Source organism: Choloepus didactylus, chromosome X (genome assembly GCF_015220235.1).
Source record: "Choloepus didactylus isolate mChoDid1 chromosome X, mChoDid1.pri, whole genome shotgun sequence".
In the NCBI taxonomy this organism is placed as follows: Eukaryota; Metazoa; Chordata; class Mammalia; order Pilosa; family Megalonychidae; genus Choloepus; species Choloepus didactylus.
Window position 1 is genome coordinate 11670720 of NC_051334.1, and position 72089 is coordinate 11742808.

At 40.6% G+C, this 72089-nt stretch overlaps 1 pseudogene; it reads left to right on the forward strand.

The window, feature by feature from the left end:
- The first annotated feature begins 6519 nt into the window (after positions 1 to 6519).
- On the forward strand, positions 6520 to 17369 carry LOC119523316 (annotated as a pseudogene).
- Positions 17370 to 72089: the final 54720 nt, after the last annotated feature.

Consider the following 72089-nt stretch of genomic DNA (forward strand, 5'->3'; position numbering starts at 1 on the left):
TCCCAAAAAGTCTATAACAAAGCTACAGTGGTCAAAACAGCATGGTCCTGACACAAGGATAGATATTTTGACCAATGGAATCTAATTGAAAGTTTAGAAATAGACTTTCACATCTATGGCCAATTTATATTTGAAAGACACTCCCTTCATTGATTTAATCCAGCCACAGATGCAATCATTTGACTGATGATTTAATAAACCAGCCTTCTGGTTTATTAACCAGACACAAATGTCCTTGCAGCAACGGTTAGGCCAGTGCTTGCTCTATCAGACAACTGGGCACCATCACCTGGCCAAGTTGACACATGAATCCAACCATATACATCTTATACAAAAATTAACTCAAAATGGATCAAAGATCTAAATATAAGAACCAGGACTATAAAACCTCTAGAGCAAATCATAGGGAAGCATCTTCAGGACATTGTATTAGGCAATAGTTTCTTAGACTTGACACTCAAGCAATGAAACAAAAGACTCAAAACACAAGCAGCAAAAGAAAAAATAGATAAATGGGACCTCCCGAAAATTAAAAACTTTAATGCTTCAAAGGACTTTGTCAAGAAAGTGAAAAGACAACCTACACAATGGAAGAAAATATCTGGAAACCACATATCTGATAAGGGTTTAATATCCAGAATATATAAAGAAATCCTACAACTCAACAATAAAAAGACAAACAACCCAATTTAAAAATGGGCAAAAGATGTGAAGAGACATTTCTCCAAAGAGGATATACCAATGGCTAAAAAGCACATGAAGAGAAGCTCAACATCACTAGCTATTAGGGAAATGCAAATCAAAACCACAATGAGATATCATTTCACACCCACTAGAATGGCTACTATTAAAAAAAAAAAAGAAAATTAAAAGTGTTGGAGAGGATATGGAGAAATTGGAACACTCATTCCACAATGGTGCAACCATTGTGGAAGACAGTTTGGCAGTTCCTCAGGGAGCTAAATATAGAATTACCATATGATCCGGCAACCCCACAACTAGGTTTATATCTAGAAGAATTGAAAGCAGGGACTCGAACAGATATTTTCACACTAATGTTCATAGTAGCATTATTTACCACTGCCAAAACACGGAAGCAATCCAAGTGTCCATCAACTGAAAAATGGATAAGCAAAATGTGGCGTGTGTGTATGTATATATAAAATGGAATATTATCTGGCCATAAGAAGGAATGAAATCCTGATGCAGGCGACCACATGGATGAACCTTGAAGATGTTATGCTGAGTGAAATAAGCCAGACACAAAAGGACAAATATTGTATGATCTCACTGATATGAACTAATCATAATATGCAAACTCACAGAGTTAGAATCTAGAATATAGGTTACCAGGGAATGAATTAGGGGCAGAAAATGGGGAGTTGATGCTTAATTTGTACAGAATTTCTATTTAGGTTGATTGTAAAGTTTTGGAAATGGAAGATGGTGATGGTACCACATTATTGTGAGTGTAATTAACAGCACTGAATTATATAGGTGAATGTGGTTAAAGGGAAACTTTAGGTCATATGTTACTAGAATAAAAATTAAAAGATAAAACATAGGACTATATAAAACAGCAAACCCTATTCTAGACAATTGACTATAGTAAACTGTACAAATATAAGAACATTCTTTCATGGATTATAATAAATGTATGACACTAATACAAAGTGTTAATAATAGGGGGTACATGGAAAAATATACCTAAACTATGGATAATTAATAGTACAATTTTAATATTCTTTAATCAAATGTAAAAAAAAAAAAGTACCACACTAATGCAAAGTGTTAACAATGAGGAGGGGTTATACTGGAATGCTGTATTTTTCACATGAATTATATATTTTCTGTAAGCCTACAACTTCTCTAAAAAAATTTCAAAAAAAAAAAAAAAAGAACAAAGGAAAGGTGCTTGCACAGTAGTGAAGGATTGAAAGTTCATGCAATGGAGACCTCCTTTGAGTGTGTCTTCACTTTGCAGCTGGATATGGGCCCTATTTGCCAGCAAACTCATTTCTCTGAAAATGTCCATGAGAGACTTGCTCTGTCCTTACTGTTTCCTCAACCTTCTGCCGCCCTATACTTTTACCATATTAGGTTGAATTGGAACCAGGCTCTTGTTTTTGTAGGTCTTTTGAAAGAAGCATTATTTAGAATAACGGAATTTGTGTTCTCTATCCATCTTTCCTAGAATATTTCCAAGGAAAGGGATTATGTACCCCTTACTTGTTGACTCTCCGAAAGAGTGTGATCTGGGAGAAGGGTCACTGTCACTAGCTAATTGCCATTGAAATTTGTCAAAACCTGGATCAGACAGACTCCTGAATGAGTGCTATATGGACTCCCCGACTGAAATATTGGCAACTATAAATTACCATTGACCCAATGAAAAGAAGGGACTCGCCATCCCAAGGCACAGATTAATAGGAGTGAATCCCAAGAGAATCTTAAGAGAAGAGAGCATACATTCAGGAACAAGATCATACTTGCAAAAGTCAGAGGAAGAAGGAAATGTAAAAAGTATTGACCCTTACAAGAAATTGCACATGCTAAAATTCAGAACATGCCATCTGTCACAAACCTATTTCAGGTGCTTTATATGATTCTATAGTAGGTAACTGCCTCTGGCCAACTTTGGCACTGCTAAAACATATGCACTGCTCCTCCCCCTCCTTCCCTTCCACATTATACACACACCCCTTACTACAGTGGTTAGGGTGACCAACTAATCCCTACTTGCCTGGGACTTTCCAGGTTTTAGCACTGAAAGTCTTACATTCCAAGTAGGGATGATTGGTCTCCCTACTTGGCTGCAAAATAGTGACATGAAGAGCTCTGAAAATGCTTCATGGCACACTCCAGACCAATTACATCAGAAACCTTGGGGGTGGGATCCAGACAGTTTCTATGTGTAGCTAAGGAGACGATTAGGAGCCTAGAACTCATGCTAACTTTTTAGGCAAACCAAAGGTAAAGTGGCAGAGACATGTTCATCTTTCATATTCTGTTTGTGATGAACGGTGCCTGTGATTTTACTAAATTAAATTCATCAGAAGCATTTCCTCAGTCCTCAAGATTGAAAACCATTTGTATGACAATGCCAGACTTTGAAGGAACACTGTTTGACTGTAAAATTGGCAGCTCCCTAAAAGCAAGCAAAATTTGTACAAAACTTTAGAATGCCAGCCTCCTGTTCCTGGTCTCATTTTCTATAGCTCACTGAGATAGGAGACTAGAAGTCCCCATTTGGAGCTTCTCATTTCAAGTGTTGGCGGCCACTCCTAGGGATCTCAGCAGTTTGCTATCCTGTCTCCAATCTGAGGCTGTCACCAGGAGAAAATGTCACTTGCTCCATTTGGGCCACCTCATTTTTCTTAGGACCTGTTCACCTATATTTATTCTACAAAATCTCTAAAAGATAATGACATAATTTCTCTTGCATTTTAATGATGATGTGATAGGTTTTTTAGGGACGAAGTTAATCTGAAAAACTTACTCATTCTGAAGAGCAAAGACTCATGTGTTGATATCCCAATGATATTTGCATGCAGAGGGCAGTGGTTTCCATTCATTTATACAATAAATAGTTGAGTCCCTTTTCTCTGCTGGCATTGTGCCAATGACTATTAACACAACAGTGAAGAAGGCATGATATGGTCCCTAACCTCATGTAAGTGATATCCTTATGGACCTCCCATTACAAAAGGGGAGTGAATTGTCAGTGTCAGTGTTCCAGTTTGCTAATGCTGCCGTTATGAAAAACACCAGAAATGGATCAGCTTTTATAAAAGGGGTTTATTTGGTTACAAATGTACAGTTCTAAGGCCATAAAAGTGTCCAAACAAGAGGATACCTTCAATGAAGAATGGCGGATGGTGTCTGGAACACCTCTGTTAGCTGGGAAGGCATGTGGCTGGTGTCTGCTGATCCTTTGCTCCTTTTGGACTCTGGTTTCAAAACGGCTTTCTCCAAAATGTCTCTGGACTTGTCCTCCTAGCTTAGCATCTCTTGTGCATCTAAGCATCTGGGTTCCTCTCTTAGCTTCTCCGGAGCAAATTCGGGGCTAGCATCTCCAAACATCTCTAAGCTTCTCTCAGCATCTGTCTGTTCCCAAACATCTGGGGCATTTTGTCCTTTTATCTCACAGAGCTCTCTTCAAAGGAATCCAGTGATCCAAGACACACCCTGAATGGGCGGGGCAGCACCTCCATGGAAATAATCTAATCAAAGGTATCACCCACAGTTGACTGAGTCACATCTCCATGGAAACACTCAATCAAAAGATTAATGTCTGCCCTCACAAGATTGCATTAAAGAACACGGCTTTTGGGAGACATAATATATCCAAAACGGCACAGACCGAATTTCAAAAATTCTTGAGTTGAATCATATTGGAATCCTTATATCATGTATATAGGAGGCCATACACTCCACTGACAGTAAACTTAGCTCTACAGCACTCTAACAATCTGGGCTATATATATATATGTATATATATATTTGTGTGTATGTACACACACACAGCCATGTTTGAATATTATTTAATTTGTAGGTGAAATACTTACTGAAAGCCAGGCACTACTAGAATAGACATGGCAAAATTACTTTTAAGACTAAGAATATTTTATTTTTTAAATTACTACCAATAACTTTACCTCTCATTCCCTTTTTTTTTTTTTTACCACTCTGTTATTTAGTTGCTCCTGTGGGACAAAAGAATCACAGAGGCCCCTGCCTATATTTGCTTTCGTAAGAGCTTTAAGGCATTGAACCTCTGGTAAATGGCAGACTGCAGCAGTTTGACTCAAGAGATGGTTGATAAGCTTTTGAAGAAACGAATCTTAGCAGGCTACAGAAGGGGGAAAAAATGAAAGACAGCAAGCAAAGCCTCAATGGAGTGGCATGGTACATCAAGGGCTGGACATGTCCCATTGTTCCAGTGGTGCTCTAGCTGCATGGATTAATATTTCAAAGAGTCCATCATGTTGATCATTTAATAGGATTACTGCTTGGCATTTCAAGACTCTCTACTTGACAAAATTGCATAAATTGCATTTTTCCTTCTGCCCACTGTGTTGTTTGTCTTTCTTAATCTTTGAGAAGATGAAGTTTCACTAAATATGTTTTGTGTATGTTGTATTTGGTTTTACCTCTCAGAATTAATAAAATCTGAAATCATAGCACTTAGGATGGATAATATTGTATTATTTAGGAGAACATTCCCAATAAAATAGAAATCATTTGGGAGAATTAAAATAGTTTTTAGGCTGTTTTAGAACCTTAACAATGTCAACTATGTATCTATATCTATTCATTCATCTATATAGCTTATTTATTCATTTTCATACATAAACCATTATGCTTAATATAACAAAGGTATTATGTAGGAATATGAGGGTTATGAAGATGAATAACCTCCTTCCATATTCTTTGTTTTTATGTAGTCTGGTCTTTTATTCAATAATTACTAGATCTATTTTGGAAGGAAGTTCTTGAAATATGGGATGCCCAATAGCTGGTGATGGTAATTCTTTGTGCTCTTTCTCCAAATAAAGAAATACACTGGTGCCTGGGACAGCTCTATGGGTTCCTCTGGACAGGTCCGATCAATCAATCCATTATTACTGATTAGCTGCTCTGTGCAAGGCCCTTGCTAAGTGTAGTACAGGGGATGGATGAATCAAACTCCATTATAATTCTAAAAGATGCTAAGATCCAGTTGGAGACAGACAGGTAGTAGAGGGGAGAAGCACAATTCCAACCAGTTAGTAAAGACAGTTTGAATGAAACAAAGGGATGTAGACAGGGTCTTAAAAGCTGAGTAGTAGATTGATAAGTACAGAGGAGCTGGCATGGCACTCTAATGAGAGCACATAGCTGCCAGAACCAGAGCTCCCCCCTGGGCTTGGTGGCTAACACAGTAATAACTGGACCACACTGTGTTTCTATGGACACCTGCTCCTCTTTGTAATGGGTCAGCAAACATCTCCGTAAAGGGCCAGAAAGTCTGTATTTCTGGCTTTGCAGGCCTTGGGGTCTCTATTTCAACTACTCAATTCTGCTACCGCAGGGAAAGCAGCCCAGATAATATGTAAATGATTAAATGTGGCTGTGTTCCAATAAAACTTTATTTACAGGCCCCAGAGTGAGAAGCTTCAGGGTTCTGTCCTCCCACAGAAGCTTTGAACAACTAGGAAGAACTGGCAGAAACATCTTTTTCAAAGCGCCAGAGAAACAGTTTAAGAGATTAAGTAGCAGGGCAAGTGCCGAATCAAGAAAAAGGCAACTTAAAAGCAACAGGATCTCGGGGCCCCCTGGGTGACCCCTCCACCATCCACTCATTGGCTCAATGAGGAGCCAGCCTGTGCTCCAAGTGCAAGTCCCTGGTCCCAGTTCCAGAGGGAGCAGAGTAACCCTCGTACACATACTGGGAGCATATATGTCTGGCCCAACCTGTCAGTGGTGGCCTGAAGGACATACCATCCCAGAACTTGCCCTGTGTATAGAAGGTGGCTCATGGAGCTCTCCTATAGAACCGCATGGGAGAGCACACAGGTCTCGGCTACCTGGGGCAAGGGACTGCTGGCTGAAAGACGTATGGTGCAGTGCCCGGGACTGTGAGGAAACTGTTTTCCTAGGGAAGCGGGGACATTTGTATCCTTGTAAAAGGGGGGAATTCCTAGGGGTAAGAGCAGCATGCCCAAGACAAGAAAAATGGTAGAAAAGGTCAGGGAGGCCACTACACTTTGGCCTGGGGTTTTTCTCCATTGTATGGATAAGCACTGAAAGAGGGCACCAGCACAGGTCAATTTGCAAAGACTGGGAAAGGCTTTTCTTTTCTCTTTTTTTTTTTTCAGGTTAGCTCCTGGCATTCAAGGAAAGCTTTCTCATAAAGTTATCTAGATACAAGCTTAAGAAACAGATGCTTCAGAGTCTAAATTCCAGTGATAACACATTAAAATATCAAAATGTCCAGGTTTCAACAAAAGATCACAAAACACACAAAGAAACAGGAAGTGATGGCCCAGATAAAGGAGAAATTAAAACATTAGAAACAATTAATGAGAATGATCAAAATTAGGGTACTCCAGACTATTTTTTAATAAAATGGTCAAAGAGCTAAAGGAAAACATTGGCAAAGAACTAAAGGACATCAGGAAAACAATAGATGAACACAAACAGAATATCTAAGGAGAGATGGGAATTATGAAAAGGAACCAAACAGAGCTGAAGACCACAGTAACAGTAATTTAAAATTTCCTTGAGGGGTTCAAGAGCAGATTAGAGGTGGCAGAAGAATCAGTGACCTTGAAGATAAGACAAATGAAATCATCCAGTCTGAGGAGCAGAAAGGGAAAAGAATGAAGAAAAGTGAACAGAACCTAAGGAACCTGTGGGACACCATCAAGCATACCAATATTGTGAGAATCCCAGAAGGAGAAAGAGAGAGAGAAAGGGGCAGAGAGAATATTCAAAGAAATAATGGCTGAAAACTTCCAAATTTTAACAAAAGATAGGAATATACCCTCCCAAGACACTCAAAGAATTCCAAATGGGATAAACCCAAATATACTTCCAATGCAGCATATTTCCATCAAACTTTCAAATGCCAAAATGAATTCAAATGCCAGAATTCTGAAAGCTGCAAGATACAGACAATGTATCATGTACAAGGGAGCCTCAATAAGATTAAGTGCCGATTTCTCATTGAAAACCATGGAGACAAGGAGGCAGTGGGATGACATATTTAAAGTGCTGAAAGCAAAAAAAAAATTGCCAACCAAGAATTCTATATCTGGAAAAACTGTCTTTCAAAAATGAGGGAGAGATTAGGACATCCCCAGATATATAAAAGCTGAGGGAATTTGTCACATTAGACTGGCCCTACAAGAAATGAAAAGGGAGTTCTACAGGTTGAAAGGAAAGGACACTAGACAATTGACCAAAGAAATAAAGATCTCCAGTAAAGATAATGACATGGGTAAATATAAATACCAATAATATTATATTTTTGATTTGTAACTCCACTTTTTATTCCCAATGGGATCTAAAAGGCAAATGCATAAAATGTAATGATAATTCAAAGGTTTTGGACTCAATTTATAAATATGTAATTTATGACAAGAGCTACATAAAGGCAAGGGGCAGAGGAGTATAGGAACATAGTTTATGTATGCTATTAAAGTTAAGTTGGTATTAAAGCAGGTAAGACTGTTTTAGATTTAGGATGTTAACTTTAAGCCCCAGGGAAACCACAAAGAAAATATAAGAGAATATGCAAACTCATAGAGACAGTAGGCAGAGTGCAGGTTACCAGGGGTTGGGGGAAGGGATGATGGGAAGTAAAAGCAGAATGAGTATAGGGTTTCTGTTTGGGGTAAAGGGAAAGTTCTAGTAACAGATGGTGGTGAGGGTATCCCAGCATTGTGCATGTGAGTAATCCCACTGAATGATAAGCTTGGGAGGGGTTGGGATGAGAAGATTTATGTTGTATACATATTTCTACAATTAAAGAAAAAGGAGAAACTAATCTTGGATGGAATCCAGTGGAGCAGGGAAGGCTCACTATTGGGACATAAAGAAATATAATACAGAATGTAAGCTAAATTTCTTGAACCTTATAACTGCACTTAAGGTGACTACGCAAGTGAATATCCTTGCTCACCGGAAATGTGCATGGAAGTACCATGTTCAAGGAGTATGATGTGGGCCATCTGCTCTCAAATGTCCAGAAAATAGACAGATGATGGATGGATAGATAAATGTACAGATAGAATGATGCAGCAAAGGTGGCAAAATGTTAAAATTGGTGGATACGGGTATCTGGGTTTGGGATGGGGGTATGTTGGAGTTCTCTGTGTGAGGTTTGTATTATCTTTGAAACTGTCCTGCTAGTTTGAAATTTTCTTTTTTTTTTAAAAAAAGGAAAAAATTTATTTACAAAAAGAGGTGGCAGGCCAGATTTGGCCTATGTACTGTCATTTGCTGACCACTGCTCTATACTACAAATCCAATGTTTAATTGCCCCCTTTTTCTTTGTATTCAATGATGGTAAAGCAGCCACTTTCTAAAGGAAAACTTAACTAAGAAATGAAAACAAACTATACCACATAAATCAGCTTAGAAGAAGAATGTTAGAAAGCAAATCATGGCAAACAGAAGCCATTGATGGGCTTGTCTCTAGTTCATGTGTCCCTTTTCTTGGTTGTAACTCCATCTTAAAAAGTCTGGTTTTCAGCTTATTTACAAGGATGTAATGGCCTGCTACATTTCAGGTTCAGTGAATGGGGAGAAGTTATTTGAATTGTGCACGTTCTGTCTGACTCTCATCTTTTGGGGATGACTAGGCTGGGGTGGGATGTTCCTCAGAGTCACCAAATTGCATCTCTGCAGCATACATGATTATAAACATGCGGTGAATTCTTATTAATTCCCAACAAGAGTAAAAGAGGCAGTTCCTCAGAAGTCATGATCCATATTATGCACAGTGACAAAGCCGATTCTTTTATGCAGTGCATAAATAAGATATTATTAATGAATATGTAGGTAGAATTATATTAGCAAGAATATAATGTCTTTAAATTTAGCATCCCATTTCCCACACAACAGCTTGAATTCATCAATCTCTATGGGATACAAGGTACAATGATAATTTATGATTCCTAAGCCCTTTGGTAGATAATAGCTCTCTCACACACAGGAGATAGAAACCACACCAGTAATATTAACAGAGGGAATTTAATATAAATAATGTTCCTAGGTATTAGAAAACTAAAAAGGCAAAAAGAAAACATTAAGATACCATGGAGTTAGCAACCGCAGGCAACACTATTACCACTATGGCTAGGGAAAAACAAGAGAAGATGCTGGCATTATTAAAAGTTAGAAGATTGAAGGAGGGGGCCCACAGAGGGAGAACTCAAGCCTCTGCAGAGGCAGCAGTGCTTGGCTAATGCTGGTGTCCCTGAGCTCAAAGAAGGGGTCCATATGGTCGGGTCCCAGAATTTTGCCAGTGAGTAATATCTAAGGGTGCACTGTGGGGCTGATTCTGAGAGTGTCAGCAAAATTGCAAACTGGAATCAACTGTTGGTACTTGAGTGAAATGCCATTTCTAGAGTGAAGAAGCATTGCTAGGGTGATACTGACAGAAAGAAAAGCAAAGAGGAAGGCGAAAATCCCTTCCTCCTCCTCCAGGCTTGCAATCTTCCTCAAGCACCCCCTATAGGCAGAACCTAAGGGAAAGAACTCTATGGTTTGTAGAGTCCAAGCTCCAGCATCACACATCAGGGTGTAGAAGGATGGGTTTGAAGCTAAGTGTCAAGAGCTAAACAAATGACACGCCATTTAAGAGCTTGCTTCTGAAAAGTTGCACGTAAATTAAATTTTATTAAATAGAATAAAATTTTCAAACTTTCCGAATAATTTCAAGAGCTGCTTTAGCTACATTTGGGAGGGGGGATGGGCAGGAAAAGCTGCAGATAATTGATTACCGGACATTTTAAGTTCTTGTATCTCTCCTTTCTTCAGACCAGGGGTTGGCAAACTTTCTCTGTAAAGAGCCAGATGGTATATATTTTTAGCTTTGTGGGCCATATGGTCACTGTCACACTACTCAACTATGCCATAACTATTCACTCTGTAGCTGTCACAGCTACTCAAGTCTGCTATTGTGTGAAAGCAGCCATAAACAATACATATGAATGTGTCTGTAAAGGAATAAAACTTTATTTACAAAAACAAGTGGCAGGTGGAATTTGGCCCACGGGCTGCAGTTTGCCAAACCTTTCTCTAGAGCAGTGATTCTCAACCCTGGATGCACGTTTAGATTAATCCTGGAAAGCTTTAAAAATACTGATGCCCAATTGAACTTCCAGAGATTGTAATTCAAATGGTTTGAAATGGGGCCTGGGCACTAGGATGCTTTAAAGGCTCCATATGTGATTTTGAAGGTGCAGCCAGAGATGAGAATCACTTAGAGTCCCACCAATCCCTTAATCAAGTGATCAATGATCAATAACTCTTAAAAGTCTTATGGTGGAGGAACTAAGATGGCGACTAGCTGAGACAGGGCAGAAAAAATGCCTCCATGAAAAACTAGCTAAAAACCAGAAAGCGACCTAGAATACCAGTTACAGCAATGCACCAACTGGATGAGGGCTCCTAGCTCCAGAGGGGCCGTATACTTGGTGAAACCGGGAGTCGGCATTCTGAAACGAGTGAGTAAGCTGGCTGGAAGACCTGCAGCCGCACGGCGGGCTGGGGAAGCCAGGGTTCAGCGTATGGAGACCAGCTGGCTGTTTAAAAAAAAAAAAAAAAAAGGAGCGGCTCCAGTAGTAATTGTGGGAACCACGCAGAAAAACACAGCAAGAAGGGGCTGGGCTGGCCTCTTGCTGTCTGGCTGGGAAGATAGCCCGCAGCAGATACCCTTGGGTTCGGGGGAACGGAGGGGAGAGCTGGAAGCAGAAAGAAACCCCGCGGCAAGCAGCTAGCCCCCGGAGGGCTAGATAAACCCCTGCCCGGGGCCGTGCCCACAGCCCAAAGCCCCGCCAGTTGTCCCGGAGCTGGGAAGGAGGAACGGTGCGAGGAGGAGGGGGCTGAGACGCCCCGCTCGGCCATTTTTGCTTCGGGCTGGGAGTGCGCCGCCGCACGGGCCTGGCGGCCCGGGGCTTCCCTTGTGGGACGGCGTGCACTGATGACGTAGCACGGCCTTCCCTTGGCTGAGCTACTGGAGGAGCGCGGCTGGGAGGGGGGATCCGCTCGGAGAACCCAGGGACGCTACGCCAAGTCCGGTGGTTTATGGATCAGCGAGAGGCTGGGGCTGAACTGAAATGAAGGCTTAGACTTGTGCGGCGGCCTTGAATCTCCGGGATCCTGGGGGATTTGAACATTAGAACTGCCCTTCCTCCCTGGCTACCCGTACACACGCCCCACATTCAGGGCGGACAGCTCCAGCAACACACCCAAACTGAGTTCTCCAACTGAACCCACAAGAACCATTTCCCCACACAAAGCGGAAAAAAGGTTGAGAACTGACTCGAGGGATATAGGTGACTCACAGATGCCATCTGCTGGTTAGTTAGAGAAAGTGTACGTCACCAAACTGCGCTCCTGAAAAATTAGATCGATATCCCTTTTTCTTTACAACTTGAAAGAGCCCTATCAAGCAAAACAAATGCCAAGAGGCCAAAAACAACAGAAAATCTTAATGCATATGATAAAACCAGAAGATATGGAGAATCCAACTCCAAACACACAAACCAAAATATCGGAAGATACAGTATACCTCGCAAAGTTAATCAAAGATCTACAATCGAGGAACGAAAACATGGCAAAGGATTTAAAGGACATCAAGAAGACCATGGCCCAGGATATAAGCTACATAAAGAAGACCCTAGAAGAGCATAAAGAAGACATAGCAAGAGTAAATAAAAAATTAGAAGATCTTATGGAAATAAAAGAAACTGTTGGCCAAATTAAAAAGACTCTGGATATTCACAATACAAGACTAGAGGAAGCCGAACAACATTTCAGTGTCCTAGAAGCCCACAGAACAGAAAATGAAAGAACAAAAGAAAGAATGGAGGAAAAAAATCAAAAAAATCAAAATGGATCTCAGGGATATGATAGATAAAATAAAACGTCCAAACTTAAGACTCATTGGTATCCCAGAAGGGGAAGAGAAGGGTAAAGGTCTAGAAAGAGTATTCAAAGAAATTGTTGGGGAAAACTTCCCAAACCTTCTACACAATATAAATACACAAAGCATAAATGCCCAGCGAACTCCAAATAGAATAAATCCAAATAAACCCACACCGAGACATATTCTGATCAGACTCTCAAATACTGAAGAGAAGGAGCAAGTTCTGAAAGCAGCAAGAGAAAAGCAGTTCACCACATACAAAGGAAACAACATAAGATTAAGTAGTGACTACTCAGCAGCAACCATGGAGGCGAGAAGGCAGTGGCATGACATATTTAAAACTCTGAGAGAGAAAAATTTCCAACCAAGAATACTTTATCCAGCAAAACTCTCCTTCAAATTTGAGGGAGAGCTTAAATTTTTCACAAACAAATGCTGAGAGACTTTGCCGATGAAAGACCTGCCCTACTTCAGATTCTGAGGGGAGCCCTGCTGGAGGAGAGACAGGGAAAGGAGAAAGAGATATAGAGAATTTTAACAGACATATATAGTACCTTACATCCCAAATCACCAGGACACTCACTTTTCTCTAGTGATCACAGATCTTTCTCGAGAAGGGACCATAAGCTGGGTCATAAAACAAGCCTCAAGAAATTAAAAAAAAAAAAAAAAACACTGAATATACTCAAAGCACATTCTCTTACCACAATGGAATACAAATAGAAGTCAATAATTTTTGAACTGTAATTCCACTAGTTATTTCCTACATGATATAAAATACACAAACTCTAAGGACAAATCAGTGGTTTTGAACTCAATGTAAAATATGTAATTTTAGACAACTATATAAAGGTGGGGGAATGGAGGAGTATAGGAACATAGTTTATGTGTCCTATTGAAGTGAAGGTGGTATCAAAGAAAAATAAGATTGTTATGGATTTAAGAGGTTAATTTTAAGCCCCACAGTAAACACAAAGAAATTATCAGAGAACATAACCATAGAGATGAAAAGTAGAGTTTGGGTTAAGAGAAATGGGGGAAGGGGCAATGGGGAGTTAAGAAATGTGTAGGGTTGCTGTTTGAGGTGAAGGGAAATTTCTAGTAATGGATGGTGGGAAAGAGCATTACAACATTCTAAACGTGATTAATCCCACTAATGAAAGGCTAGGGAGGGAGTGGAATGGGAAGATTTAGGCTGTATATATGTTTCCACAACTGAAAAAAAAAAAAAGTCAGTCTAACTAGATGACAATTGAATACTAAGGATGAACTTGGATGGGACAGGAGGATAGAGGACAGGTGGCTCAAAGGGACACAGTTGAGACATAAGGAAAAGGAAATATAGAATGTAAGCTTTTTATCATTGTTGAATCTATTGTACTTCTTAGCTGCGCTTAATGGGATTGCATGAAAGAATGTTCTTGTTCATGGGAAGTGTATACATGAATTATAGTGAATGCTCAAGGATGTGTGCAGCTAACTCTCATATGTTCAGACGACAGAGCAATAGATGATGGATGATAGGGAGGGAGGGAAAGAAATAGCAATGTGACAGCAAGTTAAAGTTGGTGGATTGAGCTACCGGGGGAGGGGGGGGTCAGGGTATGATGGAATTCTGTGTATGGGGCTAGTATTGTTTTTGCAACTGTTCATATAACTTTGAATTTATTTCAAAATTAAAAAAAAAAAGTCTTATGGTGATTCACTATTTGAAAGAAGCCACTATGTGATATTTTATGACAGCTCTTTAGAAACTGAGAAAAATCATTTCTTCATTTATCCTTCATAAGTTTAGATTTTCATATATCAAATTTTAAGAAGTTGAATAAGTGTACACGAATAAATAAGGCCATTATGCATCTATTGGTCTGGGATAGTATGTTCTATAAAGAGACACATTCATTTTGTGCATCCAGCATCTAGTATATGCCTGACATAAAGTTATGATCAATAACTATCTGTTGAAGAAATAAACAAGAGAATGAAGAAAGGAAGGAATGAATCGCCAAAGAAATCTTAACCATCATACAACTGAGATTATACCAAAGCATTACTATAAAGTCAGCATGCCTAATTTATTGTGGATATAATAGCCTTTTTTTCTATAAAATGATTAATTTCTCTCAGGATACTGGTAAAAGCAAGTTATATGAAACCCTTAAGTCAGGGCAAGATCCAATGCTCATTTCATTTCCTTAGGCCTCACTTGGAAAATTCTCACTATTCTTATTTAGTCACAGATGTAAAGTTCTCAAAAACTCAACAGTGTTTTGAATGCTCCTATAGTTTCCATGACAACCATGTTTATGGTATTACCAGTGTTATCTGAAAGGGCAAGGGGGGAGGTATAAATACTAAAGACGGTAATGTTGTTTCCCTTCATCTTCTTGGATTGCTTCAGGCACTGAAACCAATGGCTTGGGTATAATGGGGAACAGCAGTTATCCTTGCAGTGGGGCTTACACCTGGATTTCATTTCTGAGAAGTCAAGCTCTGCCAAAGCTTTTTAATCCAAGGCTTCCCCACTGCTTTATACTGAATGTCTTAATTGCCAACAAACTCCCCTCTTCTAGAAACACTCAGCTATTTAGTCCTACCTTTGAATAACAATATTTTAAGATATTTTTAATTAGTTGTGATTTTAAAACTGAAGAGTGGAAAGAAACCATGCAATTTCCTATTGTATTTTCCCCATTAACGTGATTGGGAATTATCAGACCACAGCACAGCTACCAAATAACATTGCAGTTTCTCTGAATATTGGATATTTTACACACATGCACGTCTGCACAGTTATGTAAGGACTACTAATACCTAGAGACTTTTTCATTCCCCTGTGGGATCTCCAGACCCCCAGTCTCTAAACTAGTTCTGACATTATTTGGGAAGATCAAAGATGTGTAAGACATCACCCCAGCTGCTCACCTACTTACTGGTTCTCAGTCTTGGTTAACATTGGAAACAGCTGGGGGTGAGGGGTGGGGGTGAGGGGTGGGGGTGGGGGGCTGAACTATCACTGATGGCCTGGACCACCCCCAGATTATTTAATTGGTCTTGGAGGGCCTCTTATAAGCGCCCCAGATAATTCTAATGTGTATACAAGGTTGAGAACCTTTACTTGATGTTCTGTTCGGATAACCTGGCTTTCCAATCCAAACCCTTTTGCTTCCCACCCACCCATTTCACAGGTCTTTCTAGGACTGGTGCCTTACCTTGTCGAAAGACAGAGACCTTACCTTTGAGTGGTCTTGTGGCTGAGGTGACTTGCTTGCTGGTCAATTCACGCCATCTGCCTACACTTTGAGTTTGAGCTATTTGTGGAGTCTTTGCTGGTCCTATTTTCTGTCAAAATAGCCTCCGGGCCCCGCCTGGTGCACCTTTCCTCTCCTCCCTAGCTCCAGCCAGAGAGCCTCGCGCTCGGCCCTCATCCCCGCACCCGTGCCGCGCCTCCTCCTACCTCAAGGTGTCAGTGGGGATGGCTCTTGCTTGTCCGCGCCTCTCCAGCAGTTGCTGTTCCGCTGCAATGTCGCCTCCTCAGCCGCCTGCTTCTCGGCCTCGTCACTCGGCCTGGGCCCGAGCCTTGCCTACTGCCAGCGTCGGAAGGGCTGGACCTCAGCAAGATGGCTCCGTGCTGGTTCTCAGCGACCACTTCGCCTTGATCCTGGAGAAGGTGCACGAGCAGGAGACGCACAACTATGCGCTTGAGTGGGGCCACATTCGCAGCTTCGAACTTCGTCAAGCTCTTCCGGAGCGAGCTGCGCGCGCAGCTGGAGGAGGCGCTCTGGGCGCATGCGCATGTCCTGCAGCGCGAGGGCCGGCAGAGGAGTTACAGTGCTGCGGGTGGGAAGGTGTGGAGCGCTCCCTAAAGGCGCAGCAGTGCGACATGGGCAGCGCCCTGCTGACCCATCTGGACCTGGAGAAGAAGGTGGCTTCACTGCTGGACAAGCTGGCCTTCGTGCGCCAAGTGCACGACGAGGAGGTGGCCAAGCTGCTGGCCACTCTGCAGGCGTGGCCATTGAGTGAGATCCGCGCCCCTTAGAAGTCTTTGGACGCTAAGAACCTGCAGTCAGCCAGGGAATGGTAGAAGTCCAAGTTCACCAACCTGAACAAGCAGGCGGCGCACAGTACTAGGCCATCCGGGCCCGCCGCGAGGAGATCCATGGATACTCCATGAATCCACGAGGCTGTGCAGGACCGACGAGTCCTTGGAGAGGCAGATCCTGGCGCTGAAGGAGCGGCACAGTGCTGAGATGGCCGACTACCAGGATAGCATTGGGCAGCTAGAGAATAATTTGAGAACACCAAGAGTGAGATGGGGCACCATCTTTGAGAATACCAGGACTTGCACAGTGTCAAAATAACTCTTGACATTGAAACAGTAGTTTACAGGAAACTGCTGGAAGGTGAAGAGACACATGCAGCACCAGTGGATTAAGCATTTCAGGCCTGAATCCACTTCCCAATCCAGACTGCTCCCAACTAGAATCCTCAGTTCTACAAACTCCCAAGGCTCATCCACTTGGCCGTTGCTTAAGAAAGAGGAGGAGGAGAAGGAGGAGGAAGCTAAGAAAGCTCTAAAAATATCTCCCAGATAGAGAAAAATTTTGAAGAAATATTGGAGGAGACAGTAATATCTACTAAGAAAACTGAGAAATCAAATGTAGAAGAAAGCACCATTTCAAGCCAAAAAATACAATTCTGTTGCTTAAAGAAAGTTAATACTTAAAGAAGGAATGATACGCATTTGACTTGTGAAGCAGTCTATTCCTGAACCAAAACATCTATCACCACTATAAAATGTCTTCAAGGCTTCCGTCTCATATTTAGTATTGAATACTTTCTCTAATAAGAGAACCACCCATTATATTGGAGCAAACTGCTGTCTTGGAGAAATCACGGAGGATTTATCTGAGAATACAGCCTTCTCAGCTAAAGCTCAGGCTTCACAGCCACAGATGGTTCACGTGCAAAGGAAGTACAAACTAAGGTGCTAAATCTGTGATCATTGTCATCTGCTGTGAATTGAAATTAAAACCTATTTCACTCACTATACCCAGCTATATAATCTCATTCTAAATACTTACACATAAGATCACTGCCAAAGACAAACCAATGGTCCACACCCCTCCCCAGTTTGATAGAACTGTTTCATAAATGATAGGTGTTTGCTTAATGGACACCTTCCTTCCCATCCCCCTAAATGCCATACATCGTTTTCTCCCATCCAGGGAAAAAAAGGCTAGTGTAGTATTCCCTTTTAAACATATTTGGGTTCTTCTCTACAAAGCTTACCCCTTTGAGCTTTCCTTGCACAATGGTTAAACAGATGCATGTTGACCATTTCTATGATTCCTGTAATGACATCCCTGCTCATTTCATATCCTTCCAATTTTGTAGTTAAAAAAAATGCCATTGATGAGTTTTAAGGGTTGCCCTCAACAAATAAAATGCCAAAGAATCCCTATATTTTAGGCTTTCAGCTTATTCAAGTCCATTTAATTAGGGAAAAAAATGGACATAATTAGGAACATATAGAAGCACAGTACTAGTTATCCCATGCTGTGATTAAGCTGACCTTAGATTTAGTAGTATAAGCTAGATGAGGTGAGTATTTCTATGAATGGAAAAAGCCAAGGTCTCATCTGTGTCAGTTCATTTGTGGTGATAAAGAATTAGCTTTTTCATGCGCTCACCCTTAGACAGAATCCACATTTCCCCCTTCCCACTAGTCTAGTTCCTAAAGAGGCCTTGTTTTCACTTTCCAATGCCTTTTAAGAGTGCTAAATGGAGGATATCTTATCACCAGGACACAGTGCTACTGCTCCAAAGTAAAAGAAATGACTTCTGGTCAATTGGCACCACCAGCAGATTTTTTTTAAAAAATAAATCTTTCTCTAAGAGTCTTCTTCTGCAATATTCTCCACATTGCTGCACAGTTGTTGTGGTCTCCCTTCCCTACTAGAGAGGAAGAGACACGCACCAGAGAAAGGTATTCATGCCCCTCATTTGCTAGGCAGTAGATTCTGGAGAGTCAACTTTTCATCTGCCCAACTGTGTAGCATTTGTATTGCCCAGTCCTCCATGTGTGCCACATTTGACACAGGATGTAGTCTCTGTCAGCAGTCACCTCCACCAGAGCTAAAGAGTTTCTCATGTCTCTCTCACACATCTCCATTGAGAGCTCTGGGGTGATAAGGACAGGATGCTTTTCCTGAACTTTCTTATTCTAGCACATGCCTCAACGGTTCAAGAAACTTAAAAGATACTTTTCCCCCTCTCCCTTACCCCATCCATGTCTTTATTCTATACACTTTCTATAAGGTATTAGTAAAATAAGAATTAAAAGTCACATGAATCCCATACACACACACACACACACACACACACACACGTATATGTTACACACATCTAGCATTGCAATCTTGCCAGAGTGGCACCTGTTACTTTGCCCATTATCACACACAGGCTGTCACACTGCCTCTCAGCCCTCGCCTACCTTGTTCCCAGCTCCTTTCTCAATCCTTATGACAGTTCTAGTTCCAGGCACCTGCCTTTCTCAGCCTATCTCATTATGCTGCAGTTTCCTGGGCCATGCCTGTTTGTGTCTGAATGTATGCAAAACCGTAAATAATTTATGTATGACTAAGAATTTTATATAGAAAATTCCTTTTGCTCAAATAGCTCACGTATTTGTATATGATGTCAGACTTCTTCTTAAGTCTTTTGAAGTCATATGGTTTGAAAAGAAATAAGTTTTCCTCAAGTTCTTTTAGAAAGTAGGAAGGTGATTCACTAGATGAAATATAAGGCTCTGTTGCAAATCAAAGCAACCAGAAATCTCAAATAGAAATCCATTTTGTTATCTTTCTTTTCCTCATTTTCCACTCCTGTAGCAGAGACAAGGCTATATGTTCACCAAACTCTGTTTTGTTTTCCTCTTCCTCAGAAGTCAGGGAGACTCATTTCTCTGGCTCCTTTGCCATTCAGTTGAAACCACGTAATTGGGTTCTGACCAGTGGGATGTTAGTGGAAGCGATCTAAGCCATTCCCAAGTTAAGTCCTTAGGAGCATCCAGCCCAGTTGTCTAGTCTTCTCTTCTGCCACTATCTTGGAGGCCACGTGCTCCCTATGTGGCAGCTCCAAGATGCTGGGGACTCCACTGGCATACATCCCTGATGCATGTGTGCAGAAGAGCCTCGCTGACCATCTATGTTGCACTTGTAATGGGAGGGAGAATCACACCTTGGTTAAACCATTGTGTTTTTTGGTTACCATAGCCTAGCCTAGCCATCCAATTAATACAACTCATTTCTATTTTTTCTTTATATTTTGCTCTGAGATACAATTAAGAGAACAAAGTTTAATGTACAACAACTTGAAGACAAACACAAGTTTTTACTATAACAGGATGAAATATAATTTTATAATATTCCTATGACATAATTCTAGTTTATCATATTTATAGTGACTCTACAGGAAATGAGTAATTGACCTATTTTAAGGCATGTATGCATGTAGAAAATCCTTATAAACCCAGAACAGAGATGTAATTGATTTACATATTTTGCTATATATCCATAGCATCATAAGGCCCTGGGATGGAAGGTACCACCATATCTAGTAACTCCCTTTTAAAACCTTGTTCATTTGGTTTCCAGAATTCCACATTCTTCTTATTTTCCTCCAAGCTCACCAACTGTGCTGATTTGAATGTATTATGTCCCCCAAAACACCATTATCTTTGATGTACTCTTGTGTGGGCAGACATATCAGTGTTAATTAGATTGTAATTCTTTGAGTGTTTCCATGGATATGCGACCCACCCAACTGTGGGTGATGACTCTAATTGGATAATTTCCATGGAGGTGTGGCCCTGCCCATTTAGTGTGGGCCTTAATTAGTTTACTAGAGCACTATATAAGCTCAGATAGAAGGAACGAGCTTGCTACAGTCAAGAGGGACACTTTGAAGAAAGCACAGGAGCTGCAGATGAGAGATAGTTTGAAGACAGCCGTTGAAAGCAGACTTTAGCTCTGGAGAAGCTAAGAGAGGACAAACACCCCAAGAGCAACTAAGAGTGACATTTTTGAGGAACTGTAGCCTAGAGAGGAACGTCCTGGGAGAAAGCCATTTGGAAACCAGAACTTTGGAGCAGATGCCATCCACATGCCTTCCCAGTTCACAGAGGTTTTCTGGACACCATTGGCCATCCTCCAGTGAAGGTACATTATTGTTGATGACTTACCTTGGGCACTTTATGGCCTTAAGACTGTAACTTTGTAACCAAATAAACCCCCTATATAAAAGCCAGTCCATTTCTGGTGTTTTGCATTCCAGCAGCATTAGCAAACCAGAACACCAACAATTCATTCTAAGTCTCTTTTACTGCTTTCTTCTCATTTCCTTGAACTCTGAAGTTCTGGATGCTCCAGGGCTCAATCCTTAAACCTGTTCTGTTTTCTAATTAAACTCCTGTTCTGGTTTGCCAATGCTGCCATTATGCAAAATACCAGAAATGGATTGGCTTTTATAAAGGAGAGTTATTTACAGTTCTAAGGTCATAAAAAGTCCAAACTAAGGCATCAGTGAGAGGATACCTTCACTGAAGAAAGGCCGATGGCATTCAGAACACCTCTGTTAGCTGGGAAGGCACGTGGCTGGCATCTAGTCTGCTGGTCCTTTGCTCCCAGGTTGTGTTTCAAAATGGCTTTCTCCAAAATGTCTCTGGGCCTCTGTCTTAGTTCCTCTCTCTCAGCTCTTGTGTGTCCTTGCTGCTTTCTCCCAGGGCATTTCTCTTTAAGCATCTGGGGGTCCTCTCTTAGCTTCTCTGGGGCAAACTCTGGGCTAGCAGGTCCAAACATCTCAAAGCATCAGGGTCTGTGTCGGCTCTTAGCTTCTCTCTCAGCTTCAAAATGTCTCTCTCAGCTTCTCTTGGGTCATTTTTTTTGTCCTCCTGCTCTCTGTGTGTGCTCTCTTTAAAGGATTCCAGTGATCTAATCAAGATCCACCCTGATCTAATCAAGATCCACCCCACCATAGGAATAATTCAATCAGAGGTTCCACCCTAATCAACAGACTAATCAGTCTGCCCCCACAAGATTGCATTAAATAATTTTGCTTTTCTGCGGGACATAATATATCCAAACAAGCACACTCCTCACTTGACTTTTTAATTTATTTTCATGGAAAGAAACACCATATACACATCACCAACTCCCAAGTACCATATACAAATCACCAACTCCCAAATCTCCAGTTCTGATTTCACACTGAATTCCAGATTTGTATATCCAGCTGTCTTTTTGACATCTCCATTTGGATGTTGAACAGATATGTCAAACTTAGCATAAGCAAAACTGAATTCACCATCTTTCTCCTGGAAACCCACTCCTCTTCCAGTCTTTCTCATCTCAGTAATAGGCAATTCCTTTCTGCCAGTTGCTAAGGCTAAAATCTTTGGAGTCATCTTTGGCCCCTCTTTCTCATTTTCTGCATTCAATCAGCCAGTAAATCCAGAATCCAATACTTATTTCCCCCACTTCTTCCACACTAGTTCAAGTCACAATATTCTATGTTTTAGATTATAGCTTTCTCTCTGCCCTCCCACAACTGATTCTCAACACAGAAGCTAGAATAATCATGTTAACATTTAAGTCATGTCATGTCACTTCCCTGTTTAAAACCCTCCACGGACTTCCTATCACACTCATACTAAAACCCTAGGTCCTTATAATGGCCTACACAAGACTCAACAAGCTTGACCTTTCACTACCTCTCTAATCACCTCTCCTCCAGCTTCCCCACTTACTCCCTCAAGTCCAGCCACACTGGCCTCTTGTTGTTCCTTGAACAAAGCAGGCTTCCTCCCAAATCAAGGTCTTGAGAGGGAACATTTGTTGTTCCCTCTGCCTGGAACACTCTGTCCCCAGTTATCCACATGCCTTCTCCCTCATCACCTCCGAGAGTTTGCTTAAATGTTACCTTAGAGAGAAGCCTTTTATGAGCAGCCAATTTAAAACTGCACCTCCAAATCCAGTCCTCACTATCTCCCTTTCATGCTTTAAAATTCTCCATATCACTTATCACCATCTGACACTTATACTTACTTGCTTACTACCTCTCTCCTCCACTAGATTATAAACTCTTATAATTAAGAGTTTTGTCTATTTTGTTTGCCACCATATCACCAGCACCCATATCTGTACCTGGCACAGAGTAAATGACCAATAAATAATTACTGAATGAATGAATGGGTGAAGGAGAGAAGGAATGAAGGAATGAGTTCTCCCCCTCATCCCCGGATTTATGTGGTATTGATCTTAAAAAATTTAAGACACATGATGGAAATATTTCAGGGTGGCTACTTAACTCAGTGGATGCCTAATGAATCCTCAGTTAATGACTAGCAGGATATATGTCAAACTGTAAATGCCTTTATTGTGAGAGAGTTATTTCTCTGAGGTGTAAGGAGGTCTCTGTTCCTTGCTCAATGAAGATGGATGAAACTGGTTATAATCCTTCATATGATTTTATTGTCCAGGATTTGGTCAGAAAATCAGAAGCCATACTAGATACTTCAACTAAAATTTAATTCAGGAAACAGATCACATGGTTATGAAAAGGTAGAAAGCTCTAAAAGGGAAACGATAAGGTAATCCAAGTATTATAACTACAGGGTAGAGCTGTTACATCTGAGGTTGGGGAAAAAAAGGAAATAGCAGGGATTATCAGAATTGAGAGGCTTAGAAAATACCCAGCAGTTCTGCTCCTATATACCCAAGAAAAATGAAAACATATATCCACGCAAAACTTGTACACAAATGTTCATAGTAGAATTATTCATAATAACCAAAAAGTGGAAAAACCCAAATATCATCAACTTATGAATGGTTGAACAAAATGTGGTCTATCTGTAAAATGGAATACTATTTAGCCATAAAAAGGAATGAAGTACTGATGCATGCTATGACACGGATAAACCTTGGAAACCTTATGGTAAGTGAAAGAAACCAGTCAAAAAAGGCCACACATAGTATGATTTCACTTTTATGAAATGTCCAGAAAAGGCAAATCCACGGAGACAGGTTGCCTAGTGCTGAAGAGGGGTGGAAAATGGGAAGTGATTACTAATGGATACAAAGTTGTTTTAGCGGGTGATGAAAATGTCCTAAAATTAGATTGTGTTGATGGTTGCAAAACTTTGAATATACTTAAAACCACTGAACTCTATAGTTTAAATAGGTGAATTTAATGATGTATGAATTACATACTAATAAAGCGGTTACAAACGGAGCTTGGAAGAGGAGCTCTGTGGAGTAGGGTGCACACCACTGATGAAGGGCCCAACCTGGCAGCTTCTGGAACCCCTGAAGAAACATGATGAAGCTGATTCTGGGATGGAAAAAAAAGCTGGGGACTGAAACCAACTGCACTGCTGGGATAAAGTCCCTTGCTGTTGGGATGACACAGTAACAACAGCTTTCCAATCTCTGCCCAGCTTCCCCTATCATTGGAACATCCAAGAAGCCAGATGGCAAAAGGTAAATGTAGTTTGCAGAGTTCCAGCCCTGAAGCATAGAAGGGAAGGTATGAGTTATTAATGGCCTAATAACCAACAAGGTCCAGACCTTTAGCACCTTAGGACCCCTGCACATGCTTTTACACATATCTTAAAAAAGCAATAAATTTATTACTCCACCTAACAGTATACAACCTTCCTGTGCATAGATGAAGATGTACTAATATTATCTACAGAGGGAAAGACAAAGTTCCAATCCTCATGGTGGTCATCTCTGGTTAGCAGTCACTGTTTCTCCTTCTGGAGAATGTTTATTCTTCCTCAAGTTTGGTCACAATCATACCTGAATATTCTATAACCTAAAGACAAAATTGTGACTTCTAAGTCAGTCTAAAATTATTTCAAAGTAACCAAAAAAAAAAAAAAAAAAAGACTAAATTTTGAAAGTAACTACCACCAATAATACTTATATAAAAGAATAAGGGGGAATTTCCAAAATGCAGGCGGGGCAAGATGGCAGACTGGTGAGCTGTATATTTTAGTTACTCCTCCAGGAAAGTAGGTAGAAAGCCAGGAACTGCGTGGAATGGACACCACAGAGCAATCTGTCTTTGGGCATACTTCATACAACACTCATGAGAATGTCGAACTGCTGAGATCAGCGAAATCTGTGGGTTTTTGCGGCCAGGGGACCCGCGCCCCTCCCTGCCAGGCTCAGTCCCGTGGGAGGAGGGGCTGTCGGCTCCGGGAAGGAGAAGGGAGAACTGCAGTGGCAGCCCTTATCGGAAACTCATTCTACTGATCCAAACTCCAACCATAGATAGACTGAGACCAGACACCAGAGAATCTGAGAGCAACTAGCCCAGCAGAGAGGAGACAGGCATAGAAAAAAACAACACGAAAAACTCCAAAATAAAAGCGGAGGATTTTTGGAGTTCTGGAGAACATAGAAAGGGGAAGGGCAGAGCTCAGGCCCTGAGGCTCATATGCAAATCCCGAAGAAAAGCTGATCTCTCTGCCCTGTGGACCTTTCCTTAATGGCCCTGGTTGCCTTGTCTCTTAGCATTTCAATAACCCATTAGATCTCTGAGGAGGGCCCCCCCTTTTTTTTTTTTTTTTTAATCCTTTTTTCTTTTTCTAAAACAATTACTCTAAGAAGCCCAATACAGAAAGCTTCAAAGACTTTCAATTTGGGCACGTCAAGTCAAGAGCAGAACTAAGAGAGCTCTGAGACAAAAGGCAATAATCCAGTGGCTGAGAAAATTCACTAAACACCACAACTTCCCAAGAAAAGGGGGGTGTCCGCTCACAGCCACCATCCTGGTGGACAGGAAACACTCCTGCCCATCGCCAGCCCCATAGCCCAGAGCTGCCCCAGACAACCCAGTGTGACGGAAGTGCTTCAAATAACAGGCACACACCACAAAACTGGGCGTGGACATTAGCCTTCCCTGCAACCTCAGCTGATTGTCCCAGAGTTGGGAAGGTGGAGCAGTGTGAAGTAACAAAGCCGCATTCAGCCATCATTTCAGCAGACTGGGAGCCTCCCTACACAGCCCAGCAGCCCAGAACTGCCCTGGGGGGACGGCACTCACCTGTGACATAGCACAGTCATCCCTCAACAGAGGACCTGGGGTGCACAGCCTGGAAGAGGGGCCCACTTGCAAGTCTCAGGAGCCATACGCCAATACCAAGGACTTGTGGGTCAGTGGCAGAGACAAACTGTGGCAGGACTGAACTGAAGGATTAGACTATTGCAGCAGCTTTAAAACTCTAGGATCACCAGGGAGATTTGATTGTTAGGGCCACCCCCCCTCCCCGACTGCCCAGAAACACGCCCCACATACAGGGCAGGCAACACCAACTACACACGCAAGCTTGGTACACCAATTGGGCCCCACAAGACTCACTCCCCCACTCACCAAAAAGGCTAAGCAGGGGAGAACTGGCTTGTGGAGAACAGGTGGCTCGTGGACGCCACCTGCTGGTTAGTTAGAGAAAGTGTACTCCACGAAGCTGTAGATCTGATAAATTAGAGATAAGGACTTCAATAGGTCTACAAACCCTAAAAGTACCCTAGCAAGTTCAGCAAATGCCACGAGGCCAAAAACAACAGAAAATTATAAAGCATATGAAAAAACCAGACGATATGGATAACCCAAGCCCAAGCACCCAAATCAAAAGACCAGAAGAGACACAGCACCTAGAGTAGCTACTCAAAGAACTAAAGATGAACAATGAGACCATAGTACGGGATATAAAGGAAATCAAGAAGACTCTAGAAGAGCATAAAGAAGACATTGCAAGACTAAATAAAAAAATGGATGATCTTATGGAAACTAAAGAAACTGTTGACCAAATTAAAAAGATTCTGGACACTCATAGTACAAGACTAGAGGAAGTTGAACAACGAATCAGTGACCTCGAAGATGACAGAATGGAAAATGAAAGCATAAAAGAAAGAATGGGGAAAAAAATTGAAAAAAATCGAAATGGACCTCAGGGATATGATAGATAATATGAAATGTCCAAATATAAGACTCATTGGTGTCCCAGAAGGGGAAGAAAAGGGTAAAGGTCTAGGAAGAGTATTCAAAGAAATTGTTGGGGAAAACTTCCCAAATCTTCTAAACAACATAAATACACAAATCATAAATGCTCAGCGAACTCCAAATAGAATAAATCCAAAAAAACCCACTCTGAGACATATACTGATCACACTGTCAAACACAGAAGAGAAGGAGCAAGTTCTGAAAGCAGCAAGAGAAAAGCAATTCACCACATACAAAGGAAACAGCATAAGACTAAGTAGTGACTACTCAGCAGCCACCATGGAGGCAAGAAGGCAGTGGCACGATATATTTCAAATTCTGAGTGAGAAAAATTTCCAGCCAAGAATACTTTATCCAGCAAAGCTCTCCTTCAAATTTGAGGGAGAGCTTAAATTTTTCACAGACAAACAAATGCTGAGAGAATTTGCTAACAAGTGACCTGCCCTACTGGAGATACTAAAGGGAGCCCTACAGACAGAGAAACAAAGAAAGGACAGAGAGACTTGGAGAAAGGTTCAGTACTAAAGAGATTCGGTATGGGTACAATAAAGGATATTAATAGAGAGAGGGAAAAATATGGCAAACATAAACCAAAGGATAAGATGGCCGATTCAAGAAATGCCTTCACGGTTATAACGTTGTATGTAAATGGATTAAACTCCCCAATTAAAAGATATAGATTTGCAGAATGGATCAAAAAAAATGAACCATCAATATGTTGCATACAAGAGACTCATCTTAGACACAGGGACACAAAGAAACTGAAAGTGAAAGGATGGAAAAAAATATTTCATGCAAGCTACAGCCAAAAGAAAGCAGGTGTAGCAATATTAATCTCAGATAAAATAGACTTCAAATGCAGGGATGTTTTGAGAGACAAAGAAGGCCACTACATACTAATAAAAGGGGCAATTCAGCAAGAAGAAATAACAATCGTAAATGTCTATGCACCCAATCAAGGTGCCACAAAATACATGAGAGAAACACTGGCAAAACTAAAGGAAGCAATTGATGTTTCCACAATAATTGTGGGAGACTTCAACACATCACTCTCTCCTATAGATAGATCAACCAGACAGAAGACCAATAAGGAAATTGAAAACCTAAACAATCTGATAAATGAATTAGATTTAACAGACATCTACAGGACATTACATCCCAAATCACCAGGATACACATACTTTTCTAGTGCTCACGGAACTTTCTCCAGAATAGATCATATGCTGGGACATAAAACAAGCCTCAATAAATTTAAAAAGATTGAAATTATTCAAAGCACATTCTCTGACCACAATGGAATACAATTAGAAGTCAATAACCATCAGAGACTTAGAAAATTCACAAATACCTGGAGGTTAAACAACACACTCCTAAACAATCAGTGGGTTAAAGAAGAAATAGCAAGAGAAATTGCTAAATATATAGAGACGAATGAAAATGAGAACACAACATACCAAAACCTATGGGATGCAGCAAAAGCAGTGCTAAGGGGGAAATTTATAGCACTAAACGCATATATTAAAAAGGAAGAAAGAGCCAAAATCAAAGAACTAATGGATCAACTGAAGAAGCTAGAAAATGAACAGCAAACCAATCCTAAACCAAGTACAAGAAAAGAAATAACAAGGATTAAAGCAGAAATAAATGACATAGAGAACAAAAAAATAATAGAGAGGATAAATATCACCAAAAGTTGGTTCTTTGAGAAGATCAACAAGATTGACAAGCCCCTAGCTAGACTGACAAAATCAAAAAGAGAGAAGACCCATATAAACAAAATAATGAATGAAAAAGGTGACATAACTGCAGATCCTGAAGAAATTAAAAAAATTATAAGAGGATATTATGAACAACTGTATGGCAACAAACTGGATAATGTAGAAGAAATGGACAATTTCCTGGAAACATATGAACAACCTAGACTGACCAGAGAAGAAATAGAAGACCTCAACCAACCCATCACAAGCAAAGAGATCCAATCAGTCATCAAAAATCTTCCCACAAATAAATGCCCAGGGCCAGATGGCTTCACAGGGGAATTCTACCAAACTTTCCAGAAAGAACTGACACCAATCTTACTCAAACTCTTTCAAAACATTGAAGAAAATGGAACACTACCTAACTCATTTTATGAAGCTAACATCAATCTAATACCAAAACCAGGCAAAGATGCTACAAAAAAGGAAAACTACCGGCCAATCTCCCTAATGAATATAGATGCAAAAATCCTCAACAAAATACTTGCAAATCGAATCCAAAGACACATTAAAAAAATCATACACCATGACCAAGTGGGGTTCATTCCAGGCATGCAAGGATGGTTCAACATAAGAAAAACAATCAATGTATTACAACACATTAAAAACTCGAAAGGGAAAAATCAATTGATCATCTCAATAGATGCTGAAAAAGCATTTGACAAAATCCAACATCCCTTTTTGATAAAAACACTTCAAAAGGTAGGAATTGAAGGAAACTTCCTCAACATGATAAAGAGCATATATGAAAAACCCACAGCCAGCATAGTACTCAATGGTGAGAGACTGAAAGCCTTCCCTCTAAGATCAGGAACAAGACAAGGATGCCCGCTGTCACCACTGTTATTCAACATTGTGCTGGAAGTGCTAGCCAGGGCAATCCGGCAAGACAAAGAAATAAAAGGCATCCAAATTGGAAAAGAAGAAGTAAAACTGTCATTGTTTGCAGATGATAGGATCTTATATCTAGAAAACCCTGAGAAATCGACAATACAGCTACTAGAGCTAATAAACAAATTTAGCAAAGTAGCAGGATACAAGGTTAATGCACATAAGTCAGTAATGTTTCTATATGCTAGAAATGAACAAACTGAAGAGACACTCAAGAAAAAGATACCATTTTCAATAGCAACTAAAAAAATCAAGTACCTAGGAATAAACTTAACCAAAGATGTAAAAGACCTATACAAAGAAAACTACATAACTCTACTAAAAGAAATAGAAGGGGACCTTAAAAGATGGAAAAATATTCCATGTTCATGGATAGGAAGGCTAAATGTCATTAAGATGTCAATTCTACCCAAACTCATCTACAGATTCAATGCAATCCCAATCAAAATTCCAACAATCTACTTTGCAGACTTGGAAAAGCTAGTTATCAAATTTATTTGGAAAGGGAAGATGCCTCGAATTGCTAAAGACACTCTAAAAAAGAAAAACGAAGTGGGAGGACTTACACTGCCTGACTTTGAAGCTTATTATAAAGCCACAGTTGCCAAAACAGCATGGTACTGGCACAAAGATAGACATATAGATCAATGGAATCGAATTGAGAATTCAGAGATAGACCCTCAGATCTATGGCCGACTGATCTTTGATAAGGCCCCCAAAGTCACTGAACTGAGCCATAATGGTCTTTTCAACAAATGGGGCTGGGAGAGTTGGATATCCATATCCAAAAGAATGAAAGAGGACCCCTACCTCACCCCCTACACAAAAATTAACTCAAAATGGACCAAAGATCTCAATATAAAAGAAAGTACCATAAAACTCCTAGAAGATAATGTAGGAAAACATCTTCAAGACCTTGTATTAGGCGGCCACTTCCTAGACTTTACACCCAAAGCACAAGCAACAAAAGAGAAAATAGATAAATGGGAACTCCTCAAGCTTAGAAGTTTCTGCACCTCAAAGGAATTTCTCAAAAAGGTAAAGAGGCAGCCAACTCAATGGGAAAAAATTTTTGGAAACCATGTATCTGACAAAAGACTGATATCTTGCATATACAAAGAAATCCTACAACTCAATGACAATAGTACAGACAGCCCAATTATAAAATGGGCAAAAGATATGAAAAGACAGTCTCTGAAGAGGAAATACAAATGGCCAAGAAACACATGAAAAAATGTTCAGCTTCACTAGCTATTAGAGAGATGCAAATTAAAACCACAATGAGATACCATCTAACACCGGTTAGAATGGCTGCCATTAAACAAACAGGAAACTACAAATGCTGGAGGGGATGTGGAGAAATTGGAACTCTTATTCATTGTTGGTGGGACTGTATAATGGTTCAGCCACTCTGGAAGTCAGTCTGGCAGTTCCTTAGAAAACTAGATATAGTGCTACCATTCGATCCAGCGATTGCACTTCTCGGTATATACCCGGAAGATCGGAAAGCAGTGACACGAACAGATATCTGCACGCCAATGTTCATAGCAGCATATTCACAATTGCCAAGAGATGGAAACAACCCAAATGTCCTTCAACAGATGAGTGGATAAATAAAATGTGGTATATACACACGATGGAATACTACGCGGCAGTAAGAAGGAACGATCTCGTGAAACATATGACAACATGGATGAACCTTGAAGACATAATGCTGAGCGAAATAAGCCAGGCACAAAAAGAGAAATATTATATGCTACCACTAATGTGAACTTTGAAAAATGTAAAACAAATGGTTTATAATGTAGAATGTAGGGGAACTAGCAGTAGAGAGCAATTAAGGAAGGGGGAACAATAATCCAAGAAGAACAGATAAGCTATTTAACGTTCTGGGGATGCCCAGGAATGACTATGGTCTGTTAATTTCTGATGGATGTAGTAGGAACAAGTTCACAGAAATGTTGCTATATTATGTAACTTTCTTGGGGTAAAGTAGGAACATGTTGGAAGTTAAGCAGTTATCTTAGGTTAGTTGTCTTTTTCTTACTCCCTTGTTATGGTCTCTTTGAAATTTTCTTTTATTGTATGTTTGTTTTCTTTTTAACTTTTTTTTTCATACAGTTGATTTAAAAAAGAAGGGAAAGTTAAAAAAAAAAAAGAAAAGAAAGAAAAACAAGGAAAAAAAAAAAAGATGTAGTGTCCCCTTGAGGAGCCTGTGGAGAATGCAGGGGTATTCGCCTACCCCACCTCCATGGTTGCTAACATGACCACAGACATAGGGGACTGGTGGTTTGATGGGTTGAGCCCTCTACCATAGGTTTTACCCTTGGGAAGACGGTTGCTGCAAAGGAGAGGCTAGGCCTCCCTATGGTTGTGCCTAAGAGCCTCTTCCTGAATGCCTCTTTGTTGCTCAGATGTGGCCCTCTCTCTCTGGCTAAGCCAACCTGAAAGGTGAAATCACTGCCCTCCCCACTACGTGGGATCAGACACCCAGGGGAGTGAATCTCCCTGGCAACGTGGAATATGACTCCCGGGGAGGAATGTAGACCTGGCATCGTGGGATGGAGAACATCTTCTTGACCAAAAGGGGGATGTGAAAGGAAATGAAATAAGCTTCAGTGGCAGAGAGATTCCAAAAGGAGCCGAGAGGTCACTCTGGTGGGCACTCTTATGCACACTTTAGACAACCCTTTTTAGGTTCTAAAGAATTGGGGTAGCTGGTGGTGGATACCTGAAACTATCAAACTACAACCCAGAACCCATGAATCTCGAAGACAGTTGTATAAAAATGTAGCTTATGAGGGGTGACAATGGGATTGGGAAAGCCATAAGGACCACACTCCACTTTGTCTAGTTTATGGATGGATGAGTAGAAAAATAGGGGAAGGAAACAAACAGACAAAGGTACCCAGTGTTCTTTTTTACTTCAATTGCTCTTTTTCACTCTAATTATTATTCTTGTTATTTTTGTGTGTGTGCTAATGAAGGTGTCAGGGATTGATTTGGGTGATGAATGTACAACTATGTAATGGTACTGTAAACAATCGAGAGTGCGATTTGTTTTGTATGACTGTGTGGTATGTGAATATATCTCAATAAAATGAAGATAAAAAAAGTGGTTATAAAAAAAAAAAAGAATAAGGGAAAAGGGGAAGAGAGAAAAGAATCAGTTGAATCCACACACAGAGACAGATACATACGTGCATACACACACAAAACAGCAGGCCAGGAGGAAAATCTAACTTCATTTCTATAACTGAAGAGTTATAAATGGTCACAATGCCATCAGAGATATTTATAACTGTCTTCTTCCAATACCCATTTCATATTCCTTTTTAGTCTGATTCAGCTAGTTGCTGTTTTTTTTTTTTAACCTGGTTAAATGGTTCTTCCCTTTTTTTTGTTTCCTGAAGTTTTGCATTGATTTTTACTATTGGACATAGAAACTACCGGGAGGATCCCCAAAGAATCTCTTGGATTCCAGATGCAATCCACCCTGACCCCACCGAGTTGCAGCAACTCAATTTCCCCTTAGTAATCAAGACCAATAATATCAAACAGTACAAGGTTTTACCCTTCTTTGCCCTTTGGATTCAGGGTCATCAGAGGCCAAAACTGGCCCTTGTCAGGTTCAACTTCCAATCCAATAGAACCATGGTTGTGTCCCCTGCTTGGAACTAAGTCCTACAAACCAGCAGAACCAAGGTTAAATGGGCTTAAAAGCAAAAATTCTGTGAGTAGGATATTAGGAGTAATAGTAGAAGCAGCCACTCCCACTTCTACCCCTTGCTTCTTGGGATCATGATTTCTGCCTAGGGGAGCCAGAAATTGGTATCAGTTGCTCACTCAAAGCCTATTTCACCTCCTGTGAGATAGAACCCTATCTTTTTTGTCTTATTTCACTCTCAGCTGGTCATAACTAAACTTGCAGTTGGGCATTCCTTCCTTCTGCTAGGCCAGCTGCTTCTGGGTGATGGGGTATGTGGTAAGATCAGTGAATTCCAGGCATACACTCATTACCACACTTTTTTTTGTTTTGCTGTGAACTGAGTTTTTTGGTCACAAGCAATGATTTGTGGGACATCATCATGTGAATAAAACATTCTGCGAGTCCACGGACAGCGGTGCTGGTCTAGTGTAACCAACCTGCCACCAGGTGGCTGACTGGTCCCGTGGCAGAACGTTGCCATATTGGGGACTTAGTGTTGGTCACTGCTGTTAGCAGTTTAGGCACTCATCAGCAGAAGACACCAAATCAACCTTGGTGACAGGAAGAAGGAAGTCCTTCTTCCCTTCTCCTGCCTGCCAATTTCCCTCTAGTTCCCCCTACTGGCAAAATGAAATAAGATGCTAACTGGTAAAGGAGAAATGTAGTTTAACAGAATCCCAGCCACAGTTTCACAAACGAGAAGACTGGTGGATTTCATGCTGAGAGTCAATAGATTAATAACCATTTAGACTTAGTAAATCTAATTCTCCTGTCCCTGAGCAGAAAAAAATGTGTGAGGTTAGAAAACCCTCCTGTCTTTTTCATTTGGACTGAGAGTCACAAGGACATAACAGAAGGAACACAGGCTTTGTTGTCAAATCTCCATCTTGGCATTGAACAGTTCTGTTTGAGACTGGGCAAATCACCTGATTCCTATGAGCCTCTGTTTTTTCATCCATGTATGGAGAATAATAACCATGTCATAGAGCTATTGTGAATATACACATAATACATGAAGTAATATCTGTCAAAGCGCTTGTTGCTCAGTAACTCCTTTCCCATTACCCAAATATTTCCAGATTGAATCATTGATCATTTATCTCGAGTATGGAATTACTCATTAAACCTTTAGTAGTGGTTCTCAGTGGGGGTTATTTTGCCCTCCTGGGAACACTTGGCAATGTCTGGAGACATTTTTGGTTGTCACAACTGGGGTGAAGTTGCTATTGGCATCTAGTGAGTAGAAGCCAGGGATGCTGCTAAACATCCTACAGTGCACAAGATAGTCCCCCACGAAAAAACAAATAACAGACCCCAAGCGTCAGTAGTGCAGAGGCTGAGAAACCCTGCCCTATGGCCAGGCGACATTGTGATTACTTGAATGCTAAAGCCACTTTCTCAGATGGGAAGCCAAAAGGGAAGTAAATGTAAAAGTGGTTCACCTCTGTTAACAAACTCCTTGCCATGTCAACTTGATTTAGCTCTCAGCCTTGCTCCTAAATGGGTTCATAATGGCACTTTAAGAGTATACTGCAATAAAATAGCACAATGGGGGCTTACAGAAGATAAACAGCTGCAAAACTGATCAGAGACCAGCTATCTTCACTTCTAAATTTATAGCAATCTAATCTGCCTCATAGAGCAGGGGATAAGTCAGCTACATATTCTCTTCCTCAGGTTAAACAACAGTGACATCTTGGACAGAAGAGCTAAAATTTATGGAGTGTTCACTGTGTACCACACACTATGCTAAGCACTTTCCACGCATTATCTCATTTTGTCTTTCTTAAGAGTTTCAACTTTTTGTTTTCCTCTTTCATGTTCGGCCATCATATCTGATCAGACTGAAGTGTTGACCTTTGAAATGGTACTGCCACGGCATTCACAAGCATGGGCATTAATGGTCAAGAATGGTAAGTGCAATCAAACATTAGGCTTTTTGCAGTCTCCCATGAAAGACAAACTATCTGAAGGGAGAAATAAATCACTGACCTGCAGTCATTCAACTTGATGCAAGTATTGCCTGCATGTGCCTGAATAAAAATAGTAACATCTCTCAATTTTGAATTTAGGAAAGTATTTTGCACTTGCTTTTTGGCTTCTATGTTACAATAACCTAAAAGAAAATAACATCAGAAATCTTGCATAGGCAAGGTCCAAAGCACTGTGATTTGCGGTAAGATGGAAGAATATTCCATAAATTTTGATAACTAAATACTTGATTTTTTAAATCCACAACAAAAGACTATTTCTGAAAATGCAACTCTACAGATGTCTACCTTGAGGAAAGCAAAATTGAAAATCCAGCCCCAGGAGTGTACCCACTCACAAATATGTACTCGAGTTTGCTGTTAATGGTTTCCTGTGTTGAAGAAATGCTTATCCTGTGCTGCAAAAAGCACTGGTTTTGGAGTCGGGCAAATCTTTAATGGCTGTGAGTGAGCAACATACTCCCCATGAGACTCAATATAATGGGGATAATGAGATTTACTTTGCAGAGTTTTTAGGAGGATCATGGATAGAATAAAGGCAATGTGCACAGTATATAGTTGATGCCCAATACATGCTATTTGCACTCTCCTTCTGTAGCATTAAAATGGCTACAATTCCCAGTGATCAAGATAAGCAACTCAGTCATAAGACATATTGACATCATGGACCCCTTGATATGATACACTCTTGCCAACGATGCATAACTTCATTCCAATCATTAGAAACATCAGACAAACATTCAATTGAGGAAGTTCTACAAAATAACTGATCAGTGCTCTTCAGAAGTGCCAAGAAAAGAGAAATAACCAAATACAAAGTGTGATATTAGATAAGATCCTGGAATAGAAAAAAGACATGAGAGGAAAAACTGTTAGTACCTCAATATGTTCTAATGTTGAGTTAATAATCTTGTTCCAATGTTATTTTCCTGTTCTTGATAACTGTGCTATGGTTATATAAGATACAAACATTAGGAGAAGTGGGAGAGGGATATAAGGGAACTCTTTGTACTATTTTTGCAACTTTTCTTTAAGTCTAAAATTAGTTTAGAATAAGAGAAGGCATATCCAATAATTTGTTACAGTTAAGTAAATACATTTATGACTCGTGTTAACTGTATTACATTAATTCCCCCAAATGATGCAGAAGTTTCTAAAAATAAAAGAATAATTTCCAATACTTGTCTTCTGCAGGGACGAAATGTACTCTCTCAGTGACACCCACACAAACACCCATACACAAACACACATCTATCTGCAGGACAATTTGGAAATATATATCAAATTCCTTAAAAACATGCATATATTTTGAGTCTACTACTCCAAATCTAGAAATTTATCACAAAGAAATCATAGTACTCTTTTATAATAAGTGCTCAATAAATATTAGCTAAACTTGAATGAATTGAAGTGTACAAATAAAGATGTCTTTCACAGGATCATTTATCAGAATAGAAAAAAGAAACAACCTAAATCTGCATCAAGAAACAATTGAATAAATAATGGTAGATTCCATGCAATGGAATAGTTTTAACTGTTAAAAAAGTTAATGTAGATATTTATTGACATGGAAAGACATTCAGAACATATTGTTAGTTGAAAAAAATTCATGTTACAAAATGATCCCATTTTGTTAAGAAAAATATACCTAAAAATATAAAATTATATACACCCAAATATTTTTAATGATTGTCTCTAGATGATGGAATTTTACTTGTGTAACTATATTAAGATTGAAGTTTCAGGCCAGATAAGAAATTACAATAAATACGAAAGTTCAGTGTGAGTCAGCCAAATCACCATAAGTGATTTTAAAGGAAATGACTCCAAGATCTTGTTCCAGGACTTCCGGAACTCTCAGCCATATCAAGCTATAAAAAGGCATCAGAGAGAACTTCGTAAAGGAGATTGCTGAAGACATTTCTTTGGAGAGAGCTACCGCAGAGCTGTGGTCACCCCTCCCTTTAGGGTAGGGAGGGGAAGGTGGTACACTCTAATCCCATCCTAGTCAGCGGGTCATGAAGGGAAGCACTTAAAGAATTTGTAATGTGTTCCCTGCTATTGGGAGATCGGGAGGGCTGCTATCTGATTCTTGCCTGAGAAAACTACAGTGGTCTGAGAACTGAAATCAGACTCCTGCCCAAGAAATAAAAAAGAAGGAAAGGCTGAGAATCTGCTTCATTTCCAGAGTCAAGAGAGGGCTGCAGTATTTGGATGGCCTGAATTTCCATTTGTGGATGTAACACATACAAGTAGGAGTGTTTCCTGTGGAACAGAGAGAGAGCGAGAGAGAGCAAGGGCGAGAGTGAGAGCCACTTTGGGGGTGTCATGGGGCCCATCCAATATGGTGGCTCAGGAGACCTGAACAGAAAGAGGTTGGAGGTGTACCACCAGATGCCCAGGGTCTAAGGGAGAAATAAGATGCATGCCCTAGTCAAAGAAAATCGGGACAGAGTAGACCAGCAGGGAAATACTGAAGAGGACTTCACATGTCCCCGGAAATAGCTTTAAACATCTTTGAAGCTCATAGAGCATAATGATAGCTTAAGGTGTTACAAGATCAAATGAGCATTCTTTCCCTCTCCCTTTCTCTCTCCCCACATGCAGCTCTGAAGGGCTTGGAGGTTGCTGGAGGAGAAATTCTAGGTAGTAAAACAGAGTAAAAGGACCACAACCCTCCCCTTCTCTACTGCAGGCTTCAAGCTCGAGGCAGTTCTTGATGGGAGGATGGGCGATATTTTTACTAATTCAAGGCCAGAATTTTAATTAATATATGACATCCAATATTCTAATTTCAAAAGCATCAGTATTAGAGACATAAAGTGACACTACATGATTTAAGAGGAATGGCCCTGCATGAGTTTTTTTTTTTTTTTTTATTAAATTCAGTTTTATTGAAATACATTCACACACCATACAACCATCCATGGTATACAATCCACTGTCCACAGTATGATAACATAGTTATGCGTTCATCACCACAATCTATCTCTGAACATTTTCCTTACAACAGAAAGAACCAGAACAAGAATAAAAAATAAAAGTGAAAAAAGAACACCCAAATCGTCCCCCCATCCCACCCCATTTGTCCTTTAGTTTTTATCCCCATTTTTCTACTCATCCATGCACTAGATATAGGGGGTGTGATCCACAAGGTCTTCACAATCACTCTGTCACCCCTTGTAATCTACATTATTATATAATTGTCTTCAGGAGTCCAGACTGCTGGGTTGGAGTTTGGTAGTTTCAGGTATTTACTTCTAGCTATTCCAATACATTAAAACCTAAGAGGTGTTATCTATATAGTGCATAAGAATGTCCACCAGAGTGACCTCTCGACTCCATTTGAAATCCCTGCATGAGTTTTCATCCAGGGAGGGGGGGAAATAATCCCATTGATAATAGCTTAAATTTGGGGGAGAGAGAAAGTTACACTTTATGTCATGACTCATGCTTGTTCATCATATTGGTTACTCATTGTGGTATAGTGATTGCAAATGTGGCCCCAATTCTTTTCATCCCTGAATCCATACCCCTTGCAGTGAGAATTTGCAGCTCCTCCTATCAAAAGATGGAGACAATTTCCTTATCCTCCTCTCACTTAGAACTCTGCTGCCTCCATGAGAACAAGCCAAGAAAAGCTGGGAAGAGGAGGTGTGGCAAGCAGAGGGGAGCCCAGTTGCCCCAAATGACACCATCCTAGACCATCCTGCCCCCAGCCAATCTGCCAGCTGACTGTGGATGCATGAACATGCCCAAATACAGTCAATTCGTCCTAACCTACATCAGCAGAACTGCCCGGCCAACTCCTAGAATCAGAAGAAATACTAAATGACCATCATTATAAGGCACAAAGTTTTGAGGGTATTTATCATGTAGCAATAACTAACTGATGCAAATATGGTTAAAATTCTTTTCTTCTTGTTCATTTGTACTTTCGCTTTTATTTTTTGGTAATGAATATGCATAACTTGAGTGATTAAAAAATTTAGAGAAAAAGAAAATTATATAGAGCAGGGGTAGGCAAACTATGGCTTGCAGGCCAAATCCAGGCTGCTAGTTGCTTTTATAAACAAAGTTTAATCAGAAGATAGCCGCACCAATTCTTTGACGTATTATCTCTGGCTGCTCTTGCACTTCGGTGGTAGAGTTGAATAATTGTGACAGTGACCACATGGCCCAACAAGCCTAAAATATTTACTGTCTGCTCCTTTACAGAAAAAGGTTGTCAACTCCTGCTACAGAGGGTAAATGCTCTGGTTCTACAGTAGTCACATGTTTTAGAATAGCCCATGAGTATTATACTGTTCATGTATCCAAAGAGGGACTATGGGCCAAAGCTCAAATTGAAAATCAGAATTTCCCAAAAGATCAAATCAGAATTGAGGCCACCATGAGAAGCTTCGATACTCAGGTAGTTCATCCTGACAAGGAAAACAATTGAGATGTCAGTTGGCTCAGGTTACATTAGGACTAAGGCTTGTATGAAATTGAAACGTTACCTTCAGGTAAGAATGGGCATAACATCCATCCGAGAGAGCAGTTCAGGCGCAGCCAGAATGTATTACATGCACTGAAATGGACTCCAGAAGCCCCTTCTACTTTTTGTTCATGAGAACAGAGTAAATGACTATTAATCACAAGAGGAATTTCATATTCTATTGGAGAGATCTAAGAAGATAAGAACAAGAGAAATCAAATATCTGAATCAAATTCAAATATATGAATTAGTTTTTCACCAATACCATGCTCATTGGGGAGGATAAAAGTATTGGCATTTAATGATTAAAGAGATGATATGTTCATTTTGGAAAATGTGGCAATACTTCTTTGGGGGCCACCCTTGTTTCTCTTCTCTTCTAATTCCCTTTTGGCTCATTCCAATGCATCTTGACTATGTCTTCATGATGATTATGCTCCGATCAGCTTGACATTCCTTCAACAGCTGTACCAATTTTCATCCATAAAACATACTCCCACTGCTCTTCCAAGCAGAGCATGCCCATGACTGTGCTGAAGCACTGATTCCTCCTGGGAAGATTCAAAATATACCTCCTCCATCATGGGCTAACTCATTTGAATTGGTCTTTCATCTTTGTTGAGGAAGAAAATGACAGCTACATTTCTTCCAAGGGGGACTAAGAGTGCTCTCACTTTAAGCCCTGGGAATGCAACTCCACTAATAATTTCTTTCACTAAAAAGATGTAAAATCATTGTACTTTCACCCCCCCACCCCACCTCCAGTTCAAGCACTGGAAGAAGCATGGTCAGAAAGCAGGACGGTCCACTTGACTGATTGCTAGATTAACAGACACTTTACCTTCCCTCTGTAAAGTCTGGCCATTGTTGTCCACTACCCCCTGAATGTTTGTGCCTAGTAGCTGGTCTCTAATACACCTCCCTCTCTCCCTCCTGAAACCCCTCCTCACAAAACACACACACACTCACACACACACACAATCTGTTCCCACCTTTGAGTTCTATATGTATCAAACATTGCATTTGCTTTTGCAACTGTTTATGCCAGTTTTCCTTGTCCTTGCAATACACAATTTAATAAGGAAGAAAACTGTGTTACAAAGCTAATTTGGGAGTTTGGGAAAGACTCTTGTAAAGGCAAGTTGCTAAAAGATTGCTATTAAAAAGTGTGTGTGTGGGGGGGGTATAACTGTAAAAGATTGCAAAGTTTTGTAAAATCTGTATCTTGAACGAATTTGCAAGTAACTTTAAATTCATGTTCCACTTAAAATTAAACTGAACTAGAAATCATAGGCAATGTATCAAGAAAGGCCATCTGAAACTCTAATCATCAGACTTCTGCTCAACTAAAAGGTCATGGCCCTATATGGAAAGGATTGGTACGTGCATGTATGATGTGTTATTATTTTAAATATGTTCTTTAAAACAAGGATTATTCTTTTTATGACTTCTTGCTTTAACTGACTTTTTCAGTTAGACAACCAACTTCCAGGCCTTACTAAACTGGAGAGGAGAAATTCTACCTTATGACCTAGAGCAGGGGTTGGTGGCCCCTGGGCTAAATCTATCCCCTCATTGTTTCTGTAGGACCCATGAGCTAAGAAGGTTTTACATTTCTAAATGGTGGGGGGAAAATCAAAAGAAGATGACTATTTTGATACATGTGAAAATTATATGAAACTCAAATTTCTGTGTCCAGACATAAAGTTTTATTGGTATGCAGCCATGCCCATTCTTTTACATATTATCTAGGGCTGCTCTCGTATTACAAGGGCAGAGTTGAGTAGTTGCAACAGAGACTGTATGGCCTGCAAAGCTGAAATTATTTACCGTCTGGAGCATAACAGAAAATGTTTGCCAGACCCTGACCTCGAGTGCTATTGAGAGCTTCCTTTCTTACCTCCTTTGTCTTTTTTTATTCTTTTTTTTCCTTTAACTTTTTATTTTGAAATAATTCCAAACTTACAGGACAGTTGCAAAAATAATACAAAACCCCATATAGAGAACTCTAACATGCCTCCAACTCACCCCAGATAACCCAGATTCATGAATTTTAACATTTTGCCACATTTGCCATATCATGTATCTATCCATCTATCAATCCATCTATCTAGTGATCCAACTATCATCTGCCTACCTACCTACCTACCTACCTACTTACCATTAACCTATTTTCTCAACATTTGAGAGCAGGTTGTACACAGTATGCTCCTTGAACACAATGCTGCCATGTACATTTCCTAAGAACAAGGATATACACTTATGTACCTTAAGTGCAGTTATCAAGATCAAGATATTTAACATTGATACAAAGTTTACAGTTTATTTCCAATTTTTTCATATATCCACATAACGTCCTTTTGAAACATTTCTCCTCCATTATTAGATCCCATCCAGGATCACATAATGCAATTAATTGTCTTTGCCTCTTTAGTTGCTATTTTTTTAAAACTGTGAAAACATATATGGAACATAAACGTTCCCTTCCCAACGCCTTCAATTCAGTGGGATTAACCACATCCACAATGTTTCAGTACCCTCACCATCTTCCATTATTAGAACTTTCCCTCCACCCTCAAACAACTCCTACACCCATGATGCATGAACTCCTCATTCACGGCCCCCGCCCCCGTAACCTGTACTCAACTTTCTGTCTCCATGAGTTTGTATATTCTTTAAATTCATATCCTAAATCTATAACAATCTCCTTTGGTTTGATACCAATTTAACTTAAATAGCATACACAAACTGTGTTGCTATACCCAAGCCCCCCTTATGTTGCTCTCATCCCAAATTATATATATATATATAGTATGAGTCCAAAACCATTGATTTCTCATTATGTTTTATGCATTTGCTTTTTAGATCCTTTAGGAAGTAAAAAGTGGAGTTACAAATCAAAAATAAATTAGTACTGGCATTTATATTTACCCATATTGTTGTATTTACTGGAGATCTTTCATTTCTTCATGTGGTTTCAATCTACTGTTTAGTGTCCTTCCCTTCAACCTTCAGAACTCCCTTTAGCCTTTCTTGTAGGGATGGTTTAGTGGTGACAATCTCCCTCAGCTTTGGTTTATCTGGGAATGTCTACATCTTTCCCTCATTTTCTAATACTTTTTTTATTGTGAACTTTAACATATATGTACGTAACAGTGATAACTTTCAAAGTATGATTTAACAAGTAGGTAGAGAGCAAATTTCAAAGAATGTCATGGGTCACAGTTCCACAAATTCAGCCATTTCTATTATTGTAAAATATAACATACATACACAAAGGTGTTAACTTTTGATGCACAGCTCAACAAGCAGTTATATAGGTAATTTCAAAAATTGTTATGAGTTATAGTTTCACAGTTTCATTTCTTTCCTTATTATGAAATATAGGGTATATACAGAAAGGTGAAGACTTTCAAAGCATAATTTATGTGTAGCTATAGAGCAAATTTCTCTCCCTCATTTTTGAAAGACAGTTTTGCTGGATATAGAATTCTTGGCTTGCAGTTTTTTGCTTTCAGCACTTTGAATATGTCATCCTATTGCTTTCTTGCTTCCATAATTTCTGATGAGAAATCAGCATTTCATCATATTTATGACCCCTTGTATGTGACATATTGCGTCTCTCTTGGGTTTTCAGAATTCTCTCTTTGTCTTTGGCATTTGACAGTTTGATCATAAAATATCACAATGTGATTCTATTGGAGTTTATCTTGTTTGGAATTCATTGGGTATCTTGGACGTGTATATTCATATCCTTCATTAAATTTGGAAAGTTTTCAGCCATTATTTCTTTTAATATTCTCTCTGCCCCTTTCTCTCTTTCTTCTCTTTCTGGAATTCCACAATGCTTATATTTGTATGCCTGATGTTATCCTACAGGATCCTCAGGCTCTTTTCTCTTTTCTTCCTTCTTTCTTCTTTATACTCCCCAGACTTCAAGTTCACTGATTCTTTCTTCTGACAGCTCCAATCTGCTGTTGAATCCCTCAAGGGAATTTTTCATTTCTGTTACTGTGATCTTCAGCTCTGTTTGGTTCCTTTTCATAATTTCTTTCTCTTTGATAGTCTTTTTGTGTTCATCTATCATTTTCCTAATATCCTTTCACTCTTTGTCCATGTATTCCTTTATCTCTTTGAATATTTTTATGGCCAATTATTAAAGTCTTTGCCTGGTATGTCCCAAGTCTGGTCCTCCTCATTGGTGGTTTCTAATGTTTTAACTTTCTCCTTTGCCTGGGTCATTGCTTCCTGTTTCTTTGTTTGTTTTGTAATTTTTTGTTGGAAACTGGATACTTTGATATTTTAATGTTTTATCACCAGAACTTAGATTTTCAGGTGTCTTCTCCTTAAGCTTGTACAGAGCTAGTATTATGATAGAGATTTCCTTGAATGCCAGGAGCTGACAACAACAACAACAAAAGAAACAAAGGAGAAAAAGAAAACCTCTTTCCCTATCTTTGCAGATTGACCTGTGTGAGTGCTGTCCTTTAGAGTTTGTCCATACAATGAGTTTAGAGAATAGCTTGAGGCAAAGCTTATGGGCCTCCCTGATGCTTTCTGCATGTGCATTTTGTCCTGGGCATGCAAGGTTGGCCCTAAGAATTCCCCTACTTACATGGATATGAGTGTTTCCTTTTCTCTAAGAAATTGTTTTCTCATGATCCCAGGAACTGCACTGTATGTCAGTCCGAGGCAGCCACACTTTATTGCTCTCCCACGGCATTCTGTAGGAGAACAGTGAACCTGTGATGAGTGTCCTGGTTCAGCCCCTCCAGCCACCACCAGAAAAGCTGGACCAGACATATATGATCCCAGCGTACACAAGGGTTACTCTGCTCCTTCTGGAACAGTGACCAGGGACCTGCACTAGGAGCACAGGCCAGCTCTGCACCAAGCTGGTGAGGGGATGGGGGAGTGGCCAGCCAGGGCACCATGAGATCCTACCTCTTTTAAGTGGTCTTTCTCTTGATTGGTGCTCACCCTGTTATTGCAGTCCTTTAACTGTTTTCAGAAACTTTGAGAGAGATGTTTCTGCCAATTCTTGCTCACTGTTGAAAGCATCTGTGTAGAATGGAGCCCTGCAGTGTCTCACTCTGCCATTTTGATGGGGTGGGCCTGGGACTGTCTTACCTCCCTTTCTTTTGTTCTGGTTTGGTGGTGGAAGATGTTTAAGGCTGCCTTCACCCCTTAAGGCCACATGGATTAATGTTGGTTTTCTGTGTGCTAAGATTCACATGAGAACAAAATGGTCTTCTCAGCAACCAGACATTTTTCTCTGTTGGACTGAGTGAAAAGAATGAAGTGTGACCTTTTAATGTACATTATTTACTTACAGGAAGGCTTTATTTAAGAGCAGACAACTCTGAGTTTATCCTTTTCCTTTTGCTTCCTTTTGGGCCAGGTTGTTGGAAAGAACAAAGCAATTCTTTTGCTTTGTTTATTTTGAAGGAGCCATGTAGGTGAATGACCTGGAGAAAATTGATTTTTTCTTCTACTTGTGCATCTTGGTTTGGTTTTCCTTTTGAAGTTGACAGATAATCCTCCTTTCTGATTTACTGGAAAATACTGGTATTAAGGGTTAGGTATTGTACAGCCAAATATATGACTTAAGAAGGGAAAAAATAACAAAACTCACATTGATTTATTTCCTTTTTTGGCAGGAAGCAGCCAGAGAAAAGAGAAAAGAGACAAAGAGAGGATCTAGAATTATAAGGTTTTTTTTTTTTGAGTAAAAAAACCCTACTTTATCAACTGTTGAAATGTGTTCAGGGGGACTTCACTATTGTTCTGGTAGAAGAGAACTAGGATGATGTATGATAATCAACTTCTGGTGTAACAAGATGTTAACTGAAAGTTTCAAATACGGAAGCAAAGTACAACATGTAGCTGTCTCACACTGGGTTTCCTACAAGCAGAGCCAGAGACAGGGATTTTTGTGCAAGTAATTTATTAAGAGAGTACATTCAGGAAAACCTGTAAAGGAGTGAAGAGAGAAGGATAGGGATTTGGGGTGGCTATGCAAGAATGTGGTTTCAAGTAAAGTCTAGCCTGGGCCTGAACCTTTGGGGGAACTCTGGAGTGCATATTGCACCACAGAGTCTGTCCCACCATGAGACAAGGAAACAGCTGGTCAAGGGACCCAAGGGGATCTATGCAAAGCACCAACAACATCTGCTATGGGATTAGATTCCAAACCAGGTTGTGAGGCAGACCATCACGCAGAACTTGCAAAGAGCAGACAATTCGTAGACCTTACAGCAACAACAGAGGGTTAAGGGCATCAGGGCCAGTCTGCTCCACCTCACTGCAGCTGTCTTCTATTTCGTTGTAGAGCTAGAGGAGGGGGTCAAGAACCTTCAAATGAAGATGGAAGGGCCTGTTTTATACAGGGGAAGAGTACTTTAATTTGCGGCTGTGATCCAGATTTAAGTGGCCATAAGACTTTGAATCACCTAAGAATACTCAGAAAAGTAATTGTATTTCCCTGTCTTAATCCAGGGGCAGGGAGAAGCTAGCATGCTGAGGAAATTTAGAGGGGACAATGCAAGAGAAAAATGAACTTGTTTTGTGATGGCATCCCACAAGTCTTGCTAAATGGCATATCACTCTATGTAGAAGACACTAAACTATCTACTTAAATAAAATTTGTGGCCCTGTTTCTGTAATTGATCAAAACTGTGAAGTTCAAGGAGAATTGAAGCTTTCTTGTTTATATTCTAAAGTTTGTGTCCTAGAGTCCTCTATTGATTTTAACATCAAATTTGGAAACAGATATATAAAGAGAAGTGGAGGGAAGGACTGAGAGGACTACCTGTGTTCTTGATGGTTTTCCAATTCCCAATTTTGTTCTTCTGTGGGCTCCAAGAGATACACTAGTATTCTTCTGAGAAACTTTTGCCTAGCTGGCTTGAATTGACTTCTGTAACTTGCAGCCAGTGTTTTAACAAAGACTCTGTTACTTGGAAGGGGCTTAAGAAGCCCTGATCTAGTCCCAGGTGGGCTGGATGAAGGAAAAAGGAGGAGGAGTTTAAGGACTGACTTTGGAACCTTGTTTGCAGGGTAATCATGCTTCTTTCTGTTTTTGTTTTTGTTTTTGTTTTTTTTTAGATTATCTTTTACCTGTGGTGGCTTTGGGGTTGGGTGGCTGACGGAAATTATGGAGGCCTAAAGGCAACTTCCACGCCACTGAGAAGTCCTCACTGGAAGACAGCATCGTTCTCCCACTTTGCACAGATGAAGATACAGAGACCCAGAAGTTTAGATAAATTGCCCAAGATCACACAGTGGCCAAATGACAAAGCCTGTCTGTCTGCCTCCTATGAGCTTGCTCCTGCACCCCTCCTTCCCAGAGGGGTGGAAAAGACCCAGTTTGGGGGTGTCATCACTTTGCATCTGTCTGCTATAGGCTTCACTGAACCAAGCTTTCGTTTGGAAAGATATGAAAGTCTTTGAAGAGAGACTGTTTCTGTTCATGTAATGCAATTAGCCTATTGAATGTGAGATGAGAATAAAATGCTTTGCTCTGCTCAGTCCATCCATTTTTAAAAGCACGCTGAGAACTGAGTGTAGCGAGCCTGACACTAATGTGCGTGGGGAAGCTCACCAGAAATGAAAACACTAATTTATCTCAGTCTAGTTATTACTTTGGCTCCTTCCTTCCCTCTTAGTGCAAAATGCTAAGAATGTGAGACTGTGTCCTGACTGGAGGTTTGTTATCATTTAGGTTAATTAAATCACATTCTGCGAGGCAGGGAATTGTAATTATTGCCTCCCCTTCCTTTTTTATGCCATTAGTTCAAATCCTCACATTTATTTAGAAAACATGGTAGGTGTTTCTCCCTCTTACTGCAGCTGCCACCACGGTAGATATTTTTTGTTCTTTGCTTTTCACCATATTGGAACAGATTCTCACTAAACTTTATGTCAATTACTGTTTCCACATTTGCAGGACTTGTCTCTCTCTATAGATGGCAAGATTCTCATCTTGGGCAATTTTCTCTGGAAGAGATTTTGATTGTGTCATTTAAAAATTCTATGAAATAAAAAGGAAGGAAATTATTATAATAAAGGATTAAAAAAACAAGCAGCTGGTTTCTTTTTCATTTTCCTTTTCCCTTGAGTTTATGTTGATGTAAATATTAAGCTTTTGCATTCAAGAAAAATAATTTTACATACCAGGTCCATCAGAGAAATTAAGGATAATAGTCTCACATAAGTGAGGGTGAGGTGGTTCCTATCTGTCCTATATAAACATTTTATCCACTTGAGATAAATTTCTTTGCATAAATTCACAATTTGGCATAATGAATTTTGTAAGAAATCATCAAAAATTATTTTTTTCAAGGTCACAGGAATATGCAAAGAAAATACCTAGAAATATAGCAAGTATTTATGTCTGATCCTGTACCAAGTGTTTTACATGCATTATTCTATTTGATTTTTATAAAAATCCCTATGAGGTAGATATTATTATTATTTTCTCCATTTTGCAGTTGAGGTAACCAAAGCTTGCATATTGTTCAGAGTCTCATGACTTTTAATAGACAGAATTAGGATTTAAACCTTTAATTGTCTAATTTCAGATCTTAAATCCTTCCTAATACTGCCTCCCATCCCAGAATAAGAGAGGGGATCCTAGGGAGGCAACTAAGTTTGGAATAAGAAACATTTTCTATGGTGTTATCAAATTAGAGCGAGTTAAAGGGGGGTAGCTAAAAGAATTTGGGTTATTTTATTTGAGCATGGTCTAGACATGCTAGACATTTTATAAAAGATAAGCTCTCAGTGATAAACTTTTCCAATTCAGGAATGGTTCACAAATGGTAACTGCATGCAGACTGACACCTCAAGGGCTTTGCACTGGCTGTTCCCTCTGCCGGAATGTTCTTCACTAAGATATTGTGCTGGTTTGGATGTATTATGTTCCCCAAAATGCCATGTTATGTAATGCAATCTTGTGGGGGCAGACATATTAGTGTTGATTAGGTTGGAATCCTCTGAGTGTTTCCATGGAGATGTGACTCAAGCAACTGTGAGTGAAATGTTTGATTGGATAATTTCCATGGAGATATGGACCCCGCCCATTCAGGGTGGGTCTTGATTGAATCACTAGAGCCCTATAAAAGAGCTCACAAACAGAAGGACCCCAGAGAGCAGCTGAGAGTGACATTTTGGAGAGCAGCTCAGAGAAACATTTTGGAGACGGCCACTGAAAGCAGACTTTTGCTGACACTTTGGGGATACTAGCCCAGTGTTTGCTCCAGAGAAGCTAAAAGGGGACAAAACGCCCCAAGAGCAACATTTTGAAGAAAGCAAAGGAGCTGAGAGAGGAGCTAGAACACAATCTGGGATCAGCAGATGCCAGCCACATGACTTCCCAGCTAAAAGAGGTCTTCCGGATGCCATTGGCCTTCCTTCGGTGAAGGTATACTTGTGTTGACACCTTAGCTTGGACACTTTTATAGCCTTAAGACTGTAACTGTGTAACCAAATAAACCCCCTTTATAAGAGCCAATCCATTTCAGGCATTTTACATGACGGCAGCATTAGCAAACCAGAACAGATATCAACCCGGCAAACTATTTTACATCTTTCAGGCCATCGTTGAAATGCCAACTTCTCAATGAGCCTCACTTGAGTACCCTACTTAAAATTAGAAACCCCCAGTACCAGAATTCCTGATTCCCCTTACCTTGCTCTACTTTTTTTTCTATAGGACTCATCACCTTTAACATGCTACAGAACTGATTTAACGCTTATGTTTGTTGTTTACTGTCTGTCTTCCCCCACTTGAATGTAAGACCCTCAGGGGTCTTTGTTTTGTTTACTGATGAACCCCAAGTTCCTAGGACTGTGCCAGGTACACAGAAGACACTTATTGTTTGATGAATACATCAGGACAATACATTTCCAGTAATTTATAAACTAGCAATTAGGAAACCAGGGAGGTTATGCTCAGCACATGATTTGAAGAAAGGTTCACAGCCTTCATGAACATCACAGCAGAAAGTTTTTTCTTGGTTGGATACTGTGTATTACACGCACATACATGCACGCACACACAGACGCACGCCCATACACACACACACACACCCCTCCTTCTCCCTTACAAGACAAGGCCATTGGGGTATTTTAGAGAAAGCCATTCATTTCAGAGAAATCACATCTAAGGTTCTCTGGGAAAATGCACACGAAAGTTGTCTTCTCTGCCCCAGAAGGCATGCCCAGTTACTCTGATAACCCACACTGGCCTGCTCGCAAAGTGACTAAAACAGGGAAGGATAGGGACCAAAGAACTACCAGGAAAGCCCCCTCACTGTGAATTGATTGGCTCTTCTAAAGCAAAGTGCAATTTCTCTCACTTCCTAGAGCTCAGAATGGCTCTCTCAACCAGTACCATTGATTATACCTTAATGCACAGTGGAAAGCATCTGAGAAAGACATCTGGGTGGTAACAGGGTATTAGGAAGATGGGAAGAGTTATATAAGTAAAGTAAATCCAAGAGTTTGAGGGGCAGAAGGTGAAAGACAGGTGAGATGAAGGTCAGAGGGCAAACGGGAATCATTAGGTAGTTTTTAAACCAGACCAGCATTAACAGAAGGCAGAGAGAATGGTGAGAATAGAGTGCCACCAAAGTGGGTGATTTGCAAGAAGGCCTGTGAATCTGAATTAAAGGCTACCGAACAGGGCTGGTGAACTATGGCCTACAGGCCAAATCTGAACCACCACCTGTCTTTGTATGGTCTGTGAGCTAAGAATTTCTTTCATGTTTTTAAGTGGTTGGAAAAAAAAGATGATTTTGTAATGTGAATTTATATGAAATTCAAATTTCAGTGCCATAAATAAAGTTTTATCAGAACTCAGCCATCCTCATTTTTTTTATGTATTGTCAATGGCTGCTTTCAGGCTACAATGAGAGTGGATTAGCTGTGACAGAAACTGTCTTGCCTGCAGAGTCTAAATTATTTACTGTCTACCTTTTATAGAAAAAGTTTGGTGACTCCCTACTTAGAACTTGTTACTTTGCGGTGTTTTTGTAAGGGAGTTGCAATAGGATTTTTCCTGCAGATACTTTTTCTTAATAAATTAATTCTTATAGCAAAATATTTATTATAATAATCTAATACATCTTACGCTTTTTCTAAGCCCAGCCTTGGAAAATGGCTCTCATCTCAAAAACAGCTGAGAGCCATACATCTGGCAATGAGTAATAAGCATTGCTCATTAAGTTAAGTAAGATTCCAATTTTATTGAGTTTTCCTTAAAATTGTATTCAATTTAATAAAACTGAATTGCACCCAATAGAGAATTAAATGTCTGTATTTGCTTCAAAAGTCGAAGCCGCCTCTCTTTTCTAGACGTTCTTTAGAATGTGCTGGAAATGCTTTTTTTTCTTAAAGCCAGCAAAAGGCATATATACTATAAGACCTCTTCCAGAATGAATTTGAATCTTTTGGATCCTTGCTCTGGGTGGAGGAGAACATGAAAATAGTAGGCTCCGTTCTGTGGGAACAGTGATCAGAAGTGCCAAGCCTTGTTTGTGGCAACATGTACACCCGAATGCTCCCATCTCTACCAGCTTGTGAGTGCAAATATGGTCCTATTAATATTAATACCGGATTCCCCACAGCTCCTGGCTGCCATGTGCTTATACGGAAATGGCAGTGCTTTGCAAATTTCCCCTCCCGGGGCATTGTGGGAGTCCTCAGGGCTGCCTTGCAGGTGCCTGTTTATCGACTGGGTCCTAGCTGGCTGTGGCTGGCGGCCAAGAGGAGTCTCTAAATATGCAGTCCCTTAAATCTCCAAGGAGGCTGCTCTGGGTGAGCGGGGGTGTTATTACACCAGCTGTGGCTGCCTCTGCCAGCTCAGTGTTGCTGAGATGGAGATTTGCTGCCTGTCTGGAACATTTCACGACCGAGCCTGGCCCTGTCACTCTGCAGAGGTGTGTTACTGCTGCTCCCGTGAGCCACAGTGGCAGTGGCTGCTCCCAAATCCTCATTCCTGTGAATCATTGAGGTCAGCACCCAAACAGGCCCCTTCAAGGTGAAAAGGAGAATGCTCGGTTGGGGACGGCCCCACAGCAAGGCTGCTTGGGAACTAAAGTGCCACGGGGCCCAGAGACCCAGAAGCTTCCACCCACACTCACAGCCCTTCTGTCTTTCTGAGTTCATCATACTATAAGGTTGATAAGTTCTCCAAACAGTTAAAACTACCCTGTCCTCCCACCCTCGGGCCATGTTCCTGAGTCTGGCTGGTTGTTCCAGGGTTCATCTCCACCATCAGAAATTCTTTCCCTGGGGTCTGGTCAGCCCTCTTTGCCTTCTTTGGGGTCTCTCTAGTGTCTTGGACTTGCCTATAAATATTTGAATTCAAGTTGCAATTAAGATTAAATATACCCCCCCCCACACACACACATGCACTTCACAGTCCCCAAGAAAATACGCAATTGAAAACAAATAATTGGTGTGTGTGTGTGCATGTGTGTGTGTGTGCATGAGGGCACTTCTAGTTCCACACACTGGTATATCAATGTCTGAAATCTGACCCAGCCAGGAATCCCCGTTAAAAAAAATCAAAGATTGTTGTGAATGGAAGGCTTGCCTATGGTCTACTACAAGAAAAAAACATGCACAATTTTTACAAGTCATCTGTTTTGTGAAAAGTATATTGATAATAGATGCTTTTGTGATTCTTTTAATAAATGCTTTTGAGTGGATGAAAAAAATGATGTACCAAATAAAGTATACTTTTCATTTTTATTTGCTCTCTTACTTAACAAATATTTATTGTGTGTTTACTATGTGTCAGGCACTGGGGATACTGTGGTGAATCAAAACAAGAGATCCCTGCCCACATGGGTCTCAGATTCTAGTGGGGGAGTAAAAACAAGTAAACAAATAAATACACATATAATTTTCAGGTTGTGATGATTTCCTTAAAGCAGAGTGACAGCTGGAGAATGATATAGTAAAGAGAGGGGTTGGAGAGAGAAGGACTCTGTGAGGATATAACTTTAGAGCCAAGACTTGAAGGTGAGTGAATGAGCCTTGAGCTCACTGGAGAAGAACTTCCCTGAGCAGAAGGAAAGCATGTGCAAAGGCACTGGGGTAGGAGTAGGGGCAAGGGTGGGGCAGGGGTGTGGGATAGAAAATGGAAAGAACTTGGTGGGAGCTGTACCCCTTCTGGGCTAGCACAGATGGGCATTCCCTTAGGTCATTCTTTGAACTTCAATCATGCCCTCCTCCCTCTTTCCCTTTCAGAAAGTTTAAGCATGCTGCCTGCAACTGAGCCAAGAGACTTCCAAAAAAATTAACATCACCACTTACGAAGATTTACTATTTACTAGAGATATTTACACAATTCATTGACAATACTGCAAATGATCCTGGGAGGTGGGTATTGTTATCCCCATTTTTGATAAATCCTGTAACCTGCCCAAGACCACAAAATGAGTAAGTGGTGAACCAGGGGTTTGAACTCAAGCCTATCATGCTCCAAAGCCTGGGCTGTTTCCATTATTTTACAAAGTTTTCAGTGTCCTCCAACCTCAGACTCTTTCTTCATATTCCCTATCCTTTCTTAGATGGGGGCTGAGGCTCAAGGGAAGACCCATTTGATAGGAGTAAGGAGGGTGGGGAAGAAAGGCTGCTGGGACAGGGAGCCAGGTAGGCCAAGGCAGTTGGGCAGTTGTATTGCTTCCACCCAGTTTTGGAGCCTCAGACCAGGCCCTGAGTGTGACCACTCAGTGGAAAGTCTTGCAGAAGCAAGGAAAGGTTACCCTCCTTGCTGGCCTGTTGGTGTCCTGGAATTTGAGGGTCGAGAGACTGGGCATCTCATGACATACCAAGGGGACTGAACTGGAGAGGGCAAGTCATTGTGGGGTGGGGGTGGGGGTGCATTCTCTGACCTGCAGGCTTCCCTCTTCTACAGATCAGGAATGCATTGTTCTTGGTATTTTATCCACTGTCTGAGTATTTATGATGATTAATAGCTGAGAGTGCTCCACCTGCTGATGTGAGCCCACCAGGACCAGTGAACTCAGTGCCCCGAGCTTGGACCAGCTGCTCCTCCTAGCAAAAAGAAAGGAGGTCTTGCCACACAGAGTGCCCGGGCACAGCTGGAGCTGGGGCCGGGCCACTTGGGCTCTCTGCAGGGAGATTTTACAGTCCTGCAGCCCTAGACTCCTTGGGAATACCATAGCATAGACTCAAGAGAATTCTCTTCTGGAAATCTAGTTTAATCAGGCAGGGAGCTCTTTCCCTAGTGCCTTTCTGAGGACAGGAACCAGTTTTATGTTTTTAAAATTCCAGCCAGGCTCTTGAAGTCTCTCAGGTCCTCTGCCTCCAAGTGGGAATCCTAATTAGTCATGTACTCATTAGTCAATGAATGTAATTGTTCACAAATCCAATGGTTTATTCATTGCTCCTTTAATGCTTATGCCCTTTGGGCCATCCCATTCAACTGTCTAATTCAGAGAATGTAATTTAACTGTCTCAGCATCAGTACATGGCTGTCAGCACTATTAGGGAAAAAAAAAAATCACACAATTGTGAAGATGAGAGCAAGGACAGGGTAACTGCCGTGACAAACCACACCCAAATTTTAGCAGCTTAACATAATAAAATTTATGTCTCACGTAAGAGAGCAATGTGTGTATTCTTGATCAGATGGCTCTCCTGAGAGCTTCCCATCCAGCTGCTGATGCAGGAACCCAGCCTCCTGCCATGTTGTGGCTCCATCTCCCTCTGAGTCCTTGGCCTCCTCTCTACTCAACCATCTAGTGGAGAAAGAAAAAGAAGGGCCATGCTTGTGAGGACTGTAGAGGCTGGGTCATGAGGGGGCTTATATCCCTTCTGCCCACATCTTTTTGGCCCAGGTTCAATCATTCAGCTGCACCATAGGCTGGAAAATATAGCCTATCTAGCTACCCAGGATGAAAGCGGAAGTGATTGGGTGAGCGAGTAGCCATCCACTGTAAATCCCTGGTCTCTAAATTCAACTGGCCTGCTGCCTGCCCAGTGTCCTATGTTACCCAAGCCAGTTCATTCTCTTACCTCAGTTATTTCAAATCTTCTCAATGATTTCCAAATTTCTGACTCTATCGTACTTCCCATTCTTTTTTGTTAAGAAAATATTTCAGATATACACAAAGGTATAAAGAATGAATTTCACCTGTATATTTACCATGCCCTCAGGAAATAAAATGTTACGATGATAGTTGAAGCTTTCTGCCCCGGATTCACCTTTCTCCTTCAGAAGGTGCTCTTGCCTCCTATTTAACAAAGAAAATAAAAGCCCACCATCTCGTAACTCCCTCAATGTTCTGCCGTCAATAATACAAACATTCCTCCTTCCATCAGCATTTCCTCCTGTTTTCTGTTGCCACAGAAGAGTCATATATTTTCTCTCTTTGAGTACTCCTGCCACTTTCCCTCTCTCCTGTGTACTTGATCTCTTCCTTCCTATCAAAATTTAATTATGTTCAAGACTCTTCAACTTACAAATACAAAAGCAAAAATCCTACAGCTCTATTTGGCCTTGTGTCTTGGTCTAGGCATCATTCTCCCCTTCCAGAGAACTCTGTGAAATGGCTGCTACATTTACTGTCTCCATGCCCTTATCTATCACTCATACTTCAACGCACTGTTATCTGGATTCCATCCCACCATTCCAGAGAACCAATTATACCCCAGGTCATTATGACCTTGTTGTAGCTCACACCAGTGGACATTTCTCAGTCCTTATCCTCTGTGGCCTCTCAGCACATTTGGCCACATGGACATCCCTCTCTTTGAAACTCTCTCTTTCTATGGCTTTCAGTGAACCATGTTCTCCTGCTTTTTCTCCTACCACTGTTCAGATTTTCCTGTGTGTATTTGTCTTCTATAATCCCTTAAATGACAATATTCTCTTAAAATGACACTCTTCCACTTCCTACAATTTTCCCTTTTTTTTATTCTTCCATATGTCATTTTCTACTGGACCTTTGTCAGCCTCAAGCTCAAATCTCCCTCACCAAAACAAACAAAATGAACAGTACCATCAAAAGCAAAACTCGGTCTTTCAGCCCTTGCTATGCCTTCCAGCTACTTCACTATCCCTTCTTACCAAAACTCTTGATATTTGTCTACACATGCACCTCTACTTCCTCACCTCCTACTTTTTCTTCCTCCCATTCTACCACCCTGTCTTCTGCTGTCATCATTCCACCATGATGGCCCTTGAGAAGGTCATTGGTTGCCTTCATATTGCTAAACCCCAGTGGATATTTTTAGCTATTTTTCTCCTGACCTTTCAGTGGCCTAAAGTCACATGACATGTATCAGGTGTTCAATAAATGTTTAAGGGTCTTCAACTATAGGCTGACAATTACCAAACCTCTAACTCCAGCCCAAGTTGCTCTCCTTGTTACTGGGCATCTCTAATTGGGTATCCCACTGGCATCTCATATTTAATAAATCCAAAACTGTGTTTATCATCTCCTCCACTCCATTCAAACCTCATTCTATTCCTGAGTTTCTGTCTCAGATAATGATTCCCCCAACCTTTCATTTGCCCGAATCGGACCCTGGGCATTAGCTCTAGATTTTTTCTTTCCCTAATCCCTTACTTCTAATAAAGCACCAAGTTCTACTCCTTCTGTCTCCCAAATATGTTTCCAATCTATCCATTTCTACCAAACCTCACAGTCACTGTTCTAGTTCCAGATCTTTCAACTCTAGTATTGATCACTACAAAAGCTACTTTACTGGCCTCCTTGCTTCCAGCCTGGTGTTTCTTATAGCCATTAACCGCTATAAATAGTAATCTGTCTAAAATGAAAATCTGATCATACATTGGCTTAAAATCTCTAGATAATTCCACATCTCTTAATAAGGCATACAAAACCCTGAAGGATCCAGTTCTTGCTTGACTCTCCATCCTCATCTTCCATTCCTTCTCTCTTCATACTCTATTCTCAATTCATCACAAGTCAGTTCCAGTTAATCGAATGTGCCCTGCTCTCTTATACCTCTAGGTCTTCTGTATTAGAAAGTTACTGCTGCCTAACAAATCATTCCAAAATGTAGTGTATTATAGCAACAATCATTTGTTCCCATGAGCCTATGGGTCAGCCAGGCAGTTCTGCCAGGTTCATCCAATCACCATTGGACTAGCTCATTTGTCTTTGCTGATTTGGCCACTCATTTGGGGGCTGGCTGGTCCAACATGGCCTCATCTGGCATGACTTGCTCTCCTTCACATGGTCTCTCATCCTTCAGCAGGCAAATCCCAGCTTATCCTCCTGGTGGTGGCAGAGTTCAAAGAAAGAGACCAGAGCATGCAAGGTCTCTTGAGGCCTAAGCACGAAGCTGGCATATGATCACTTCTGTTGCATGCTATTGGCCAAATCAAGCCACAATGCCAGCCCATATTCAAGAGTTGGCCAATATCCACTAATCAGTCAATCATTAATTATCAAGAAATTTTCTTCAATACTAATTGAAAACTGTTGTGTAAAACTTGTATATCCACAGGAGTAACAGAATAGTTTTAGGAATTAACTTTTATGTTGAGCATTTAAAGTGAATTTGAGATGAGAAGTGAAGCATATTTTCCAAACAACAATAATTTCTTATTTTAGGAATTGGAATAGTTTGAAATTTTGTCATTTCTTTTAGCTGTCTTGTATCTTTTTCCAACACATGAACACACCATTTGTTAACTAGAAAATGCAGATGTTATTGAACGCTTTTAAGAATTTAGGGTAAAATTGATGACGTGATGCATAATTCTTACTAAGTAGTAACTTGACCCATCATACGTTTTACGTATTGTTAGTGTATGTTTTGTTCGGTATCTGAAAGTTGAAAGTACTTTTGTCATAACTGTAAACAATTTATCATAAATGTCTTAAAACATAAAACAAAACAAAACAAAAAGAGTTGGCCAATAGACTCCACCACTGGATAAGAGGAACTGTGAAGCAATATTTCAAAGGGCATGGCTCCATAGTGGGGTGGAGAATTCAGGCCATTTTTCAATCTACCACATCCTCGCTCACATCCGTTTTTGTACGGCATATCTGTACTCTACCACTTCTCTTTAATAACTCATAATCGTCCCCCTGGACTCAACTTCGATATCATTTCTTTTGGGGAACTTTCTCAGATTCCCCTAGATGTCCCTCCTCTGGACCGTCTCATTTGTATTACAGTATTAGTCAGGGTTCTCTAGAGAAACAGAACTGACACACACACACACCACTACACACACATACATACATATATGTTACATATATGTATTTAAATATTAAGAAATTTCTTATAGGAATTGGTTTGTGTGACTGTGGGGATTGGCAAGTCTGAATTCCATAGGAAAGGCCACAAGTTGGAAACTGATGAAGGTGACCTCGAATTCCCCAGAAAAGCAGGCTGCCCAGCCACAGATGCAATCAACTGACTACTGATTTAAATCCATCTATGAAATACCTTCCCGGTAACAATCAGTCCGGTGCTTGCTTGACCAAACAACTGGACACCATGGCCTAGCCAGGCTGACACATGAAATTAACCATCACACCATCATAGCACATACATTAAGCACATGACTACTTATCTGATCCTCCAATTAGAACATAAACTTCTGGAGGATGGGGACTATGTCTTATTTGGCTACCTCCTAGCATAGTGCCTGGCAACAAGGACTCAATAGGTAAATTTGAATCTAAAATGCACAATAAAATCAATCAATATCAATACATGCTTCCCCTGCCCCTTAAGTCTCTGATTAAGGATCAAACAGCAGCAAATATCTCCACCAATTCATCTTTCTTCCCTTTTTTTCCCTTTCACTTTTTTCTTCTTCAGAAGAATCGAGGCAGTAGGATTTGAACTTTATGGTGTGATTCTACTCATGCAGCATATCCACAGAAAAATGCAATGTAAACACAAGGAAAATGAGCACAAATCCACCTTATTTCTTAGTGGGACAGAAGTATTTATTTTGAGCCCCCTTTGTACTGCACTGTTCTCTCTTCATCACCCATCTGATAATAAACATTGCACTGCTTTATCTATACATTATTTTTTTCCTCAAGGCTCAGTAATTGTCATCCTCAGTCTGGTGTTTTATGCAGATCCTTGATCTCTCAAGACAATTCTCCAGCTGGTAGTCATGGTGCAAACTCAGGTGCAGGGAGGCTCAAGATGGCTGCGCCTTCCCTCACCCACCTGGCATCCTTTTTGCCATCTTATCACATTCATTTCCAAGTTATAATTGACGTCTCTTGATTGCGTCTCTCACTTTTTAACTTACTTTCCTCTTGCTGGAGCTGCTTCCTCTACCACACTTCACCTCCTCCCATACACAGATTCTCATGTGTTGTTGTATTTTCTTCTTAGGACACAGGGACTACCAATTTTCTAGTCACATTCCTCTTTCCTTTCCCATCCACATTTTTTTCTCTCGCAAATTACTATTATTTTAATGGTCTGATCCAAAAGGAAATGCTAATGTCCCATCCCTATATAGCCCATTTTAACAGCAAGTTGTGAGAAGTTGCCCTTGTTTCTATCACATCTGTAAGCCCATCAAGGTTAATATCTTCTCTCAACATGTACCCACTTCTGTGGTTCCCATCATTACCACTTGTAACACATTTTCTTGGCTTTTCACAAGCTGCCCTGGTGTTAACTGCCATGTAGCAGAAAAGAGGGGATTGGCAATGAGAACAACGCATGTAAAAAGCGATCTGCAGAATTCCCCACAAAGAATGTTAGGATTAGTCAACTATATAGCTCTGACTCTGCAAGATAACCCTGAGGTCCTCAATGTGACAAGACAAGCCCTAGGTGAGTCACAACTGCCAACTGCAAGTCATGCCAGAGTCACCTATTGATGTTCCTGACAAGTTTACAAGATCAGGACTTCAGCAAGAAATTTGACAAAGCTTTCACGGAATCCATGCTGATCTCATGAAAGAATACGGATAGGATGACTCAATAGTTGCTTGGATATGTGGTCAGTTAATTGTTCTTACACAAAGACAGTTGATTAATGGGGAGGGCAAACTTCTTCTGTGAAGGTGAATGTTGTAAATATATTAGGCTTTGTAGGCCTAACTACTCAACCCTGCCCTTGGAGTCCAAGAGCATCCATAGACTTAATTGTGTAAACAAATGCTATGGCTGTATTCTAATGTATCCTTGCTTATAAAAAAAAAAACAGGCAATGCATTGGAGTTGGCCCATAGGCCATAGTTTGATGATTCCTGTTTAAGAGTCTAATCCTCCAGTGGGTAGGACTATCTCATGCAAGTTTAAACATCCTTCAGTCTGTAACTGGACCTTTGTCTTGAATTATTGGACCGCGTACTGAGCTAGTGTTCACACCTGTTGACACATTTTCACACTACACTTAGCAAAGAGAGATTGTCTTTTAATCTAATTAGTATCATATGTCCTTAGAGCCATAAGAAACATATTGAGTCCTTTTACTGCAGAAATCAGTGCAGATTATGAATTAATCTACACCTAGATGAGCTCATAAAAATCATAAGAAAACATTTGCAGTTAATTAGAAATTAATGCTAAAATGCTAACTGAAGTTCTTAGATTGAAGCAACTGCATCACACTTGAATTGTTAATGTGGCAATTAGCTTGCTGCCTAGAAAGTACTTGTTAATAAATACTTCATAAAGACTTCTGTTAAGTGAAAGCCCAGCAGGTTTTATAAAATATAAGTTTACATGATCTTGAAAAATGTACCCAAAATGCCTTCTTTTTGAAGCTCTGATCACGGCAGCTTCTTGAAAGAAATTCATGTGCTAGTTAAATTTCAAACATATTTTCCTTTCTGAAACTAAAACCTAATTCTCTACAATAGTCGTTCTCAAAGTGTGATTCGCAGGCTAGCAGCACCAGTATCACCCGCGAACTTATTAGAGATGCCAATTCTCAGGCTTTACCCCAGACCTAATGGGTGGGGCCCAGAAATCTCTATTTTAACCAGCCCTCCAAGTGATTCTGATGCACCTCCACGTTTGAGAGCCACTGTTTTACATTGCAAGTAAGGTTCAACTGTGTGGGTCCTGGACCTTTCCGTGGGGTGGTAGGACCCACCTTGACTGCACATTGGAAACACCTGGGATGCTTCATAAATGCTAATGCCTATCTCCCACCCCAGAGATTGTCAATTAATTGCTCTGGGATATAGCTTGGGTGTTGAGAGGTTTAAAAGATTCCCGGGTGTTTCTAATACACAGGCATCTTTAGTAACTTCTGGAGAAGCAGCAGCCCTGCTCCAAACCCAACATGACAGACAAAGCAATCTTTGTTGGTATTGGGGGGTAACTGTTTCTTACTTCCCTCCCAAGTTAGATTTAGTTCAATTTTGTTTGAAGTATTTTGTTTGCTGTATTTGTCTTTGGAAAATTCTAGGGTCTTAATAGCACCAACTTAGATGCAATCTTTGTGATACTGAGAAGAGAGTGGTATGTAATTGGACAGATACATGTATTCTTATTTTGGGCACATTAAAAATATAGTTTCTTTTATTCTTAAAATAGCTACACACGCATACATGTGTGCATGCATTTATCTGTTGTGCTAAACATCTCTGTTGGCATGTACACTTTGCATAAGTAGGTAAAATCCGATGAATGGAGAAATGGTCTAGTTCTGTACCTTGAAAGATAAAGGGGATGAAAAATAAAAATGAAAAATAAAACCAGAAACATAAATGTCAACAACTTGAAAAAATTTTTACACTATACTGAAGTAACTCATTGGTCAAATTAAAAAATAAAATCAGCCGGTGTAGAACATCTAAAAATAACGCTAATGCTGATTTGACATATAGGCTATGGCCAACATTGCTTCTAGATTACAAGCCATTTATTAAACAAACAAAAATGAAATGAATGCATTTAGAAGTCAACCCAAAAGTAAGTAATGAGGAATATAAACCAAAGGAAAGCAGAAGAAATGTATTAATGAAACAAAAAATGGACATAAATAAATGAAAATACAGAAAAAATAATTTCCCTTAGAAACAAAAAAAATTAACTAGTCTAAGAAAAAAGATAAAACAGTAAACAAAATTAGGAATAAAATAGAGGAAATCATATATACAGAGGAAATAGAAAAAATTATAAAATATTCTATAGTAATAATATTTTAAACTTGGATAAAATGGGGAAACATCTAGAAATACATAAAAATCTTAAATAGATCCAGAAAGTGGTACAAAACTTATATAGACCAATAACTATGGAAGAAATGGAAACAAAAAAGGTTTTCACAGATGCATTTTTTCAAATCTTTGAGTTTCAGATATTCCTAAACTATTGAGAGTTTCAGGGAATTGAGTAAAAAGGAATATTTCATCTCTATAAAACCAGAAGCTAGAATATGCTGACAAGAAAATTTGACATTGAAAAATATTTTCACAGAATGAAGAAAGAGAAAGAGAAAGAGAGAGAGAGAGAGAGAGAGGGAGAGAGAGAGAGACTGAGAGAACTGGTGACTTCACAAAATGCTTTGCAGGAAAAGTCAATTTCGTAGGGGCAAGTACGAGGCCCAGACAAGGCTGTGAGCCTTCTGGAACTCTCCATTATCGTGGGATGAAAGGCCTGGGGGGATTAAGTATTTCTTTGACTCTAACCCTTCACTGACTATAAAACCAGTAATTTAATTCTAGATTTCATAGGGATACAAGAAACACATTCATATATGTATATACTACTTTCTTTTCAGTATCACAAAGATTGTATCTAAGGCTTCTTCATAACACAGGGTCTGAAAATTCCTGGGACTCACTTTCAGCCATTGCTGTGTGGCCCAGCACACAGGCATGAGCTACTTTTCAAAATCTGAGCTGCTGGCCTTGACCTCTCCACCAGCTTTAGGATGACAGTATGATTTGGAAGAGTATCTAAGAATATTTTTTTTTTAGCTAATCCCTGATTTCATTCTTTTCTTTAATCAAATCCCATATTACTGGAAGAAATTCATCTTCCTTTGACAGTCAGAAGCTTTGGACTAAGGGCTCTTGGGTGCTTGGGCGATAGCTCCTGATCATGTTTTTCCGAGCCTCACCAACCCCTCCTGGCTTGCAGAACGCTGTGGTCTCTTCTGAGATATCTGATGATTTCAACTGTTTTTAATTGCACATTCTGTCATTTCCCAGGGAGTCTTATATATGTACAATAAAACTCTTCTTTCCAATATAGCAGGAGAGTGAAATACTTTCAAAAACCATTTTAAAAGACAATTAAGGCACCTAGCACCCAAACCCTGGTTTCTAATATCATTCTCCTATAAAAGGAACCAGGGCTCCTTGGAGAAATGGCAGCTCCTAGGCCTGGAGCAGGAAAAATATAAGTGAGCATGGAGCATCTCATAGTGCCAGAATGTAAGAAACTTCTCAAAACAACAACAACAACAACACACACACACACACACACAGGAGCCAACTGAGGGTGGCCCAATGGCCAATGCTGGAACAATTTGAACAAGAAAATAAATAAAGTAGTATAGGATTATAAGCCAAAGTATTAAACAAATATCCATGAATTCATACTGATGTAACCAAATGACTGAGTAAATAAATAAATGGAGAAAAGACAAATCTCCCATGCAGAAGAATTCCAAATAAATTACGTAAACACTCCACCCTGAAGGAAGTGGATTATCCCCCCACTCCTTTAGTGTGGGCAGCACATAGTGACTTCCTTCCAAAGAGGACAGGATGAAAAGTGGGGGGGGCGGGGGAGAGTAACTTAATGGTAGGGACACCTGACAACCACTACCTCGGCCAGGTGTGGAAGAATAACCTCAGCAGTGACAAAAGTCACATGGATACTATGTCCCCTTGATAGGATGTGATGACAATGGTCCTTTACCTCTGTGGTTTTCCTCCCTCAAACCCATAACCCCAGTCCCATCATGAGAAGAAGAGACAAATCCTAGCTGAGGGACATTCTACAAAATAGCTGACCAGTCCTCCTCCAAGGGTCAAGGTCATCAGAAACAAGGAAAGTCTGAGATGCTGTCGCAGCCAAGAGTGGCCTACAGAGACGTGACGACTAAATGCAACGTGGTATCCTGGATGTGAACGAGGAACAGAGAAAGGACATTAGGGAAAAACTAAGGGAATCTGAACACAATGGGAACAAATTGGTTCATTAATTGTGACAAATGCACCATGCTAACGTAAGATGTTAATAATAGGGGAAAAGGGTGTGGGGTATATGGGAGCACTGTACTGTCTTTGCAATTCTTCTGTAAATCTAAAACTGTTCGAAAATAAAAAGTCAATTTAAAATATGACAATTATGGATGTAAACACAAGGTAAAATTCAATTTGCAAGTGTAGCACTTTCAAAGCAAATAAAACAGAGATAGCAATAAGATTAACAGATTTCTTTAATACATGTCTAACTTCAAATATTCAGGTAATAACAGACAACATTTTACCTCTCTTTTGACATGATTTTTAAAATACATAGTGATTTCAGAAATATTAAAATCTGAAGACCGCTTACTTAGAATTAAGGATAATTAATTTACTTTGGCAGTTATCAAGTTGAATTGTAATTTATAACAGGAAAATATTTTTATTGCCTCCAAGTCTGTTAGCTCATCCAGAGTAGGACCAGGTCTTAATCATCTTTGTATCCTCAACATCCCACAGCGCAGGTGCTCAGCTGTCTTGGAAGTATGTGCAGTTGAATGCATAATGTAATTAATTCATTGATTGGTTAATAACAGTGCCTGATTTTGTCAACCAGGGTGATTACAAAATGGAGATGATGTAGGAAAGCCAACACTTCTGTCCACTCTTTTCTTAGGGTCCTTTCTTCACAGAAGTGGTTTTGGTCTGCTCTTACAGGTATGTTCTCGTAGACAAAATGCCCTGATGTCAGATTGGCTTTCTTCTGATTTTACTTTTTCATGATTTTTATGCTTAATAAAGTGATGATTTTGAAATATTTCACCAAAAGCATTTGCATGATACATTTAAAGAAAATGAAAAAGAGCAGAACAAAAAATCCAGAAGCTTTGAACTTTTTTGAAGACCTATTTGGAGTCACCAAGGACCTGGCGCACATGCTGGGGTAACAAGCTTCTAGAGACATTGACTAAACAATAAGAAGAGTTCAAAATCTTGTGGCAAAACTTAGTGCCGTTAAGCTATCAAAGAAGACTTTACTCTTTTCTCACAAATCTTCTTCAGCAGTCTCATCTCTGGAAAGGCACTTTCATCCTCCCAGTTACCCATTCCAGAAGCCCACGATCCATCTGGACACATCCTTCTCCAGGTTCTTCCAGCTAATTTATAACAATGTCCTGTATATTTTAACCCCAAAGTGTTTCTTGCCCACTTCAATTTCCCAAGGCTACTCCCTTAGTCTGAGCCACCACACTTCTCTAGTGGATGCCCTTTCTTTGAGTCTTGCCCCTTTTGATCCATTGCCACACAGGAGCCACACAGGAGGGATCATTATCAAATGCAAATTCACATAGGACATTCTCAATGACTTCCTGTTTGTCATGGCATGAAGCTCAAAACCTCTACGCAGCCTCTAGTCCCCTATAGCAAACACCACCAGTGCAATGCTCTGTTTCCCCTCCCCACCCCCACCCCCAAGAAGCGAGGCACCCTGTTGGCTGCTGAGGGCTTACAGCTGAGTCCCTCCCTGGAAATCGTCCTCAGCCAGGGGCAACTGGCATCTAATGATTGGTCATGGGCAGGATATAGAAAGACCTGGCCCCCTTGCCTTGATTTGCGACAAGCCTGAAAGGTCATCCCAGCTTCCCATGCCCTCTGCAGAGTCCTCTATTGCAACTACATCATGGTTCAGCTTGTCTCTCTGTCCACTCCTGCATCCCTCCTTCCTTTAGAGATACTGCTTCCTAGTTCACTCCCCAATAAAACCCTGTATTCGAATCTCCATCTCAGAGGCCGTTTCCCATGGATCTGACTTCACCCCCATCTTTCTTGCCTCATCTGCTAATTCTCTGTCTCTGGAACACACCCTCTGCCCCATGTCTGTGGCAACCTGGATTTTTGTCCTGCCTCTGTACAAATTGTTGGAGCCGAAACTTGTCACTTGATGCAATTTACTCTTCCAAAAATGGAGAAGGCATTCCAGATCAGAAATTCTCAAACATGAATATGCTTATCAACCACAGAGATCTTGCTAAAATGAAGATTCGGATTTTCTCTGATTCTGCATCTCTAATATCAACTCCCAGATGATTCTGATGCTCCTGGTCAGTGGACCACACTGTAGTATTAAGATTCTAGAAATTCCCTTAGATTCTCTTAGATGTAGAAATTTGACAGGCAGCAGCATAGAATTCTGGATCAAAGACTATGGAGTCACACAGAATTGGCTTCAAGTCCCAGCTCTGCCCTTCTCAACTGTGCGAACTTGACCAAGGTGCTCTGTCCAGGCCTCAGTCTCCTCATTTATAAAATGGGGGGAAAATGGTGCCACCTCTCAGGGTATGATTGTGGGGCCTGAATGATGTAATACAAACAGTGCACCTAGCACAGGGCCTGGCACACAGCCTTCAAAAATCATCAGCTTCATAGTATGCATTTGCATATATGCAAATCAGCATTTCATGTGGCAGCATGAAGACTGTTATTATGGATCAGTCCCTTGAGCCACAACCAGACTCTCAGACAGGAGCCTACCAGCAGCACCACCGTTGAGCTCCATAAGTGGGACAGCACTGAGGAGAGGAAACCAGGACAGACTGACCATTCAGTGGCACAGAGAAGAGCAAGGGGATGGCATTGCTTTCCAGAATTTTCCACATCATTTCACAGATGTAGAAAGGCACACAGTCTCAGCTGCTGGCTGTTATGCGGCCTGGATAACTTAGGTGCAGGGACTGGAATCGCTGCAGAAGCAGAAGGGGCCTTGTTGTGTTATTCCTCATTTCTGTGCCCTCTGTGCTCAGCAACCTCTCCCAGAATGCACGCTTGACGACTCATGCTGGATTTAATCCTAGCAAGTGTCTGATCAGAAAAACCCAATAGTCCCCAGAGACAGCATTAAAAAGGACTCCACGGCCTTAACATGTATCCTTTGATTCAGAGCAAAGGAGCCATATCAACAGGAAACACTTGTTTTCTCGCAGTAGGGATGGCTGAAAGCAGCAGCTGTTGAATAAGCTGGCATGCCGACAAAGGGACAAAGGGCCACATCTTGGAGCTATGTGAGACAAACAGGCATACAGCGAATGTCATTAATTCTATTCCTGCCAAGAGCGAGTGCAGATGGGCTGGTGCGGCTGGGCCACACTCAGGGCAGCAGAGTTGGGGGGTGGATGGGGGGAGCAGAGAAGCTGTTTGGCAAGTGTGCCACACGTGTGACACCTCTGTGGCCACAGCAGGAGCAAGCACACTGTCAGAGGGGGGCAAAGCTAAGGCAGGCCGGAGTAAAATAAGTCTGCTCTTAATTGGTGAAAGGAACTTGCCATAGAGGACACATTTTGGAAAATACCTACAACAGCTCTCAAAACACAAAGAAAAAGGGGAAAATGAAATTTAATTTAGCTGGTTACAACTCAGTCCTGTTTGCTTTGCAACAAATTCAATTGACATTAACGTGGTAATCATCTACTAAGTGCAATGTGTGCACTGTTCTAAATGAGTGAATTTTCCTATACTCACAACTCATTCATTCATTCACTCAACCTCATTTCCGGCTTCCTTTGTTGTTACATGTGGCCACGGGATGTGGTTCTCACCAATGGAATGGGAGCCAAAGTGATGTGCTCCAGACCTGGCCCATAAAATCTTCCCTGTCACAGTCCTTGCTCTCTTTCCCAATTTGACGACGGAACAGAGAAGATTTGTGGGACCCACAGGAAGGCTGAACTGGGTGAGAGGAGACCAAATCCCTGAATGACTGAATGGATCTGGGCTCCAATGCTCACCTGATCCCATGGCCCCATTACATGCATGAGAAATAAACATTTATTGTGCTAATCCTTTTAAATTTTAGTATTATATGCTACAAGAGTTAGGCTACCCAGATTAACATGTGCATAAAATGCAATGGGAACAGAGGATGGACTATCATCATCTGCCTGGGGAATCTAAGAAGACTTTGTAGATGTGAAAACACTCTCTGGAGCAGAAGGAGGACTAGGAGTTTGGTGACCAGGCAAGGGAGTGGGACAGGGAATTCTGGGTGGAGGGAAGAGAAAATGCAAGTGCAAGGGACACTAAACAGAATGGGTTATTTGGAAAACCATGTTGCAGTATGGCTGAAGTGTTAGATGGAAGACGAGACTTGGGAGGCAGCAGACCATGGAGGGGCTGGTATGCCATTCTTTAGAGCAAGGATGGGCAAACTGTGACTGATGGGCCACATCCAGCCTGCTGCCTGCTTTTGTACAGTCTGTAAACTAAGAATGGTTTTTACATTTTCAAATGGTTGAAAAAAATTCAAAAGAGTAATATTTTATGACACATGAAAATTATATGAAATTCCAATGTCAAAGCCCTTAAATAAAGTTTTATTGGAACACAGCCGTGCCCATTCATTTATGTATTGTCTATGGCTACTTTTGCACTACAATGGCAGAGACGAATAATTTTCAGAGATCATATGGTCCACAGACCTTATCATAGTAACTATCTGTCTCTTTACAGAAAAAGTTTGCCAATCCCTGCTTTAGAGTCTGGCCTTTATCATGTGTTGTAGACTGCGTTCTTGTTCCCATTCTTCACCTCTCCATGGTGACTTTGAATTTCATACCTCTGGGTGGAATACACTTTTCTGCTTCATTGATATTGGGCTTGGCCACGTGACTTGCTTTGTCCAATGGAATGTGGGAGGAAGTAATCGTGTCTGTTCCAAGCCTTGCTATAAATGGAAATCATTTGCTTCTGCTTTTCCTACCTGTGTTTCTGTCATCACCATGAGGACAGTCCCTTATAGCACAAGACTGAAAGACATGTGGAGCAAAGCCATCCCAACTGAACCTTAGGCCAAAAGTATGAAGCAGAGCCACCTCAATCAATTAACAGACCTGTTAGAATGTTAATAAATGCTTATTGTTGTATGCCAATGAGTTTTGGAGCTGTTTGTTCAGCAGCAATAGCTGACCGATACATCATGTAGCTGCTGAGGAGAGAAAATTACAAGATGTAAGACTAGGCACACTTCCTTCTGATGGAATGTTAAGGAATATAAGCAAGTTAAGGTTGCTGAGGCATAATGCTACAGACACTTTATATTATTCATATCAAAACCCAGTATGAAGACAAAATTAGATTGAACTTAGGCAGAAACCTTTGGGCTCTTTCTCCTTTTCTTGATATCTGAATGAGAACTCTAATATCCCTTCTCCAAAGTTAAGTGGTCTTATTTTTGCATAGAAGTTTCCCTTTTCTTTCTTTCATTGCAGCGGCTCATTGATTTGGGATACTTCTGATATGTCTTTGATTTTCTATGCCCTTCAGAGGTTAATGACTCTCTAATAGGGTATGCTCCTTCCTCCAATCTGACCCGTATAATTTGTGAGCTTGAGAACCTCTAATTCTTCCATCCCAGGAAATTCTTGAATATAAATCATTCCATAAAATGTCTAAGAAAGGAGATGTGGTAAAACACCCCAAGTGTCCCTTACAGCTTTCTTGGGGAATGCCTGTGTGGGTTGTCATGGTGACAAGGGAAGGGATGAAGAACAGAGAGGAGATCAGAAAATATATTGTCATATTGGGGCCTATAAAATAGCTTTTGTGAACGTTTGTTCCTTGGAAATTAGCGCAGGAAATTGCGTCATTCATTAATGTGTTATCGTGGATAAAGTCAATGATATCCCCTAAGATTCTATAAACTGAGATGATTTCTTCTTTCTCTTATCCCAGAGTCCTAGGAGACATGGCTAGGAGAGGAATCACCCTGTGCATGATAACACCAAAACTTAAATATTTGAAATCTGCTTATTTATTTCTTATAATGAAGTTTCCCACTTCCCCCTTCCAGCTACTACCTGCCAAATTTACCACCAAAATAAAGCAAATAAGACAGGTGATCACACAAAGCCCTGGTCATACCCAAAGCAATGAAATCATAATCTCTGCAGGTGAGACACAGGCATAAATATTTTTGGAAATTTCCAGGTGATTCCAATGTGCAGACAAATGTGGGAAGCAATGCTCAAAGCCCTGTTCTTGGAAAACCAGCATTCTGCTCATCACAGGGGCACCTGGAGGCAAACAATCACCTCATTATAGAAGTTGGTGGCATTTAGTCCAGATTAAACTCATGTATCAGTTAACATATTTTCAGTTTCAAACTATCAGAAAACCCAAGTCAAACCAGTTCACACGAGAATAATGCAAATGCAAAGTTCAATGGCAGGATTCTTTCTGTCTGTCCTGCCACCCATGGTGTCATCCCTCGTAGTAGCGGGAGAGCTTCCCTTTCCCTTCAGGTCCAGCCCAAGAGAGAACACTTTCGTTCCTTCAATCACTGGATAATGTCCTGCCTTTTCTCTGATTGGGTCAACTTAGGTTGTGTGCCCACCTGCTCCCTCCCATCTACATATTAACCAGTCACTACCCGAATGACAAGGATGTTATCTTGTACTGATTATCTTACGGCTAGTTACAACTTATCCCTGAAACAATTACTGGGACAGATATTTGGTTTAGTCCAATTATAACTCATCACCAGAGTGGGGGAAAGAGGATAATTCCATCCAAAAAGCGTGGCTCAGACATAATAGGATAGCAATGGATCCTGTTACAAAGGGTGAAATGTGGAATAGCTGCTTGTTAGGCAACCAACAAATATCACCTGCATAGTGGACACAAAGCAGAAGGTGCTTTAGGTTATTTTTTTGGTTCCTCCTTGGTAGCCGAGTGGAACTGGATTCCTTCAAAGAATAAGAGGCCCTTCTACACTTTTTTTCCACATCATTAGCCTCCTCAGCATCACCAGGGGCTGATCATTCTTGATGAAGTTTTGAATTTCTTCTGTCTTCTTAATCATTTTAGGAAGAGAGGAGCAACACAGGTGTTTTCCAACCAGTCAGCCAGAATGTACCAAGGAATTAGGACCACATCATTTGTGAGGTCCAAGACAGCAGACTGCTTCCCCATCTTAAAAGGAACAGCTATTCTTTAGCCTATTGGGAAGATATCAGGTTGCACTCTGTATTAGTTTCGGAGGGCTGCCATAACAAATTACCACCAACTGACTGGCTTAAAACAACAGAAATGTATTATCTCATAGTTCTGGAGTCTAGAAGTCCAAATCAAAGTGTTGGCAGGGCCATGCTTCCTTTGAACTGTCTAGGGAAGAATCTTTCCCTGCCTCCTCCTAGTTTCTTGTGGCGCCCTCCATCTCCACATGGCCTTCTTCCCTGGGTGTCCTCTGTATTTCTGTATCCAAATCTCCCTGACCTTTATCTTATCAAGATACCAGTCACTAGATTTAGGGCCCACCCTAATCCAGTATGACCTCATCTTAAATTGATTACATCTGCAAAGATCCTATTTCTAAATAAGGTCACATTCACAGAGACCTTGGGTTAGCACTTGACAATATCATTTTAGGGGACACTACTGAAACCACTACTCCCTCTGAATGTCCTCAGCAACCCTGCAGTCTTAGTAGAAGAAGATGGCAGTTATCTTCATTGTTCGATTAGTCACTCAGTCAAGGGTCTGAAATTCAAAACCACTAGAGGTTAGTCTCTTGGTTGAGGTAGTCCCCCTGCCAAATACTTAAATGCAAATGCAAATACTCTTTGAAGTTATCAATTAATCCATTAACATCTATAAACCCTGTTCTGGTTTGGTAATGCTGCCGGGATGCAAAACATCAGAAATGGATTGGCTTTCATAAATGGGGTTTATTTGGTTATACAGTTACAGTCTTAAGGCCATGAAGTGTCCAAGGTAATGCATCCACAATCAGGTACCTTCACTGGAGGAGGGCCAATGGCGTCTGGAAAACCTCTCTTAGCTGGGAAAGCATGTGGCTGGCATCTGCTTGTTCCCAGGTTGTGTTTCAAAATGGCTTTCTCCCAGGACATTCCTCTTTAGGCCACAGTTCCTCTTCAAAATGTCATTCTCAGTTGCTCTTGGGGTGTTTGTCTTCTCTTAGCTTCTCCAGAACAAGAGTCTGCTTTCAACAGCCATCTTCAAACTGTCTCTCATCTGCAGCTCCTCTCTCAGCTCCTGTACATTCTTTGAAGTGTCCCTCTTGGCCGTAGCAAGCTTGCTTCTTCTGTCTGAGCTTATATAGTGCTACAGTAAATTAATCAAGGCCCATGTTGAATGGGCGGAGCCACAACTCCATGGAAATTATCCAATGAAAGATCTTGCCCTCAATTGAGTGATCACATCTCCACGGAAACATCCAATCAAAAGTCTCCAACCCAATCAACATCAATATGTTTCCTGCCCACACAAGACTGCATCAAAGATAATGGCATTTTGGGGGGACATAATACATCCAAACCAGCACAAACCCTTTAGTGTTAACTGGTGAATCAGAGGAAATCAGTCTAGGGGTCCTAAGG